The following is a 72,089-nucleotide window of genomic DNA, read 5'->3' as shown; positions in this document are numbered from 1 at the left end:
ACTCGTGCATGTGCAGACGTGCAAAATGACATCATGCGCATGTGCAGAAGCGGTGAATCGCAACCTGTGCGTGCGCAGACACGCTGTGTAGGTTGTGTTCCTTTCATGTTGCGAACGGGCCTCCGGAACGGATCCCGTTCGCAACCAGGGGTACCATTGTATTACAGGAGGAAAGCCAAAATAAACCCTTCAGTTTTCAAAGAAAAGAGGTGTGTCTTTAGTAGAAAGATCTCATGGCAGGCTCACTTCTGGTGGGAGGAAGTTCCACATTTGGGGGGCAATCACTGAGGAGGCTCCCTCACTATCCACCCCTCCCAATCTCTGGAGTGTGGTGAAATCGCCAGGAAGACTGCCTCAGCTGAACTTACATCTCTGGGCGGGTCTATAGGGAAGGAGTTTCAGATAATAGGGACCGAGGTTGCTTTGGGCATTAGACGCTATAATGGGAGCACCTGGAATTAGGCTTGGAAGCTAATAGGTGACTAGAGCAGATAAGTAAAAAGTAACCTGACTGCTACATTCTGCACCAACTGTAGCTTCCGAGCACTTTTCAAACACTGGTTACAGTGGTCAACCCATGCTCCATTAAGCTCAGAAACATTCTAAGTTTTGCGGAATAAAGCTTGAAAGCAGCCATGCATATAGATGATCTCAGCTTCTTGTGGCACCTGAGTAGAAAGAAACACCCCTCACTGTTGTGACAGGAATACTAATTTGGAAGTGCTGTGCAGGGTTATAAAAATTGGGGATTACTTAAATTATTCATTTATAATGGGTAAGTGTATAAATTTAACTTCCTGGAAACAGGAGGGAGGGTTGAAAGACTAAGACCTTTATGATCCCCACCCCCACCCCATGGGTTATGAATCTGTAAAACAATGGACACTTCAGGAGGACACAGGAGCTTCGCAATTAGCCTTCCCACACATTTGTGAGTAACCTATTGACCTAGCCAAAGATTTTGTAGTGTTTGCTCTCCGTATGTCAACATTTCACCATCTATTTCAAAATGAAAGCTTGAAAATAATCATCCGCCATTATAACCAGTTGTTTGCTCTGCACAAGTTAGCCAAGCGTTCCTGCAAGAATTCTTGTGCAACGTATTGAGTGTGTTTCAGTCTTGGGCGACATGATGAGCCTTTTAATGTGTGTTTTTTTAAGAAAAGAAAAAAGAAACCTGTAACTGAAATGCAAGATGGATACTCCAAGCCTAAAGATTTGCAGCGGAATGTCTGCCACCTGGGTGGGTGAAAGCCTCAGACTTTTGTTTCATTTGTGTTAGTGTGGCACGGACAAATCCCACCTACTACAATGTTGTCCAGGGTTGTAAAGACTGTGGAGAAAATAATTGGGTGCACTCTCCCTACCTTCGATCAAATCTATGCTTCCAGGTGCCATAAGAAAGCTGCAGAGATAGTGCAGGATAGTGCACACACCCCGGAAATGATCTCTTTCAGCTTTTGCCTTCTGGAAGAAGGTACAGGGTTATAAAGACTAGGACTAACCGCCTGAGAAACAGTTTCTATTCAAATGCGATTTTGGTTTTAAATGCAGTGTAAGGTAGTCTCTATGGGAGTATATTGTTTTAAATTATGGGGTATCAGAGCTTTTAGGGGGCTAACCAGGCTGGGATAGCAGGCTTGTTGGATTCTGAATGTCTGATGTAGATTTTCAATTTTGTTGTTCTGTAGGGGACAATGACAATAAAGATTATCATATCACATGTTCATGTGCAACAAGGCACAAAGTGTGACTAGTACAGGGTGTGGAACAAACTTATGGGATGTGAGTATACATCTACACTGAGACATGGATGTCATAGGAGACATCATGGGTGGAGTAGAGGTGGTTACTTGACCTCCCGGCAGCAGGTGATTTGCTACTGCTTACCAGGAGGGAGAGGGGAAGGGTGGCAGGGACAAAAGCATCATGTCAACGGAGCGTCGAAAGTGACAGATTGGCTTGGGCGGTGTGTTTGTACCACACTGACCTCGCTGTTGTCTTGTCCCTGTCCCTCCTGGTAAGCAACAGTGACTCACCTGCCTGGAGGTCAGGTAAGTGTCTCCACACTGCCATGCTGCTGAATGGATTGATGTCGGGTTTGAAGTTCCATCAGCAATAATAATAATAATAATAATAATAATAATAATAATAATTTATTATTTGTATCTTGCCCATCTGGCTGTGTCTCCCCAGCCACTCTGGGCGGCTTCCAACAAAGATTAAAAATACATTAAAATGTCACACATTAAAAACTTCCCTGAACAGGGCTGCCTTCAGATGTCTTCTAAATATCAGGTAGTTGTTTATCTCTTTGACATCTGATGGGAGGGCGTTCCACAGGGTGGGTGCCACTACCGAGAAGGCCCTCTGCCTGGTTCCCTGTAACTTTGCTTCTCGCAGTGAGGGAACCACCAGAAGGCCCTCGGCGCTGGACCTCAGCATCCAGGCAGAACGATGGGGGTGGAGACGCTCCTTCAGGTATACTGGGCCGAGGCCAATGTGCCCTTGCATGTTTTTCCCATAGTTGGTGGGTACCAGCAGTGGCGGGTGAAGAGCATTACACAGGTTGGATCTGCTAATTAAATTCCTGACAGTGCCCTGGAGTGATACTGAATGGGAGCACTGCAAGGAATTAAAATGATGGGTAGTTTCAACTTCTCACCAACTTGCATGGGTAGGCTCAGGGCAGGTGCTCTGGCAGAGAAGCTGAGCTTGCTGGTAGCTGCCCAAGGGTACCTCCTGGTGACTCTGGGCCTGGTGTCAGGGGCATGATGGAATCACAAGCCAGAGCTTGCCCCAAGAACAGAGCCCAAGGCAAGTCTAGGCACAAGGAAGCACTAAAGAAATCCAACAGTTGTTGCAGCACAATATCCTGAGAACTTCAGAGCAACTAAGCAAACTAGAGCATCAGACTGTGCAGCCTATGAAACATAGTTCCAGCTCTCCAGAACTAGGTAACTATCAGGGAAACAGGTGAGACAGGTCAGGAAGCTGGATTCCATGAGAAGGCAAGGCTAGAGGCATAGATGGACAGGAGCAGTCTGGAGAGATCCAAGTGAACAACCCCACCACTTGATACATAGACTCCTTGGATTCCCCAAGGAAGTTTGCTTTCTAAATATGGTAATTCAAGCCGGCACTTGTATACGTGTGCATGCCCATTTCCCCTTCTGTGGCTTACAACATGGGGGGGGGGCTGGGCTAGGGAGCAATATGTGTCATAGAATCCGCAGGGGATTGTGGTTAACCCTTCATCTCCACGCCACAGTCCTCGTCCAAATTTATTATCATCATTGACTGCTTTTAACGGGGGGGGGGGGGACACCCACAAATCCCATTTGGGATTTTTTTTGCATCCCATGTTATCTAGCCCATAATTTTCAGTGGCACTTGGCATACAGAGATGTATTTCTTGTATGTCCTGCAGAGCAGAATCCGTAGGGAGCAGTGTGTATCACTTGTGAAAGAAGCTTATTGGATTGGAATGGTGATTAGAAATTAGGGGTGCCCACTGATTAATTATTGGCCTCGTCACCAGTCAATCAATTAAAACTGTTGACTTCGGAAGCAGGACCAACACAACCAAAACTTTGAGAGGCTACCTAGATATTTTCTTGAAAGCTGTTTCTGCTCCCACTTTTATTTAGCCAAATGTTACACAATGCCAGTTTTACATTTGAATGTATTTTAACAAACAAACAAACAAACAAACAAACAAACAAACAAACAAACAAATATACATACATACAGAAAAAATGGCTTCTGAAACAACTGTATTAAAAAAACCAATTATTCACACAACAGGATTAAACTTCTGTGTATTTGTACCATATATTCATATCATATCACACATGCTAGATGCAAAATACTTTTACAGGATTTTTATTTTTAATCATTCCTCATTGATAAAAGGGTCCAGGTTGCCTACCCACCTGTAACCACTTACTGAGGGATGCTTAATGGAAGAAAAGCTAAGTGGAGTTTAAACAACTTTGCAAATGCCAGATATCAGCACCCCCAATACACATTTTATACTTGAAGAATCAAACAGCCATCTTAAACATACATGCCATTCTGTGGCATACTAAATCCGACATCAAAAGCCACCTTATCATCAAAAGGCAACACAAAAAAGGGTAACAAGTTAAAGCTTAAAGCACAATGGACTGAGTTTACACTTTACTTCTAAAGCAGCAAAACAGCCCCTTACATTCCCAGTTAATAAAACAGATGCTTTTATGAATGCCCGAAGCACAGCTGGAGTGAGGTAATAATTGGCACTGAGCAACTTGGAACTAAATTTATGCAATTTATATTCTACTATATAAGACATTCCTCCCCTATAAATAAAATCACAATTCTAATGCTACCTATATATGTGTGTGTTTATATGTGTGGGTGTGAATGTATTTGGTGTTTCCTTTGGGGGGGGGGGGAAATGGCTTTAAAAATGCTAGCGTTTCAAAGAACAAATAGTTATTGGCAGCACTTTTGCATTGTTAAGTGACAAAATTCTCTGCAAAGGGTAACCCATTCCAAAGTTTACTGTTAATTCCTGTAGATCTGCATCATAATTGAACAGCCGGATCCTTATTTACAAAAGAAGGATGTGCTGGAAGAACAAACAGTGCGTAGGGAGTCTTCCACCACCCCCCCTCAAAAAGAAAAAAAGACATGAGGGGAGCACAGCAGCTTTCTGAATAATCACTGAGAAAGCTTTTAACCAACATGAAATACATTATTTCCATCCCCTGGAGGAAAAAAAAAGTATTTCTTTTATGCTAAACTTTTGGGTTGCACATTTTCCTGGTCAGTATCTGTGCTGAAAGTTATTGGCAAACCAATGAACAGCCAAAACTTTTAGTGTAAGCTTCTATAATAATGAGGACACTTCTCCCTAGCCCCCCAAATGAGATCAGGGGAACGAGGGACAAAAAAGGGGAGGGGGAATAAATTTGACACAAAGAAATTAAGCCCACCATAATGTCTGTGTTTCATGTTAACAGCCTTCTCTATCCTGCTGCGTTGACCATAATGCTCTATCACAAGTGCTGTCAGGGGCCCACGCTGAGTAGCTAATTAAAACAATTACAAAGACAAAGAAGGTATCGATGGCATTCCAAGCTGCAAACAAAGAGATAAAGATAAAGAGAGAAATTATCAATGGTTGATCTCTGCGGTCTGGTTTTTGAAGTGGTAACGGTGTTCCCCCCACAGATGGAGAGGGGGTCCTCATATTTTCTGGGAAAGAGAGGTGGGTTCAGCTGGAGCTGCCTGCATTGTCCAGAAGGCAGGAGCAATAACAATATTTTTTTTGCAAAGGAACAACTGGCAATTGTATAAAAAGGTACCATTTATGGACAGTACCCTTAATGTACTGGGAGGGCTTTGAGTTCCCCTACTGGCAGAGCAATAGGCAACAGATTTCCACTGTACTTGAAAGTAAACTGGGATGACTGGGATTCAATGTTTACCTACGGTATTTAGTAATGTTTCACCCTCATTTATTTTTTTCATAATGGGAGATGGGAGTGAAATTCAGTTTGGGAGAAAAAGGTGAGATACAGAAACACCCCCTTTACGTACGTTCACTGTGTGTGCAACTATGTACACATGCATTGCGCGGAACCCAGAAGTGACCTGAAAACATCACAAAAACAAAATAAGCAAAACAAGAAGGGGTGGTCATGAGGCAGGGGTGGAACAGGGTGTTTGCAGGCTTTTTCAATGGTGTTTCAAATATATGACATTTCACTTAAACACACAGTGCCTTGGAACACAATCCCCATGTAAATGGGGGGTTGTTTGTAGAAATGTCTTGAATAAACACATAAACAAATGGGTCTTCCTTGGGTGGGCCAGAGTGGTGCTGGTTTCAGGATTTCAGTGGAGGAAACTTGACCAAGGAAGTATCTGTGGGTCCTCTTACCTTGAAAGAGGTGGTGAATGTAAGCAAGAACTGCTCTCCAGCTGCATCCAACCTTCTTTGATTCGTGCCAAGTGAGAATGCTTAGTGCCATTGGGACAACAGGCTCTTTACAGCTCTTGAGGCCCTGGCAAATCCCTGCAGTGTCAGCCCTGTTTGGGACACAAGTCTGTGTTGGGCCTTGGCTTAAAGTCAGGGCTGTGGCCCAGGACAATTTGCTACATGAGGCAAAGGACAATGCGGAAACCACATGCAGAAAAATAGTGGCTCTCACTTCAGCCCTAGAGAGGGGACAGCACACTAGTTTACAGTTCACAGGGCAGGTGATATGGCACACACAACGTTTTCCTTCAGTTCTTCATCCCTATATCCCATCCAGAATGTGCTACAATCTACCTAATGGTAGGGCCGGCTTGCACTCATCTCGCTACTACCATTTTGGGAGCTAGGATTTAGAGAGAGAGAGGGAGAGAGGGAGGGAGGGAGGGAGGGAGAAAGAGAAAATGAAAGAAACAGGAACTACCGGTATACTGGATCAGACTAAAGGACCACCTAGTCTTGCATCATGGTCTCACAGTAGTCAACCAGATACCAATGGTGAACCTGCAAATAGGCAGATCCTCTAGCAGATCCAAGGGTGGGTAACCTTCCAGTGTGGTATATGCCCCTGATGAGCAGGGTCAGAGGCAAAGGGTGGCAGAGCAGCAGAAGTTCCAGTCAGGCAAAAATCTGTGGTTCCTCTGACTCCCACCATGCTTGCCCATTGGCCACCTTGACTGGGGCTGCTGGGAGCTGTAGTCCAATGACATTGTGTACATACCTCATTGTCTAGTCATGCATTACAGACTTCCAAACCCACACTCCTGATTTTATAATAAGCTCAAATCCCAACAAATCTATGAATGGAAACTCTATTTTGGCTTAAAAGTGGGTACAATTTTGTGTGAAGATTTTTTGTCTGGAGAGCTAAAGTGAGGGCAGCGGAAATCTTTCTGAAGAACTGCAGGTTTGCTTCACAAAAACGCCTCTCCCTCTAACAAGTCGTTTTACACTGGTGTAATTCTCCAATTTCAGTCATAGGTCTTTGTGGTCCCAGAGATAAATGTGTATCATTCATCTCATCAGTGTGAACCAAGCTGGCGGCGGCTGAGGAGATATTCAGCTACCGCATTTTGAAAAGCCTTGATAAAACGAAGCCAAGGGTGAGTTTAAATATGCAGCCAGCCATTCAGAAGCATTTACAGCCTAGACTGTAGAAATACTTTAGACAATCCTGCTTGCCTTAATTGCAGGTTTAAATAATTATATATGTGTTGTTGTTTTTAAAAGTCTACGACTGATAAAGTTAACTTCCTGAAAGAATGGTCTCTGACAAAGAAAACGGAGGAGGGGGGAACACCCCCAATAACTTTTGAATTTAAGAACAGCCCTGTTTTCTTTTTTGGCATTGTTAAACTGTTATCACCTCTATTATTTGCAGAGCGTTTGTTTAGAATTGTGTAATAACACTGAGTTGAATAGTGAGGAATTCATTTGTTAAATTAATCAGCGTAAACTAAACAGCAAAGCTATCATGAACTGGGTGGGCCTGATCTGTAAATGGACTTTGAATTCCAGTCAGCTGTGCTTTTAATCATCTGTGCACAAATGAGCCAAAGACTTCCAATTAGCCAAGAAATAACCTTGAATAGAGTTAACAGTGGCTCCCTTCTCCCTATCCCCACCACAGGGATGAAAACGACTCTTCGCTGTGCAAACTTCCCTGGGAATAAACCCCTCTGAGCACAGTACTGTAGAACTTTATGCATAGGATTGCACTATAAGAATGGGAAGAGAGGAAAGGAGATTTCAAATATGGGGAATTTAGGGTCTACCAAAAATGTTTGCAAGCAGAATAAGCAATGAAATCTTTGCATTGCTATTATTTTGCTGGTCTAATAGCAAGCATGACCTCTCCCACATGAAAACCTGTTGCACCTGATTGAGGGCTAATTCACACACCCCCAGCAACCAGGTAAGATGAGCGTGGAGTGGGGTAGAGAGGAGAGGAGAAATTCAGTGGTTTCATTTATGGCACAGTCCATCCTGATTCCCAGAATACCTGTCAAGTAGAAGGTCAATTTTCAACAACAACAACAATAATACTTATACCCCACCCATCTGGCTGGGCCTCCCCAGCCACTCTGGGTGACTTCCAACAAAGTATTAAAAAAAATTAGAATACCAAACATTAAACATCAAACATCAGTTCTCGCAAGGAGGGAACCACCAGAAGACCCTTGGAGCTGGATGATGGGGGTTGAGACACTCCTTCAGGTATACTGGGCTGAGTCCATTTAGGGCTTTAAAGGTCAGCACCAACACTTTGAATTGTGCTCGGAAACGTACTGGAAGCCAAGGTAGGTCTTTCAGGACCGGTGTTATATGGTCTCTGCCATATGATGTGATGATTCAACTATACACTAGTCTGTGACTTGGGATTGCGTTTGTTTTTTTAAGTGACCGTGGCCATGAGGTGGATCAGGGATTGCATGGCTATCTGTCATGGATGCTTTAACTGAGATTCATTGCATTGCAGGGCTTTGGACTCAATGACCCTCAGGGTCCCTTCCAACTCCACAATGGTACGATTCTATGGTTCATCTAGCTCTGAACTGTTGACACTGGTTGGCAGTGGCTCTTCTCCCTGGTTCCAGATGGGGGTCTTGGCCAGCCCTCCACATGCAGCTGCTGGGTGACCTTGGGTTAGTCACACTTCTCTGAAGTCTCTCAGCCCCACTCACCTCACAGGGTGTTTGTTGTGGGGGAGGAAGGGAAAGGAGAATGTGAGCCGCTTTGAGACTCCTTCGGGTAGTGATAAAGCGGGATATCAAATCCAAACTCTCCTTGTCTTCTTCAGCCAGGGATTGAACCTGGGACCTTCTGATTGCAAGGCAGATGCTCTGCCACTGAGCTATGGCCTTTAACCACAAGTGCCCTACAATGCAGAGCCTCTCTATCACTGCAGAGGGGACTTTAGTGTCAAATGCAATGCTTCTTAGTAGAGTAACATTCAACTGCAGGCCGTATCCTACAAGTGTGCAGACAGAAAGGAGGACTTCTGAGCACAGGAAGGGAACATCCATTCTCTGTTCGCACAATTGCTATTGCCAGTGTGAAATGATTCTCTAAAATAGCTTTCCCTAACCTGGTGCCCTCCACATGCTTCAGATTACACGAACCCAAAGCCGTTCGAGGGCACCAAGTTGGGGAAGACTGACTTAAGAACACTCAGCAAGCTGCTTCCTTTGCCTTTTTGGGTTGCAAAAAGGTGGTAGCTCCCACCATTGTTCTTTTGCAAAACACTTTCAGTGCTCTTTTGCTGCGTAACTAAGCAGTGTGTTTCTCACACTCCCTGATTCATAACTGTAGTGTGCTATGAGAAATGCCTGTCTCCATGAAATACAGGAATGCAGTTCATTGAGCAAGGTGACTCATTGGCTCAAAATCTGGAGACGGATCTTCAGACAATAAAGCAACTAATTTCCGTGCATAAATGTGTGTCTGGAACTCAGGTAAATGGGCATATAATATCATTAGGTGCAGAATGACAAGTGTGGACTTCTTATGCCTTCCAAGAAATGCTTAATTATTCAGACTCCTTACCACATTCACGTGTTGTTCAGCTTTATAACCTACTTGTATTAACTTCCTTTTCTAATTCCTCTTTTTTGAAATTGTGCTATCATGTACAAAGCAATCGCTCATTTTGCTAAGGGATTCAGGTAGGTAGCCATGCTGGTCTGATGCAGTCGATATATATATATATATATATATATATATATATATATATATATATGCTTTCGTAGATTTTCACGGGTACAGGAATGCAGGTTTTGGTGTCCTCGGGTGTCTTCCCGTGTAAAAGTTGGGGTGTCTAGGCGACGTTTCGACGAGGTCTCACTCGTCATCTTCAATATATATGTGTGTGTGTGTGTGTGTGTGTGTCCAGTTGCATCTTAGAGACCAATTAAGTTCTTGGTATAAGCTTTCATGTGCATGCACACTTCTTCATATACCTGAAGAATATCTGAAGAAGTGTGCATGCACATGAAAGTTTATACCAAGAACAAACTTAGTTGGTCTCTAAGGTGCTACTGGACAATTTTTGCTAAGGGAGTTATGTACCTATTTATCTACTTGCACTGGCGTGCTTTTAAACTGCTGGGTTGGCAGAAGCTGGGACAGAACAACGAGAGCTCACCCCATTGTGCGGATTCGAACCTCCAACCTTCCGATCAGCAAGCCCAAGAAGCTCAGTGGTTTAGACCACAGCTCCACTCGCTCTCAGCTAGACACTGATTGCCTATGGATTCGAATGAGGGGAACACAACAGGGAAGAAGACATCGTTGCCAAAGATTTACTGGTATGGAACATTGTTATACTGCCCTTCAGCCCTGGCAGTTTACACCTGAAATCTAAAAATAATAAAATAAACCAGAATAACACAAGAGGATGATAAAATATATGCCATTTCTCTATTTTTAAGAAAATTAATTCAAGGAAGTTTACAGTTCCGATAAAAATACACAACAGGTCATAAAGCAAAAACAAAGAGAAAAATATTCATCATAAAAATAACTATGATTGTGGGTATGCTTGCTCAAAAGTAAATCTCTCATTTCAATGAGCCTTCATGCCAGATAGTTGGGCATAGGGCTACTGGCTAAAATTATGGGTTGCGTCCAACTAAATATTGTTCAGAGCTGATTCGTTTAAATTAATGCACCTAAATTAGTCATGCCCATTCATTTCCATGGGTCTACTTTGAGTAGGACTAACACTGGACACAATTATAAGGTGTTTTTTAAAAATGTTTTTGGAAGAGACTTAGATAAGGATTTTTAAAATTATTATTAGTACTGTGTAATTGCAGCTTATTTAATCAGGACTCTTTAAAAATGTGTAATGTAACCCTACTGCTAGCATTGCTGACCTCCTCCTTCACTCTTTCACCTTGGTGGGCTGCTGGATTATTTATTTCAGAGCCTTTGGGGCTGGGGGCTCATATTTGTTTTTACACTAGCTTGACTCTGAAGGAGGAAGTGCAAAGCAAAGAAGACCCGTAAAATTAAGTAGGCTTAATGAATGTCTGTCATGCCAGTCAACTGCCATCACCACCTTGTCTGTCACTCACTGTAGGAAGTGGGAGATATGTTAAAAACAACAGCAAATTTCCTCTTTTCCCTTTCCTGGCCTCCAAGCTACCTAGAGGAAATCTCAAGGCCAAGTCAATTAGTGACATCTTAAGGCCAAGACCAGAACTGGCAGGGCAGTTTGATTTAACAGACCAGAGAGGCAATCCCCAAACACACTTATTTGGGAATGAGGCTCTAAAAGGATTTCCCCACATTCATGGGGGATAAGGCTAGCAGTGGTTACTAGTAGCCATCAGGTTGATGTTCCACTTCCAGTCAGGCAACTTGTTGGCCAGTCTAAGAACAGTGTGGTGGACTAGACAGGACTTTGGCTCAGACCCAGTAATGGTCTTCTTATATTCCCCATCCTGGTGCCTTCCAGATGTTTTGGACCATGATTCCCATCAGCCCAGGCCAGCATAACCAGTGGTCAGATATAACAAAAGCTTTGGGGGGTGGGCACAGGGAACCCATCTGGAGGCTCACATTTGCACTCTATAGGGTCCAGACAGAAACTGACCACCTCATTTGCTGCTTTCCCCCCCCAGAATATTTTTATTGCATTTTCAGTTTACAGAAAAAAAGAAGAAAAAAGAACAATACTCCAACTTCTAAAATACATTTTTAAATTGTTATCTGGACTTCCCCACACCTCCCTCCCCCTGCGTTCTTTACAATAAAACATATCAGCAAATTATTACCTTGTTTCGTATCTTATTTATATCTTTCAAGATATTTTACTTCTGAATTTAAAGTACCTTTTATCCAGTGTTTATGCCTTAAAATAAAAAATATAATAACCTTATATTTCGACTTTTTCTTAATTATAAATTGTCTTCCAATTTTCCCAATCTAGTTGCAGGAGCTAAATTCCAAAACATGCAGATTCTTAACATTCATACAACTTATATTGTTTTTGCAAATAGTCCTTAAATTTTTTTCAATCTTCTTCCGTTGTCTCTTCACCCAAATCTCGGATTCTGCCAGTCATTTCAGCCAGTTCCATATAGTCCATCAACTGCGTCTGCCACTCTTCCAGCGTGGGAAGATCTTGTGTCTTCCAATATTAAGTATTCTTGCTGCTGTAGATGCATACATAAAAAATGTTTTATCCTTCTTTATCACCCTTTGGTCCACAATGCCCAGGAGGAAGGCCTCTGGTTTCTTGGGAAAGGTGTACCTGAACACCTTTTTTAATTCATTATAGATCATTTCCCAGAAGGCCTTCACCTTTGGACAAGTCCACCAAAGGTGAAAAAATGTCCCTTCAGCCTCCTTACATTTCCAACATTTATTATCAGACCGATGGTAAATTTTTGCAAGTTTGACTGGGGTCATGTACCACCTATATATCATTTTCATAATATTCTCTTTCAAGGCATTACATGCCGTAAATCTCATTCCGGTGGTCCATAACCTTTCCCAGTCTTCGAACATAATGTACCCAATATCCTGAGCCCATTTTATCATGGCTGATTTAACTATCTCATCCTGGGTATTCCATTTAAGCAGCAAGTTATACATTCTCGAAAGTACCTTGGTCTTAGGTTCTAACAGTTCTGTCTCTAGTTTCGATTTTTCCACCTGGAATCCTGTTTTTTTGTCCAACTTAAAAACTTCTTGAATTTGCGCATAGTGAAACCAATCCTGCACCCTATTCTTTAATTTTTCAAAGCTCAACAGTCTCCAATTATCTCCAGTTTTTTCTATCATTTCCCAATATTTTGGCCATCCGACCTCCATATTGAGTCTTTTTCTAGCCTTGGCCTCCGCTGGTGATAACCACCTCGGGGTCTTACCTTCTAGTAAGTCTTTGTATTTTGTCCAGACCATAAATATAGCTTTCCTGACAATATGGTTTTTGAACATTTTATGGACCTTTACCTTGTCATACCACAAATATGCATGCCATCCAAAAGCATTGTCATGCCCTTCCAGATCTAGGACATCAGTGTTCTCAAGAAGTAACCAATCTTTCATCCAGCAGAAAGCCGCAGCTTCATAATATAACCTTAAGTCTGGCAGGGCAAATCCCCCTCTCTCTTTGGCATCAGTTAGTATTTTAAATTTTATTCGGGGCTTTTTGCCCTGCCAGACAAACCTAGAAATATCTTTCTGCCACTTCCCAAAACACTCCACTCTGTCCACGATCTGTAGGGTCTGAAACAAAAATAACATCTTCGGCAATACATTCATCTTTATAGCTGCAATTCGACCCATCAAGGAAAGTTTCAATCTTGACCAAATCTCTAAATCTTTCTTAATTTCTGACCAACATTTTTCATAATTATCTTTAAACAGATTCAAAATTTTGGAAGACAAATTTACCCCTGGGTATTTTACTTTTTTAACAACATTTAATTCTGTCTCTTTCTGAAACCCATCTATTTCCAAAGGTGTCAAGTTTTTCTCCAAAACCTTAGTTTTTTGCTTGTTCAATTTAAACCCCGCTACCCGACCAAATTCATGAATTAGTTCCAACACTCTCTTCGTACTGGATTCTGGCTCCTGTAGTGTTAAAACCAAATCATCTGCAAAAGCTTTCAGTTTAAATTGTTTCACTCCGACCTGAATTCCTTGTACCAACCGGTCTTCCCTAATCATTTTCAAAAGCACCTCCAGAACAGAAATAAATAACAAAGGGGATAGGGGGCACCCTTGTCGTGTTCCTTTTTCAATTTTAAATTCTTCTGTCACCACATTGTTTACAATCAATTTCGCTTTCTGCTCTGAATAAATTGCTTCTATTCCATTTTCAAACCCCCGTCCCACTCCCATCCCTTCCAAATTTTTCTTCATAAAACTCCAAGAAATGTTGTCAAAGGCCTTCTCCGCATCAACAAAAATTAACACTGATTTTGTATTGATGTTGGTTTGCAAAAGTTCCAAAATGTCAATAATATTCCTAGTATTGTCAGACAGATGTCTTCCTGGGAGAAAGCCAGCCTGGTCTTTATGGATTACTTCATTTAATACTTTTTAAAATCTACTCGCCAAAATGTCTGCAAAGTTTTTATAATCCACATTTAGGAGTGAGATGGGACGGTAGTTCTTTAGCTGAGTCTTTTCAGTTTCCACTTTAGGGATCAATGTGATGAAAGCTTCTTTCCACGATTCCGGTGCCCTCTTCCCCTCCAAAATCTGGTTGCACACCTCCATTAGTGGTTGTATCAAATAGTCTTTCAATGTCTTATAATACTTGGAGGTAAGCCCATCCGGACCTGGAGATTTGCCTAGTTGCATATTCTGAATGGCACTCTCTATTTCTTGTTGTGTTATTTTATGATTCAGGATTGTTCTCTTTTCCTGAGCAAGTTTTGGTAGACCATTTATTTTCAAAAATTGGTCTATCTCCTTCTCCTCTTGTGGCCCTTGAGTGTAAAGCTTTTTAAAGTATCTCTGGAAACACTTCCTAATTTCTTCTGGTTTCTGAATATTTCTCCCTTCAATCTCTAGATTGGTGACTGTGTTCAATTTTTGTCTCTTTTTCAGTTGCCATGCTAAAAGTTTCCCACACTTATTAGCTGATTCGAATGATCTTTGTTTCATTTGTTTAATTTTCCACTCGACTTCTTGATTTATCAGTTTCGCATACTGTGCTTGATAAAATTTAATTTCTCTCAAGATCTCCTTCGATTTTGGTTTAGATCTCAACTTTTTCTCTCCATCTCTTATCTTCTCTAAGATCTTGTCTTTTTTCCCATTCCAGAGCCTTTTCTTTATCGTATTCTGTTGTATCAGAAACCCTCTCATAACTGCTTTACTTGCGTCCCAGATTGTTCTTTTTTCCACCATGGTACTCAAATTAATTTCAAAATAGTCTTTCAAAGTTTTTTGGGCCTTCTTCACAATCTCCTGATCTCTTAATAGGGTGTCATTCATTTTCCATCTGAAGGAACCGGTTGGAGTAAGTCTTAGTTCCATTTTCATAGCATTATGGTCGGAGCAAGTTTTTGGGCAGATTTCCACTTTTCTAGTCATCGGTGCCAGCCTCCTAGATATCCATATTTGGTCTATTCTTGCCCATGACAGGTGGGCCTCAGAAAAGAAGGTTCCTTCTTTGCCTAGGGGTTTTTTTGTCCTCCAGATATCAATTAAGTCCACATTGTCAGTTAGTTCAAAAAAAGTTTTGGGTAGTCTGCCGTCTTTTGATAAGCTTTGACCTTGTGACTTGTCCATATTTGTGGAGACCACTCCTTTCATATCTCCCATCAAAATGATGTTAGTGTAGTCTAAATAGTCCAGGATTGTCTCATGCAGTTTCTTGTAAAATTCTGATTTCCCCTCATTCGGTGCATAAATTCCTAATAACAAAAATTTTTCTCCTTGAGTCTGTATTTCAATAGCCAAAATTCTTCCTTGCTCATCTTTAAATAAAAATTTTGGTGACAGGCTCTCCTTTGCATAGATCACCACTCCTCTTTTCTTAACTTTGTCCGATGAAATAAATTCTTGGCCTAATCTTTTATTAATCAAAACTTTTCTATGGAGCCTGGTCACGTGTGTTTCCTGCAAGCAAATAATATCCAATTGTTCTTTTTTCAATATATGAAAAATTCTTCTTCTTTTCTCTGGGGAGTTTCCGCCATTTATGTTCCAACTAAGCAACTGCAGAGACATCCTGGATCAAACTATTTGTCCTGTGGTGGCGTCCCTTTCTTTTGGTCCTCTGGTCCCGAGGGTATAGGTACTGGTACAGGTGTAGGTAATGGTGGTGGCCAGGCTCCTGTTGTCCCTTTCTGTAGGTCCTCTTCGTAATCGTTCAGAAACTTTTGTTGGTCTTCTGCTGATCTGATTTTAACTTTCTTTCCTTTAAAATTAAAAGATAGTCCTTGAGGGAACTCCCACCTGTAGGGAATTGAATTGCCTCTCAGTAATTTTACAAGTTCCGTGTAAGTCCCTCTAAGATCCAAAAGCTGTTTAGGTATGTCTCTATAAATTTCAGCTCTGTTGCCCTGAATGACAAGCGATTTTCCAAAGTGGAGGCCTAATATTTTATCTCTCTCTTGCTTAGATCTTAAAACAATCAAACAGTCTCTAGGTTTATCCTTCCTCGTCACTCTTCCCAATCTGAAAGCAGTCACAATTTTAAAATCTTTATCCTCTTCAATACCCCAGAACTTTGAAATTTCTGATGTCAAGTAGCCGATCAAGTCCTCCTGTTCTAGTTCTGGAATAGCTCTAAGTCTCAGATTGCTTTCCCTATTTCTCAGTTCAGTCATCGACCAGTAGGCCTGCTGGTCATTTATCTGTTTGTGTAACAGCTTCACCTCCACCTTTAATGCCTCAACTTTCAAGTTGGCTTCCTCTGCTTTTTGTTTGGCTTCCTCAGCCAGTTTGTGGTTCTCTACTGTTGCTTCTTGAAGGTTCCCAATTGCTTGTGTATGTTGTGCCACCTGGTCAGACAATTTATTTATTGAGGATGTGGCTTGATCAATTTTAGTCGAGTGTTCATCCGCCTTTTTATTTAGAATTGCCAGTTGTTCTAGAATCTGATTCAAAACTTTTTCAGACCCTCCTGAAGCCATATCCCCTGTAGGTGTCAGCTCATCCACCTCTTTTGGTGTTTCTAGAACAGTTGGGACCGATGATCTGCGTGGTTGGGAAGTCAAAGTTGTTTGTACCAATTGTTTTGCCTTTGTTTTAGCCAACCTTGTTTTCGCTGCCTCGCTCATTCCAATCCCTTCTGTATATCAAGGTCAAACTGTAAGTGTTCCCATGAGAGAGACAGTTCCAGAATGTAAACAACCAGGCAACAGAGAGTCAAAACAAAATGTAGTTCCCAAGGAATTATAAATCCGAAATCCTCTAGGGGGAGTAATAAAGTTCAACCAAAGGAAAGAATTTTCCTTCTTTGCAAGCCCAACAATCCACAAAGGAACAACAATCCAAAGTGAAACAACTGAGGTTCCAAGCAGTCTTTTAGTTTCTTTTTAGCATTGAGCTTTTCCCAACTTAAAACAATGTCTCAGAAGTGGTGCAAGAAACAGTTTCTCTATGTCTTCGATATTGTAGCCTTAATATGTAGCACTTTCAACATTAAGAATAGTATCCACAATTTAGCAGTTTGACAGTTCTTCTTTACACTGGCAGACCTCAGGTTGGCTTCTTCTGTTACTTATAGATCCCAAAGGAAGAAGCAAAGTCCAGTCAGAAAATCAGCACAAAAACTCCACAATTAACTCCTTTAGTCTCAACCGATAGTTCTAACATCTGCACGAAATCCAAACTTTACAGCTCTTTCACAGCGCTTCCCGCTTTTTAAAACTTTACTTTGATCTCTTAAGCACGGTGGGGAGACGGACTTCCTGGTTACATCTCCCGTTTTCAGCCAAATTAAAGTATTTTAGTCCCGCTAATTTTAGGTCCCCTTACTCACGGGTTGTGGTTGCAGATCTAATGTTCCAAGAAGAAAGGTCGGCGCTCATCAGCAGCAGCCGCGCGGCTTTGCTTCCCGCAGAAAGAGCGATGAACTCACAGCGCCGCTCCCCCTTTCACGTTCCGGAGCCCCTTACGAGGTCCCTTCTTCGTTTCTGGGGGGGCTTCTGGCGCCCGCCGAGTCCCACGGCCACGAGCTCGCTCTGCTCGTGGTTTTTCTGGATGGGTCGCCGCTATGCCGCAGTGAACGACCCTTTCCTGCGGAGTCCCTCTTCAGAGCGCGAAGAGGACCGCCATTGCTGTTTCGCGCCGCCTCCGGAAGTCCTCATTTGCTGTTTTTGAGAACTAGGTATAAGTATGACAGACGCAAAAGAGGTTTGCAACATTTGTGAGAGTTTTCAAAGTCCATTTTTCTCCCTCCCTCTCAAACCATTACAAACTGAGGTCATTCTGTGAAGCTGACCTGCTTGCTAGTTCAGGACAGATAAAAGGAAGTAGTACCTTTTCATGAATGCATGAATGCATGGGGTGACACCTCTTATACAGCTTTGGGCCCAGGAGACCTAAAAGACTGGTGCATCCTTAATTGATTATGGCACACTGCAGGAGAGGACATCTCACAGTGGTATCTCTGGTTGCAGATGGGATCCGTTCCAGAGCTCTGGTTGGATCCCGAGGTTTCTGCAACTGGAGGGACCGCTTCTGCGCATGCGGGGCAACATACCACTTCTGTAGAGCGCTTCTGTGCATGCGTGCGCAGCAAAACACTTCTGGGTTTGCTGCTTTCGTAACCCGAAGGTTATGTTACCCGTATATGTATATATGTGTGTGTGTATGCAATTGTTTTGTATATCTTTCAGTTGTATTGCACATTGAAATGCTTTACAGGAAGCAATTCATAAATGAAAAATTAATTGTAATAGTAGCAACAACACTTATAATACAGAATAAACATTAGCTACTAAACTCAGAAGACAAGATGAATTTGGAGTTGGCAGTATACCTGTTATTGATTGCCACGACAGAGCTCTAGGTTAAGACACATCATGCATTTGATTTTCAGATGCCATGGATAAAATGGAATGGTTGACCGCTATTGAGTTTTCAGAGGTGCTGAGCTGGGCATTTTGGGGAAAGAATGTCCGAATTTAACAATGAAGTCTCTGCTTAATACAGTGAGACATGAACAAGACTTTTGGCCATGCAGGTAGCCCTTTTACATGAGCAAGCCAGGAAGTCTTAAGATATTTACAGTTTCCTTTCCTGGACAAACTGGGAAACTTCAGAACAAGCCAATATATACTGTATTTTTTGCTCCATAAGACGCACCTGACCATAAGACACACCTGAGGAAAACAAGAAAAAAAATTCTGAATCACAGCCTCCTCAGGAGAAGAGCGATCTCTGCAGAGGCTTGGGAGGGAAGCTGCTCGCCCACCAGCCATATAGTTGGCGGGGTGCAGCTTCCATCCTAAGCCTCTGCAGGGATCGCTCTCCTCTTGTGGCGGCTTGGGAGGCTTTCCTCCTCCCCCCTCCCCAAGCAGCACAGGCCCCTTTTCCAGCCTCCTCCTCTCCATCCCTTTTGCCCAAACTCCTCAGGCGACATCTGCAATTTCTCCCCTTCGCTGCTGCCTCTCCTTTGCCCTCTACCATGATTCTCCACTCACGACAACCTACCTCCTCTCCCTTTGCCCTGCTTCTCGGTCCCCCTCCTCTCCATCTTATTCCTCTCCTCTTTTGGCAGCTGCCTCTTCTCGCCATCCTCTGGCCAACATCCCCGGAGCCATCAGGGGAAAGGGGAGGCCGTCCGTAAAGCCTCTCTCAAAGAGAGCAGACCGGGAGCTCAAGGCAACGTTGCACAGCCTGCCCGCCGCTCCCAAACCTTCCCGGGGCTTCAGGGGAAAGGGGAGGCTGCCGGGAGGGCGGGGCAACGGCGCGCGGTGCACTCGGGCGATTTGGTTCCAGGGACCACACATTCGCTCCATAAGACGCACAGACATTTCCCCTTACTTTTTAGGAGGGAAAAAGTGTGTCTTATGGAGTGAAAAATACGGTGTAATACCATGCTTTGGGGAAGGTTAAATAATATCTCAACTTGTTCCAAAGCTGTTAGCCATAGTTCCCTTATTTGAACCTAATGGGAAGCTGTTGTTATGGGAAAGCTTCCTGGTTTGCATGTTCCCACTATAAATGAGCGAAGGGTCTGTGCGCACACAAAAAGCTAATCTGCATCTCAGTTTATTAAGCTGAGATAAGATAGTCCAAACTGTTCCAGTGTTATACTACTTGATGGAACTTTGGCCTGATTTTGTATGTCAGTCTTTAGTTACATTCCGATGCCCTGATGCTGACAGGAAAACTAATAATTACTGTACATCTTCTTCAAGCAACTGATAGTTTCAGCCTCGCTCCACACACTGTGTTGGTGATCTTCTGACACCTGTTGCATCTTGGAGAGGGAGGGCCAAACTCCATGCGACTTTAAGTATTGAGTTCTCTCCTTGAGTGCAAGTTTTCTTCCTATAAATTGCCAAGCAGGGAGCCAAATCCTAGCAAGAGTGATTGGAGGGAGATGACTTTAACCCTTTAGATATTGTGGAAGGGTTTTGATCTAAAGTGGACCCCCTGAGCTGGCAATTTGTGAATAATAATAAAAAAGGAAATATACAGTTAAGGTCACAAGTAGTTTGGGCTTGAGTGTAGCCTCTGTAAAGAGATATGGGTTATAGATTTTAGGAATGATTAATTCTTAGCCCTTTAGGGGAAGATTGTCTCACCATATATTATGGGGAGTTCTTTTTGGGGTGGGTGAGGGATTTATGCATTTTAATTAGACTACAGGTTCTGAAGAAACTGTGGAGAATTGGAGAATCTGTTCCCTTATTTTTACCTCAGTTTCTCTCCCCCCACCCCAAATCATTAGTCTGCCAAGGCTTACAGGATTTACATATGAATGTTAAAAGTGAACTTTCCACAAAATGGCCATAGAAGCTATTAGCACGGAAAGATAATCAATGGGGAAATTGTTCCTTACAGTGCATTTTTCATGCAAAGTCATCGTTGTTGTTGTTGTTGTTTAGTCGTTTAGTCGTGTCCGACTCTTCGTGACCCCATGGACCAGAGAACGCCAGGCACCTCTGTCCTCCACTGCCTCCCGCAGTTTGCTCAAACTCATGCTGGTAACCTCGAAAACACTATCCAACCATCTCGTCCTCTGCCGTCCCCTTCTCCTTGTGCCCTCCATCTTTCCCAACATCAGGGTCTTCTCCAGGGAGTCTTCTCTTCTCATGAGGTGGCCAAAGTACTGGAGCCTCAGCTTCACAATCTGTCCTTCCAGTGAGCACTCAGGGTTGATTTCCTTCAGTATGGAGAGGTTTGATCTTCTTGCAGTCCATGGGACTCTCAAGAGTCTCCTCCAGCACCATAATTCAAAATGCAAAGTCATCACCAGAAAGCAATTTTACTGCCGTGTGTGTGTGTATACACACACACACACACACACACACACATATGTAGAAAAAGATCATGAATATCACACCCCAGTTAAACAGAGTTTCCATATCCCCTTGGATTTTACAACATGGATGAAAAGGTGATATTGTGCATTTTTAATGTGATGGCAGTTGGTTATATACAAATACTCTGCTTGAACTTGGATCCAGTAATAAAAAATGCCATTTGGATGAATAAAAGCAGATTGCTTACCTGTAACCATGGGTCTTGAGAGTGGTAAACTGTGGTGGCACAACACACTCCTCCTTTCCCACTGCAGATGGCACAGTGACCTGCTGTGGCTCTGGAGCTTCCTTATACAACCTGTTTATAAAGCCTGAGGAACTAAACGGGAAGTTGGAGGCCATGTGCACACTGAGGCATGGTGGGAAATTTCCTACCAAACTGCCCAGCAGGAGTTTATGCGTGACAGGGCCTTCTTAGTGGTGGTTCTCAATTTGTGGCATGTCCTCTGCAGTGAGGAAGGGGGGGGGTCTGCCCCACTCATTATTAACTTTAAGCAGAAACTTAAAAGAGTGTTTTTAGTACTTTGTTGGCCAGAGTGGCTAGGGCAACCCAGTCAGATAGGCGACAAACACATTGTTGTTGTTGTAACCCAGTCAGATGGGCGACATACATGTTGTTGTTGTGTGGCTGGGGCAACGTTGTTGTTTTATTACCTATGTGGGTAATAGCTTGATGGCTGTACTTTTAGATGTTATATAATGTTATTTCTAGGGTGCTGAGAGTTAAGAGGCAACTCCATTCTCTTCAAAGAACTGCAGTTGCCAGAGTTCCCTGTGAAGAACCATTGATTGTTAAAGTACTATTGGGAATTGTAGTTCAAGTGTCTAGGGTGGGGGACAAGTATCTTCAAACACCTCTTAGCACCTTTGACAAACTACAGCCACCCCCACCTCCCAATTATCTGGGTGAAGCCATGGCTGTTTAACATTGCAGCATAGTGCTTTAAATGTTCAGTATGGCTAGAGCTAATGTCATGGATCGGTATTATATTATTGTGCATAATGAGGAGTAATAGAATATGTCCTATGATTTAAAAAATGAGAGTCCCACTTGTTGTTAGTCTTCCGTTTCCGAAGTCCAGGCGTGAAAACATTTGCTTATGTAGGCAAAATGGCATCACCCACAGAAAAGGCAGGGATCAGTAGATTTTTTTTGGGGGGGGGCATCAATATTTGCAGAAGTATGAAAATGATATATAATCTAAGATGTGGTGTGCGGAAGATGACCCCAGTGAACATGCTCTGTGACTACAGAATGCTGACTGATTGTTCAGGAAAAAGAAATGGAAAACTTGATGGGAGGGTATATAAAATCATGGAGGAAGGTGAAGATTTGCTACCAGTCTATGCTCAAACCCCGACTGATGGGACAATAACTCAATGACTTCAAAAAACAATAAAGCACAATTCTGATGCTGCAGTCCGGGTCTGAAATAAGCTCAAGGATGGACGATGATTCTTTACACCTGTCCAGGTTTTGCTATTTAAAACCAGTGGCTGAACACCCTCCATTGGTTTGAGAGGGACTAGATCACAGCCTGAGAATTACTCTGCTTTGGATTGTGAGTGTTCATCAGCCTAGAGAGCAAAACCCCCACAAACGGCGCCTTTAAACGTAACACACCATTGTGGTGCAGAGAGCAGCGCTTGAGTTATCAGCTTTTTTGTTTTCACGGAGGTTATCTTTCCTGTTTATCTGATAGAACTATACACAAACCCCGTGTTATAGGTTAGCCATCACAATGACATAAATAAACTGGTTTCCTACTATTGAACAAACTCAATACCTCTTGCTCCGAGAAAGTGAAAAGGCAGAAAATGCGGTTAGAGAACCTAATTGTGGCGTTAGGTTCCTGTGTGGGAGTGCACTGCTCTCGCAGCAACGCAAAAGGCACATTCGTGGGTGAAAATACATACCTATAGGGTTCTGGCTCCCTTTGTGCTGTTTCAAGTACTCTGAATTTATAGTCTAGTGTGGGTGGCATCATGCCTAGTGCTTTTTCACCTGCAATCTCCCATGCGGATTAGCAGGACATGCTGAAAATGCAGATTCCATACTGGCACCTTAGTTCTGCAGGGATCACCAACGTAGTGCCCATGGGCACGTGCCCAAAAAGCCATCCCAGCAGCTCCCCCCACAGTAGCCTCTGAGAATAGGAGGTGCTCGTAGTCTTCTCTCATCTCTAGGGAGCAGGGGGTGTCCTCTGAGATCTCCTGGACTCTGTGCCCGCCCAGCGTGATTCATTGCAGGCCCCTACCCCCCACTTCAAGCTTTGGGTAACATTGATTTTATCCCCTCCCTCTTGTTCCTTCTGTAGAGATTTATTCCCTTGTTCCTGACATAGCTCTTCACTCACCCCTTCTTCCAGGGCCAGGTGGGAAGGCCCTAAGTTCTAATTTGCCTTAGGTGTCAAAATGTATTGGGCCAGCCCCCTGACGCTTGGTTGCAGGGGCTGTATCTCTAGTGCCTATGACTATTTTTCTAGCTTACAAAAAGTTGGCAACTCCTGTACTGCTGGTTCAGTTTCTACAGCATGTCAGAATAGTGAAAAACTGAAGCAGAGATAGGAAGAATTAATCGTTTCAGATGTCAGAAATGATTAATGCTTTGCTCTTTAGAGGGAGATACATTTGTGATGTAAGCATTTTATTTTATTTTACTACAGTAATCTTTGAGGGTTGGGAAGCTGTACCCTTAGAGAAAATGTTATGCGTGTGCATGTATGTGCGAATACACGCTTGTGATTAAACCTTAAGAGGGGCACTATTTTCAATGACAAATTCAATTTTCATCAGTTCCAATTCCGCATTGTTTACCGATCGACGCTTTGCTGCCCTTTTAGACTCATCAGAAAGAAACGAGACTTCATCATGTTTGAACGTGAGAATGTAAAAGCAACCTGCTGGATTCAGGCCATTGGCAGCCCATCTAGTCCAGCATTCGGTTCTCACAGTGGCCAACCAGATGTCTGTGGGAAGCCTCCGAGTTGGACATGAACACAGCAGCCCTCTCTCCACCTGTGATGGCCAGAAATTCAGAGACATCCTGCCTTCGACAGCTCTGTTGCCTGCAAGCAGTACCTGTGAAGGCAAACCTATCCTTATTAAAGTAACACACTTCAGCTCAGACCTCAGCTTGAGTTCTAGCACCACCTATGGATGAAATAAAATAAAATAAATCCTGACTGCTTATCTCCCAACACACAAAATAAGGCGGAATGGGATGCATTCCCCTTCCCCAGCTATCTGCTGCAAACATCCTTTGCAAACGAAGCTTGTTAATATCAGAAAGCAGATTGCTGGCTCAAATTCTTTCAGTGAAATGGTGCAATGTGGGCTAATACAATATGGTCCTCCAAGCCCAACATAGCAAACCTCTGGTGGGCTGCACTGCATGGCTGGCTGCGCTCAGCGGGTCACACGTTGTGCAGGTGTGATCTTGTTAATTAGAACCCCCAAATGATACATTGACTGTAGCTGCTTTTGTTGAAAGTTGCAGAAATGGGAGTGACCTGTGCTTCAGTTGGTTTTTTTTAAATCTGCCCATATAGTCAGGAACACACACAATGAAATCTGCTCATTACAATGGTACCTCAGGTTAAGTACTTAATTTGTTCGGGAGGTCTGTTCTTAACCTGAAACTGTTCTTAACCTGAAGCACCACTTTAGCTAATGGGGCCTCCTGCTCCCGCTGCGCTGTTGCCACCCAATTTCTGTTCTTATCCTGAAGCAAAGTTCTTAACCTGAGGTAATATTTCTGGGTTAGCGGAGTCTTTAACCTGAAGCATATGTAACCCGAGGTACCACTGTATTGCCAAACTGCACCAGTGGGTTTGTACAGTGGTACCTTGGGTTACAGATGCTTCAGGTTATGCGATTTTGGGTTGTGCACCGTGCCAAACCTGGAAGTACCGGAACGGGTTTCTTCCGGATTTCGGCACTTGTGCAGAAGTGCTAAATCATGCTTTGCGCATGCGCAGAAGCGCTGAATCACGACCCGCACATGCGCAGACGCGGCACTGCGGGTTGTGAACATGCCTCCCGCACGGATCACGTTTGCAAGCCGAGGTTCCACTGTACGGCATTGAGATACGATGTTCTGTCCCATGGCTGGCGACAGAGAGTATGCATGGAATGCCTGAAATAAGTGAGCTTATTGCACTGAAACATGCAAATCGCAAATATAGTTTGACTTGTGCACTGAACGTAGCTGCCCCAGGCCACACTGCTGTTTGGCTGCAAAGGAGGACGGCACACAATTCCAGTTTATGCTGTGGTTCAAGAGCTGTTCCCTCGGGTTCCAATACAGACTATCCGATATTCAAAAAGGAGTCGACCGGCTTTTGCTTTGAGCAAAATCCCCAGGTCATGTCATCTTATTTTTATTGGTTGGCTCCTATATCTTCAACAGGACCAAGGCAGGTTTTTCTTACCGCTTTCCAATCTTTTAACGTAGCAGCATCTAAGCCTTAGAACTCCCTGTCTGTTGACATTAGACAGACCCCTTTGCAATACTCGGTTGGCGCCTGCTTAGAACATTTTCGTTTGGGCAGGCCTATCCAGACATTAAGAAGTTACTGTTGTTTTTAACCATTTGTTGAATATCTTCAAATATTTAACTTTTAAAAAATGTTATATATTTTTTTGTAAACCGCTTAGGTTTTTTACAATCAAGTGGTATATAAATTTTGTTCCTTTATCTATTTCCAGTGATGGCTGGGACCCAGACAGAAAGGTCAAACACCCCCCCCCCCCTCTACTGAGTTCTATGATGGCAATACTGAGACTGACAAGGAAGCTGACAGCCAGTGCTGGATTGGCTTTAAGAAGGTTGGCTGGATGCAGATCCAGTGCTTTTGCCGCAGTGTGCCTTTCTCCCTATAGGCCTAGCATCTTCTGCCTATTTCCATGCACATCAAGCTATCATCAAAGATGCAGAAATCCAGCCAGTAAAAAAATAAATAAAGAGCTGGACCTCCCCCCTCAAACCCTGTTTTTGGAGCGAACCCTGCAGTCTCGGATTACTTAGTCCTACCAAAATCTCTGCATAATTGCAATTACACTACAATTCGTCACAGGATTACAGTCCAAGGCTGTGCCGTTATTTCAAAATATATTATATTTACTTTGAACATGATTGTGGAAAGCCTGGGAAATGAAAGCCAATGCGGAATTGGAAGTAAAACAACAACACACTCTTCCCTGAAATTCGCTGGGTTACAAACATCGTGACTGGAGTTGGCTGTGAAGCTGGGAGATAATTTCAGTGCAACTTCTTTTGCTATGTGTATTTTAAGGCTGTGACCTTCAAACGGGGCAAGAGGTGTAGGAGGGACAGTATTTGCTACCCAGCAGCTGTGAAATATTGTGCTGTGCACCAAACGAACAATCTAGCGCAGGAACGGGCAAGAGACGAACTGTGTGTAATGAATACTGCACCTCACTGGGTGGCACCTGTTTGTAGACTCTCATACTTTCTCCGCTCCCTGGTCTCAAAAGCATAACCATCACTAAGCCTGTTAAAACATGCACGCAATACAGTGGTACCTCGGTTCTCGAATGTAATCCATCCCAGAAGACCGTTCGAGTTCCGAAACATTCGAAAACTGAGGCTGTCGGCAAATTCAGTTGAGAAAATTGAAAAACACACAGAAGCCATTCAACTTCTGACGAGTGGTCGAAAATGGAAACATTCACTTCCGGGTTTTCGGCGTTCGAGTTCCGAAACGTTCGTCAATGGAGACATTTGAGAACTGCGGTACCACAGTATTCTGTAAGGAGGGGCTCTATTTGCAGTAAGGCATGGAATGCAGGGGCAGTCAACACAGTGCCCTGAGAACGTTGTGGGACTACAACTCCCATCAGCCCCCAAGTCGGTCTGGCCAATGGTCAGGGATGATGGGAGCTATAGTCCGACAACAGCTGGGCTACCCCTGGAGTGAAGCAATGAACCGGCACGACACCAGGGATCGCTTCGCCATCTGTACTCTAATCTGGATCCAGGGCCGAATCTGATGTGCTAACTGAGCGCTGAGCAAATGCGCTGCTCTTGAACTAATCTGGTATGGAGTCTGCAGGACACAGCAAACTTGCACCACTTTGGATAATGGAGTAGACTTGCTTGGGCATGTCGGCGTGAGAAGGGGAGGAAAAGATGGGAGGAGGGGGCACCGAGGTGGCGACAGTGATGCTCTGGTCCTCATCGCTCACCACTGTCACCTCCCCGGCCCCTTCCTGAATCAAAGCGTTGAGTCCTTCCAAGTCGGAGCAGCTGATCTCGGCACCGCTGATGAAAGCCTGGGTAGCCGAGGCTTCGTGGCTGCCGACGGGGATGTCGGGAATCAGAGTCTGGCCGGGCGTGCTTCTGTCCGCTGGACTGTGGGTTGTGAGGAGCACGGCCGGTTGGCCCATCGAAATGCTTTCTGCTTGAGACCCCGGGGGCAGAGGGGGAGCCAGCAAGCTCACTTGCTGCAGGATTTGCAACTGGCCGTTGCCAGACAGATCTTCTTGGTTCTGGCTTATTAAGGCCGGAGGCACAATGTTGACGGAAGCCGCTTGCACCAGACCGCCGGCTTGCGGTACCTGATGTCCGACGATGATCTTCACCTGCCCTTTGCCGTAAGACGAAGCCTGCAGCGGGACCTGGAGGTGGCTGACGGTAATAGGGGCGCCGGCTGGCCTCGTGGGGTCCACCTGGAACTGCAAAACGGCCAGCTCCGTGTTCTTAGTCCCATTGTACTCAACGTGCTGCCTCTTGTGACTCCGCAAGGAGTCTTCCCGGACGAACGAGGCCTCGCAGAGATCGCACTTGAAAGCTTTCTTGGCCTCCAGCCTGGCCACTTGCCTGGAGCCGCCTTCCTTCGGCCGCTCTCCTTCCCCCTTCTCGGCCGCCTTCTTCTTGGCCCTGACCTTGTCCCCGTGCGCCTTCTTCATGTGCGTGGTGAGGTTGCTGCGCTGCTTGGTGTCGAAGCTGCAGAACTCGCACTTGAACGGGCGGTCCTTGAAGTGGATCCGCTCATGCACCTTGAGGGTGGCCTTGTTGGAGCAGGAGTAGCTGCACTCTGAGCATTTCACTGGCTGCTCGGGCTGGTGGGTGCGCAGGTGGTGCCGCAGGCTGGTCTTGTTCCCGCACTGGAACTCGCACTCGAGGCACCGGTAGGCGTTCTCCATGCTGTGCTTGATGCGGATGTGCGACTTCAGGTTGCCCTTCATGGCGCAGCGCACGTCGCAGTAGTCGCACTTGTAGGGCTTCTCCCCCGTGTGCACGCGCATGTGCCTCTTCAAGTCCGAGTTGATTTTGAATTTGGCGCTGCAGAGGCGGCACTGGAAGGGAGCATCTCCTGTCCGTGAGAAAAGCGTTTCGAATTAGGGGCGTTTGGACCAAGAGATGCAGGACAGTAAGGATAAATTCCAATGGATTTGCATTGGTGTTTCTGAAAGATGATGATTTATTTACAGTGGTACCTCGGGTTAAGTACTTAATTCGTTCCGGAGGTCCGTTTTTAACCTGAAACTGTTCTTAACCCGAAGCACCACTTTAGCTAATGGGGCCTCCTGCTGCTGCTGCGCTGCCAGAGCCCAATTTCTGTTCTTATCCTGAAACAAAGTTCTTAACCTGAAGCACTATTTCTGGGTTAGTGGAGTGTGTAACCTGAAGCGTATGTAACCCAAGGTACCACTGTACTGCCCTTTATAGGAAGTGTCGAACACTAAAAACGTATTTTACAGAGTGTAAGAATAAAAAACAAAGAAGAAAAACAGATAGTATAATAAAATTAATCATAATAACAATACCCACCTGCAACACATTTAACAGGCCATAGATTATTTAATGGCGAAAAGCCTGGGTAAAGAGGAAAGTTTTTGCCGGCCGTCTAAAGACATGTAATGATGGTGGCAGGTGAACCTCTCTAGGAAGAGCATTCCACAGATGGGGAGCCACCACAGAAAAGGCCCCTTCTCGTGTTATATCCCTACAAACCTCTTGGGGAGAGGGGGACATAGAGAAGGGCCTCGGATGACAAGTGCAAGGTCTGGGGCGGTTCATAGGGGGAGAGATGGTCCTTAAGGTATTGAGGTCCTGAGCTGTGTAAGGCAGTCATAGGCAAACTCCGGCGCTCCAGATGTTTGGGACTACAATTCCCACCATCCCTGACCACTGGTCCTGTTAGCTAGGGATGATGGGAATTGTAGTCCCAAACATCTGGAGGACCAGAGTTTGCCTATGCCTGGTGTAAGGCTTTAACACCAGCACTTTGAATTGGGCCCGGAAACTAAATGGCAGCCGGTGTAGTCGGGCCAGGATTGACATTATATGATCAAACTGTCTTGTTCTGGTGAGCAACCTGGAGCTAGCCCAGGAACATGAGGAGACTCCTGCTAGATCAGACGAAAGCACCACTGCGTCTAGGATTCTCTTCCCATAGCTGCCATCCCATAGCTGCACTGGAAATCCCACAAACACCACAGAAGTCTCCAGCTAGTGACCCTCCAGCAACTGGTATTCAGAGTAGCATATTGCCTCCAAAACATGGACGTAATATACGGTCATCTTGACTGGCAGCCACTGAAAGCATTATCCTCCACAAATTTGCCCGCCTCCCCTTCTAAAGCCATCCAAGCTAGGGGCATCACAAAGCAAACCCCACAGTTTAACAAAAATAATCAAGAGTCTTTGGACACCCTAAAGCAGCCTTTCTCAACCTGTGGGTCCCCAGATGTTGTTGGACTACAACTCCCATCACCCCTAGCTAGCAAGGCCAGAGCTCAGGGATGATGGGAGTTGTAGTCCAACAACATCTGGGGACCCACAGGTTGAGAACCGCTGCCCTAAAGGCTAATAAAATTTATCTTGACATCTGACAAAGAGGACTTGAGCCCACAAAATCTTTGGCCACAATGAATTTACTACGACTTTGAAGGTGCCATGACACTTTGGGTTGTGGCCAGTCTTTCTCAGTGTAGTCCCACTGAAATGAATGGACCCAAGTCTTCATCACGCTACCCACTGCAACACCGGGATCCCTTTCAGCTGAGACCCCATCAGTCATTTCAGTGCCTGTTCTCTCAATTTGCACCATAACATTTCATTGTCCTCACCCCTCTTTCGAAAGAGATGGGTTTCTCTTCTTTTGAGCGGGGCAGGGCATAATTTGTCCGCAACCACAAATGCACAAAGCCAGCACTTCAACATCAAACGCAAATAAATGCATCCTTATATATACTATCTGAAGGGGAGGGAAGACAGGACACCTGCATTCTGAAACCTACAAATTTCCCCCCAGGAAAAAATGCCACCATTTCCTTGCCTGCCCTTCGCTTTCCCCCATATCTCCCAATAGCTCTCCTCCAGTTATTTATCTGCCAGACTGATATGCAAGCTTTGCATATTTAATTATTATAGTAACATTATTGTTTCCCCCCCTAAACGAAGTATCTTTTTGAAAAGGAAAGCAAGCAGAATGCATTGAAAAGGGGAGTAAACGGAGAATACCAATGTTCAGGAGCAAAAGCAGACCTCTGCACAACAATTTGCAGGAATTATATCCGAAAACATGCCTTAGCTTTCGTAGCGTTACGCCTCCACAGCTGGTAGGACCTGCCTAATCAACAGAGCAATACAGCGCAAACATGCACAGTATTGATACCTTTCACAATACGAACGGCGGGGTTTTCGTTTCGCAAAGAGTAGCCAATTATCGCTAATACCACATCACAAAGCAGCACTGTTGACTTATTGCTGCTCTAAGCTACTTGAACAGCGCGGAGCTCCTTTGTTATTCCGTGTATATCACGCACACACGCTCAGAAGTGAGTGAATGAGCCACGGGGTGCCATTTAAGGCAGAAATAAAATGTAAGGAGGTCCTTGGTTCAGTGAACGTTGCAGCTCTTTTAAAAAATCACAACACACATGGCTTAATTTACTTTACCAGTTAATATTTTATAGATCTTCATAAATGGGAGACTGTAAAAAAAAATGTAGGCGCAAGTTGCTTACCCGGCTACATATTTCATTGATCGGGCGGAAGATATTTCAAATTGCGATGTGGCATACTGTGCTAATCCACAAGCTTGCTTAATAATTGAGACCCTGGGTGTAAAATGTTTATTATACACATTTTATTAATGAAGACACACAGCCTGCCAGTTCAATTTGTTTTACAGGCCAGCCCTTCCAGCTGCGTATACCACTGGGTGAAGTGCAAGAGTCAGTCATTGGATTTTTACCCACTTTCCTGATGAAAACCGGGTGCGGCACACGATCCGATATTCCCCAATTTCAGATGCCAAGCCATACTAGAGGAGATCTGCAGAAGCTAAATGTCAGCCGTATATTTAATGTTCCAATCTAGAGAGTGATCTGTGTCGCCGGTTGTTTTTCCTCCTCAATGACCCTATTGGATTTGACTTTGGCAAAGGAAGTTTAATTTATTACTATTTTCTTTTTCTTTGCAGAGCTTCATTCGTAAATGATGAAATGCCCATGCAAGAAGAGAATGGAAATTAAGAGGGGACTACTGAATAGCTGAGCCTAAGACCTGCAGGATCTGAGTCCAAGCAGAGATGGCAAGGATAGCATTTCCTTTGGAGATTTTAGCAGGGTTGTGTGAAAGGGCAGAGCATCACATTCCAAGAACCTCAACGTACCTGGGAAGTCCTCTCTAGGCACAGGTGTGCTGCATCAATCCTTGCACCTGATAAGCAACACAAAGCCTGTGGATGGGCAATGCCTAGTAGAAAGATTTAGCACCCTGGCCTTCTGACCATGCCAGGTCAACAGACCAGGGGCTCTGGCTTGCTGTTCCTCAGGTTCCAGCTCCAGCTGTTGGTCCTAGGAACCCTGAGTTTGAGATCCTCCACACTGAAGCAGGTCAGCCCACAGCCCTGGTTTGGCCCTGAGACAGCTCTGTAGTTTTAAGTTTTTAGTCATAATGGGTGGAACAACACCTGGAGAGGACATGGGCAATGTCTGGTGAACGCCTTAAGATGTGAGATACTTACAGATAACTTTTGAGCAGGCCAACTCTTGGGAGTTCCAGTATGATCCAGGTTCTTAATAGTTTCCCCCAAACAAATCCAGCACTAGACTTTCATACATATGTGAGCGTTGGGAAACCTGTGCCTTATAGACCCAACTCGGCCTGCCACCAGGCCTCCCTGTTTGGCCCGTGAGCCCATTTTGGCCAACCTGCCACACACATGACATCATATATGCATACATGTCCAACTGCTATCCAACTGCTCGCTCTATGAAAATTCACTTATCCAAAAACGAGGAACCTGGCTATGCATATTGTAGATTCAGATACTCAAATAGGCTGTCCTCCTCTGTAAACCAATAATCAGCCTTAGAGAAGCCTTACTTTTTGGTGTTTTGCTGGTCTTGCGACAGCCATTTCAACAGAAACTATGGTGGGAAGAATAGGAGAGACTGGGCAAATAAGAGAACATTTTCTCCTTCCTTGTTTGCCTTTTGCAAGGTTCCAGAGGGTTTTCCGTCAGTTGGGGGTCAGATTTCCATGGTCAGGAACACATTCAAAATTCCCCCATAGGAATCAATGGAATCTGAAGAGTCGTTATGTGAACTCTTGCCTAGTAAATGATTTCCTGAGAAGTGATTGTGTTTGCATAGTGAGACATGCTTGTATATAAATATTTGGGGCAGGAAAACACAGCTAAAAAGAGGTTTGCAAACATCACCAATCAGCTGGCCTGCAAAGCTCTGTGGAAAGCTCTCTGCTTATGGCTTTGCAAGATCATCGGATCGCGTGAAGCCCCTTTTGCAATAATCATGGAGCATCTGATCCCCAATCCCAACATGAGACAACGTATGGCAGACCTGTCCCTGTCCTTACCTGTATGGGACCTGAGATGCACCGTGAGCTGGCTGGAATTGCGGCTTGCGTAAGGGCAGATCTGGCACTTGAAAGGGCGCTCGTTCGAATGGATGCGCTGGTGCTTGTTCAGGCTGCTGCTTTCGGAAGCTGCGTAGTCACAGTGCTTGCATTTGTAGGGCTTCACTCCACTGTGGGATCGCATGTGCATTTTGAGCTTGTCTTTGCGGCTGAAGCTCTTTCCGCAAACCTCACATTTGTGGGGCTTGTCACCTAAAACAACGGCATCAACAAAAAGCCAAGGTGCAGCAGGCTTGAGATGAGTTGCATTACACGGAACAAAGATAGGTTTCCTCCATTCTATTTGCCTTTTTCTCCAGCAAACTGAGGATGTGCGGAGAGGCAGGCATAGCTCTGAGAATGCATCTGCTTGCAATACATTAATTTTACAGGTGGGATCTGAAACAAAACATTGCAGTGTGCAATGCTTTCCATAAGGGCTCCAGCCACCCAATTCTATCCCCTCCCTGCACCATCTTCCACCTCAATAGTTACGCCCATTGAGTATGTTCTGGTGGATCCTTTTCTTTCCACTGTGGTTTTTCTTAATGGAGAGGAGGGTCAAATCCAAGCTATGTTAAAATATTTTATTTATCCATTGAAGTCTATCAGCAAATCGTGCTTCCATCCTTGGGACACTTTAAAATAGCTTCTCAGAATGAAGCAAGAAATGGGACGCAGGTGGCGCTGTGGGTTAAACCACAGAGCCTAGGGCTTGCCGATCAGAAGGTCGGCGGTTCGAATCCCTGCGATGGGGTGAGCTCCCGTTGCTCGGTCCCAGCTCCAGCAGTTCGAAAGCACATCAAGTGCAAGTAGATAAATAGGTACCGCTCCAGAAGGTAAAAGGCATTTCTGTGCGCTGCTCTGGTTCACCAGAAGTGGCTTAGTCATGCTGGCCACACGACCTGGAAGCTGTGCGCCGGCTTCCTCGGCCAATAAAGCGAGATGAGCACCACAACCCCAGAGTCGGTCATGACTGGACCTAATGGTCAGGGGTCCCTTTACCTTTATGAACCAATAAGTGACCTTTCCAGACAATGGGATGCTTCATTCTACACTTTTTCATATCTCTGTCTCCTTTCTTCCTTTTTCCAGCCTCTCCATTCCCCTTCCCATGGTTGTCAGTCCCCACCCCCCACTCTCTCAACATTCTGTGTGAGTGGATATTTATGGGTTGCCCAATTCCTTCCGCCTCAAGTAGTCCCCCCCCCCCCAAGATTTTTTTAGCACCTGCAAATCTCAGGGTTACTTCAAGTCTGCAGGTACTCCTGGGGGTGGAAATGAGGGAGGAAAAAGAACAAAGATGTGTTTAAGGAAAAAATACAAATACAAAATTGCAATGTAACACACTCCCATGCATTCTTGTATAAACTGATACCAGTGTTATTATCTTAACGCATATATAGATGTTAATCGTCTACAACATTCCGTATAAACTCATTCCAAATGTTATCGTATTTATCCAATCGAAGTCTGTGCCCGTAAGCAGAACGCAACTGCGCCCAGGAGGTCTGTGTACATTGGCTTGGGCGGGGGGGCAGGTAGGGAAATTAGGGCTATATAACTCAGTTTAAGGCTATATAAGGCTGCTTACCAGTGTGTGTTCTTAAATGTCGTTCCATGTCTTTCATACCGTAGGATGTCTTGAACTGGCAGCCTGGGGAGAGAAAAAACAGAGAGGGCCAGCTATTATTTATTTATTTATTCACTTTTACCCTACACTTTCTCCAAGGGTCCCAGGGAAGGGTATACAATTCTCCCCTTTAAATCATTGAGTGGCCATGGTCACCCGTTGAGTTCAATGACCAGGGATTCGAACCCAGGTCTCCCTGGGCCAACGCAACACTGGTCCTCAACAGGCATACATGACCTAGAACTAGGCCTCGGCTAGAACTCTGCTCCTTAAGGATTTGCTGAAATAGCTAACTGAACTAGAATACAAAAAAGGGAGGTGTGAGGAGGTCAATGAAACAAGCAAATGAAAGATAAGTTATGGGAATATTCGTTGTGTTTTTAATTGTTTCTGTTTTTGTTTTGTTAAGATAAGTAGTGTTTTCTGTTTTTCCCCCTTTATTGTGATGTGTTGTTTTGTTTTGTTTAATTTTGTGTTTTCCTTTTTTTCTTTCTGTAACACTTAAACCTTTAATAAATATTACTTTTTTAAAAAAAGAACTCTGCTCCTTATTCCTCTCCCTGGACGCCAAACTTCTATGGATGCCAGCAGTCAACAAGTCCGCTGGGAGACACAGCCATGTTGTTTCCTGACGTTGGCGTTGCTCGCAGTTGACATGGCAACAGGAAACAGGGCAACATTTCCTTCAGGGCAACCTTCGGGTGGGCAGAACAGAGGCAGGAGTGGGTGGAGCAACAGGTGTAAATTTCCCCTTCGTACAGTAGGCTAGTTTCTGCCCAAACTCGCACACACCTCGGTGTTAGAAATTAGCCAGGCGCCAGGCGCGTTTTGCTACTGGCGAGGGTCCAACTGCGATCACGTGGAAATCTCTGTTTGTCAAGCTGGCAACTGACATCTCCATCAGGCTGGCCCCTCCAGGTTTAAGCAGGAGCTTATTTATTCTGTTTATATTGCACTTTTTTCTCCAAGGAGTACATGGTTCACTCCCCTCCTCGGTTAATCCCTACAATGACCCTGTGAGGTAGCTTAAGTGGCTGTGACTGGCCCAAGGTCACCCATTGAGCTTCATGACTGAGCTGGGATTTGAACCCTGATCTCCCGTCCTAGTCTGACACTCTAACTACTACGCCACACTGGCTTCCTAAAGCACTTCTGCTACGGGGTGGCTATATAAATTAAGTAAATAAATATGGGGAAAGCAAAATGCCACTTAGAGGAGGATCTGAAATATTTTGCTTGAAGCTTGAATTTCTTTTATTCTGGATTGCTTTATTTGATGTTATATTGTGTTGTAAACCGCTTTGAGATTTTTTCTTTAAGATATAAAGCAGTATAGAAATGAAATTAAGAAGAAGTAGTAGTAGTTTCACAGCAAAAAAGAAAAAGAAAAAAAATGCACCTAGACATTCTGTTGTGGCAACCGTAACCTAGGTTTAAATTGCCATTTGGGGATTAGCTTATATATCTGAGTTTATAACACTGCTCTCCGTCCTCTATCCAGAGAAGAAAGAGACACTGGGAGAGTCAAAGAGCATACCCCTCACTTGGCATGTGAAACACAGCCAGTAAAGGTGCAGTTTTGGGACAGCTCCATGGGGCAGATAAGCGAGACCCCCTGGGCCTGAGATCCCCCTTCAATTCCACACTCAGACCCTGGATAGGCAGAAAAGGTTGAAGTGCACTCAGCAAGCTTCAAAGCTGAGCAAGGATTTGATTCCACACCCTCCTAGTTCAGGTCCAATGACCCCGTAGGTAGGTGTGCAGGTGTTTTGCCTGAATTACCAACACTGTCTGAGGTTAGAAGCACAGTGAGGAATGGACATAACTTCCAGGTAAGATTCTCAAGGGAAGACGGGTTCTGAAACGGAACATTCTGATGAAGTTAGCTGACCTAATTACACAAGCAAGACTTCCCACCCACTTACCTTCCCGTGACTTTGGCCTGCGTGATCAATGGCTATATAAATTAATTAAAAAGCGCTTCCATGAATCTTCTTGAAACTTTGCGGCCATGTCACTGATTAAAATTCGTTTAAGCATTTCCAATTTATTTCCCCCCCCCCCCCCCGAAAGCAGCAGAGCAAAGCAGTGGATGTAAGGAACGATTTGGAAGAACAATTCACGAGGGGCAAAGACACTTGAGGTCCCTGAGACTCCTTAGGGTGGGGTGGGGTGAGGCAAGAAAATCCTGAAAAAGGAGGCTATCATTTTTACTGTGTATCATCTATATGTATACAGAATCCATACTGCTGAGCCTCACTAACTGGAAAGTGCATTTTTTCTTTCCTTCCAAAGACTATTTTTGTCAATCATAGTCCTGCTAATATGCAGGCAATGTTTCCCAAAGCAATGGCAGCTAAAGAGGGTAGTGTGGTGTAGTGGTTAGAGTGTTGGACTAGAGTTCAAATCCCCACTCACCAATGAAGCTCCCTGGGTGACCTTGGGCCTCTCAGGCCAATCTACCTCACAGGGTAGGTGTTTGTTGCTGTTGATGCTGATGTTAATTTTTTATACATATTTATACTGGATCTTGTGATTTATGTGGAAATTTGGTTGTGTGCTTTTTGATGTTTCATTTATTGTTGATGACTAGTTTTGTTATGTTTGCAGTTATGTATTTTTTTATATGCTGCAAGCCACCTTGCAAACGGTTTGAACTTTGGAAAGGCAGTATACAAAGGAATGATTGAATAGGAGGGGGAATAACAATGTTTACCCACTTTATTTATTTATTGAATTTATATACCTGCCCTATAACCACAGGTCTCAGGGCGGTTGAACTCCTTGGAGAAAAACATGGGGTATAAACACAGCAAACAAATAAATAGCCCATCCTCCCCAACCGCTATGAGGTTTATAGCAATTTTCACTTTTCCCCCCCACCTGCGAAGAAGATTTTGAACCTTCCTACCCCAAAGCAACAGAATAGAATGGAGGGATCCGTGAACCAGCAACAGCCAGGGGATCTAAACCGCAGAAGCAGTTACTTCTAGGGTCCTAAGACTGCCACACTGTCTAAACCAGGAATAGGCAAACTCGGCCCTCCAGATGTTTTTGCCTACAACCATGATCCCTAGCTAACAGGACCAGTGGTCAGGGATGATGGGAATTGTAGTCCCAAAACATTTGGAGGGCCAAATTTGCCTATGCCTGGTCTAAACACAGGCATATACTTTACCTGGATAGCAGCAGTTAAGTTTCTTTTGCGCCCCTGATGTGGCGGACTTTCTGGCGCGAGGTTTCGGTGTAGTGGTGACAACGACGGCAGGCTGAGGCTCACTGCTCTCACCAGGTAGGTAGGTTTGGTAGCCATGCTCAAAAACAAACTCTGGCGCAGAAACTCAAAAGCAACCAGGAAAAAAAAAGACTTGTTTTAACATCAGAGCACTGCAAAACCACATAGCTTCTGTGAACCCTCAATATAAGAAGAGCATAAAATTACCGTATTTTTCCCTCTATAACACGCAGATTTTTTCTCCTAAAAAGGAAGGGGAAATGTCTGTGCGTGTTATAGAGCGAATGTGTGGTCCCTGGAGCCGAAAAAGCAGGCAAAAATCAAATCGCGCGTCTCCTAGAAGGGAAACCTGAAAAGAGGAAGTGGCTGCTTTCCTGCATTCTGCCTCAGGGTCGTACTGCCCACCCTCCTCTGTTTCGTTGCTGTCTTTGCTCAAACGGAACAAAGAGCAGGGAAAGCCCCTCCCCTCCAGGCAAGCAGAGGGGAATTCCTCTCTGTGCTCCGGTGCTGCTGGGGGAGAGAGAGGGGGGGGAGGGGGAGGGAGAGAGAGAGGGGGAGGGAGAGAGAGAGAGATGGCTGGCTTGGGTGGGGGGAAACTTTTGCCTTTCTTTCCTCCCTCCATTAAATCCCTCTCCTGCATTCTTAGCCAGCTGCTTCTCTGCACACCCCTCTCATGTCGCTTCTTTGTTTTTCCTTCGCTCCCCACTTAAAATGTGGTTACAAAGCATAGATCCACATGGATCCTCAGGATCTTTGCATTGGGTCACCCCAAATTCACCATCAGATCACATAGCATGTCCATGGCTACAGCCTGCACCAAAAAAATCACGCACCTACTGTTGCCTGGGGCTGCAATGGTGCAAAAACGTGGTTACAAAGCATGGATTCACAGGGATTCTCAGGATCTTTGCATTGGGTCACCCCAAATTCACCATCAGATCACATGTCTGTGGCCACAGCATGAAGCCCAAAAATGATACATCCACTGTTTCATTCAGAATGTTTTTCCCCTTGTTTTCCTCCTCTAAAAACGATGTGCGTGTTATGGTCAGGTGCGTGTTATAGAGCGAAAAATACGGTACTCCCAATCTCGAGACTATAATGCAATCTTCTTTCTTTTCTTAACTGCTTCCTTGTCAGTGAGAGAAACGCCACAAGGTTCACTAATCAAAGCTGGTCAGGAAGGAAACTTTTAAGTTAGCTATGAGACTAAGCTCCCATATGCACTATGAATTTGAACAGCTGTGGCTCCCTGCACAGAATCCTTGGAGGTGTATTTTGTGAATGGTGCTGAGAGTTGTTAAGCTACCAAATCATTTACAGGCAAGAAGGAAAAAAGAGCCAACTTTTGCAATACGTTTCTGCCTGGTCACCTGGAGGTGATTTTTATTTGCCACAGGTGGCAAAGTAAGCGGCTGCGTACAAGAATGAACAAGGAAGTGAGCTTAGGGACCTGTCTTATACCAGCTAAGATTCTTCTCCCATCTTGCCCAGCATTTCCTGTTTTGACTGGCAGTGACTGAATGCCAGGGTCAGGCAGAAAGGACTTTTCCATTACTTGCTATCTGAACTTTTGAACTGGAGATGCCAGGGAAATTCTGCACGGAAGGCATGTGTTCTACCACTAAGGCACTTCCCCCCAAGTTCACAACCCACAAGTGGCATACATTGAGCCATACCAATGACCAATCTAGGCCAATGTTCTGAGCTCGGACTGTCAGCAGCTCTCCATGATCTTAAGCAAAGACATTTATTTTCTTTGGAGATGCCGGTGGGACAAAGCTTTAGTGCAGGGGTCAGAAAACTTTTCCAGCAACTTTTTCTGTCGGCATCATAGCATCGTAATGTAACTAAAGACTGACATACAAAATCAGGCCAAAGTTCCATCAAGTAGTATAACAATGGAACAGTTTGGACCAGGGGTCAGCAAACTTTATCAGCAGGGGGCCGGTCCAGTGTCCCTCAGACCTTGTGGGGGGCCGGACTATATTTTGAAATAAATAAATAAATAATGAATGAATTCCTATGCCCCCCAAATAACTCAGAGATGCATTTTAAATAAAAGCGCACATTCTACTCATGTAAAAACACCAGGCATGCCCAACAAATAACCCAGAGATGCATTTTAAATAAAAGGACACATTCTACTCATGCAAAAACACGCTGACCATCCGCGGACAGGATTTAGAAGGTGATTGGGCTGGATCCGGCCCCCGGGCCTTAGTTTGCCTACCCACGCTTTAGTGCTTCCATTTGCCCAGGGTACCCCTTGCTGATGAAGCATACAATGCTAGGGCTTACTTTTGCCACGAAGATGCCACTACCCAAACTTCCTGGATAAATACCTGTGATCGTTTGGGTTTCTGAAGTGATGGTCCTTGTTGTGGTTTGGGTCTGGGTCGCTGGCACGGTTTCTTCTGCTACAAACTGTACTGTGCTGGTAGTCTCTGCCGTCGTGCCGGACAACTGGCAGCCGTTTCTCTTGTGAGCGACGAACGCATCTAGGTTATTGAACTGCTGCTTGCACAGGCCACAAATGTGAATATCTGGTGTGAGCTCCACCAGGACAGTGGTGCCTCCTGGAACTGTCAAAACACATCAAATTCAACAAAGCAATTCATAACCACCTCAGGAATGGCAAATGAAAATTTATGTGTTGCCAAGGTTATTGTTTGCAAGTTACTGGAAGCAATGGAGAAATGGCTCAACAGCGTTCACCAACATGGCAGATATCCTGGTACCTACTGAGCCTCTGAGTCTCCCCATGAACTGCCCACTTGGTCATGACGTAGAGAGCGCGGTTACTGTATCCTCCCTTGGAAATCACATAGAGTTGAAGGAGAAAGTTGGAAGAGTGATGTTCTTTCTCATTTCCTCTTTCAGCTCTATGTGCTTTTCCAGGCTGATTAATTCAACTAGTTCTGACATTTACCCAGATTGCGTAGAAAAGTGGAATACGTGTGCATTCACTTTCTTTTTTCTGTCTCGTGGGGGGCGGGGGGAGGCGTATCCAGAGCAGAAAAAAGAGGGTTTGGTGTCCACAGCACCTGCTGAAAAATTCAAGTGCGGCCACTGACCTTGGTGAACTCTGCGTTAGAAAAACATTACAGTCATACCTCGGGTTACAAATGCTTCAGGTTGAGCTTTCTTGGGTTACAGATGTGCCGAAACCCAAAAGTACCAGAACGGCTTACTTCCGGGTTTCGGCGATTGCATGTGCGCAGAAGTGCTAAATAGCGCTTTGCGCAGAAGCGCCGAATTGCAACCCGCACGTGTGCAGACACGGCGCTGCAGGTTGTGAACGTGCCTCCCGCATGGATCATGTTCGCAACCCGAGCGTCCACTGCACAGTGGTACCTCGGGTTAAGTACTTAATTCGTTCCGGAGGTCCGTACTTAACCTGAAACTGTTCTTAACCTGAAGCACCACTTTAGCTAATGGGGCCTCCTGCTGCTGCCGTGCCACCGGAGCATGATTTCTGTTCTCATCCTGAAGCAAAGTTCTTAACCTGAAGCACTACTTCTGGGTTAGCGGAGTCTGTAACCTGAAGCGGATGTAACCCGAGGTACCACTGTATTATCCTACAGTAGGTTATCAGCAGCTCAAAAGAAGCTTCAGCACTAAATAAATATATAAATTTTTATTTATACCCCGCTCCCCCCAGCCAGGGCTGGGCTCAGGGCGGCTAACACCAAATATGAATTACAATAAAACGTAATAGAGAAACAAAAACAAACAAACAAACAAAGAAACAGTTAATTAAAATACGGCTTAAAATGCAGCTTCATTTTAGTCGTAGCCCATAAATCAATACCATAAAGGGAGGAAACATCAGATATTCACCCCGAGCCAACTATCCATGCTGGTCCTACATGGGCCAGCAAAAAAGCCAAGGGAAAATTTATATACCAAATCCCATATAAGGGGTCAGAGTGAGTCTAAGCCAAAGGCCAGGCGGAACAGCTCCGTCTTCCAGGCCCTGTGGAAAGATGTCAAATCCTGCAGGGCCCTAGTCTCTTGTGACAGAGCTTTCCACCACGTCGGGGCTGAAAAGGCCCTGGCCCTAGTTGAAACCAATCTAACCTCCTTGAGGCTTGGGACCTCCAAAGTGTTGTTATTTACGGACCTTAAGATCCTCCGCGGGGTATGGCAAGTCTAGCAGCCAAGACTAAAAAAATTAACAAGTAGAACATAAGGTACCTTTATTTATCCATCACAGACCTTATTATTGCCAGCTGGAGTTACAAGATAATAGTGCACATGTCCATGCATGAGAGTTGCCAAGATGTCAGGTTTTAAATCCTCTACAGATTGCTATAAGTTAAATGGCGGATGTGCAGAGAGGAGATTGAGATGAGACGAGGCCTTTTCAGTGACTGCACCAATATTGTGAAATATCTGTGAAACATGGATGACCCCCTCTGTTGTGGTTGAATTCCACCAGGATTTTGCTTGCTAAGTTCATTTCTACCTATGATCTCTGCAATTGCTTTTAAACAGGTTTTTTTTTAAAAAAATTTGCTGTGTTCCTACACACACCTGTTCAAAACATATTTATTTGTATTGCTTAATTCTTTGTATTTCAATGTGTTTATTCTAAATTTCTATATGGCACTCTTGACTGGTGCACCAGAAGGATGGAATAAAAACGAATGTCAGGTAGGTCAGGTTGTGATATTGTGATGGGCACAAGATTGCCTACTGAAACACCCCTAGACTAACCATTTTAACCTGCTTACGCTATATGGAAGCTTTATCCCAGGAAATCATACACAGGAAGGCAGCTTGCAATGTCACTTTATGCATATTTACTCAAACTGGATTTACTCCCAGGTAAGTCTGTGTAATGGATTGCAGCTTTAACGTATTTAAATTCCAGCAGCACAAATAGCTCCATTGTGTGATCTTTTAAAACCTTCCCACGGAGAGAGCACAAGAGAGCACATTCGCTTAAGAAACTTTTAAAACCGCCTTTTCTTTTAATGTATTACTCTGGTGCCAGACAGGCTAATGCGTCCTGAGTTCAGTCTTGAGCAATTGCAGAATGGCTCATGTGGAGAGGATGCGCATGGAGCGTCCTACATGTGAGGTTATGAGGCTGGACATACCGGTAGTTTAGGGGAAGAGCATATGCACACAGAAGGTTCCAGGTTTACTCCTGGCCATCTCCCAGTTGACAGGACCAGGTATCCCAGACAACTGGAAAGACTGCCTGAGCTACTAAGAATGTTGATGCTACTCAGTGTAGCCAGTACTGGACGATTGGACTAATCTGGTGTGAGGCAGCCTTCTGTACATATAAATACATCCCCACCACTTTTTGCTGGGGGGGGGGGGTACAGAAAGTCCAAACGCAAGAACAAAAGCCCTGGCCTAGGACGGGCCTCTGAATTCCTTGCAAGCAGAAGAATAAGACAGCACCCCAAACCAGGTTGCATTGGAGGTGCTGGAACCAGGCCTTGATCTGCTTGCACGCAGCCAAATTGCACGGTCAAAAAAACCGGATTGTGTCACCCCCTCCATCTGCTGCAATCCTGCAGAGAATTAAATGCAACTAAACCCACCAAGCATGCTCAAACCTGCTGGCTTTAGCACCCGAAACCCTCCCGGTTCCTTATGAAATGCGATGCACCTTTTTGGACCCTCTCCCCACCCGGCTTGTCTCAATGCCACCCTCCGGCCCGCCTTTCCCCAACCTGCCGGCTGCTCTTCCCACCCAGGTTCCCGGGCCCCGTTTTCACGCTCCAGATTCCCGGGCTGCGCGAGCGCTCGCTTCTTCCGCTACTCAGGTTTCGGGGCCAGCCGGAGCGCAGGCTCCGCGCGGCTTCTGCCAGCTCCGGGCCCGGGAGCGCGGATAAGCCGCGCAGCCACTTACATTGCACGGGGCTGGCGAACGGCTGGCCGGTCGCGGCGGTCGAGTTCATCGCAGCCGTCGCGGATTCGCAGCAGCCGCGCGCCAGGCGCAGCTTTGCAAAAAAGAAAAAAGGGGGTGGGGGTGGGGAGAGGAAAAACGAACGAACAAGGAGACTTTGCAACGTCCTCGCGGGTGCCCCCCCCCCCCACACACCAGAAGGCGGGGACGGATGTGGAGGGACTGTGGAGCATGCTCTGTAGCAGCAACCGATGCCGTCGCGAGGCTCTTTGCCCACAGAAGGGAGCAAAGGGCGCTTGCATCCTCTGGTAGCAATGCAACTCAGGAGTAAGCCTGCTGAGTTGAGTTGGACTTGCTCCCCGGTCAGTGCGCACACAGGATTGCAACCCTGGAGAAAAGCGAGGGACAGTGTAGCAAAATAGGCTCTACCGGTGGCATTACTGGCTGAGCTGCGGCAAGGCAGCAAAGGGTTTTCCCTCCCTTTTTCTTTGCCTCCTTTATCCTCGGGACAATACTGTAGATCCGAATGGGGACATTTCACTCGGTGCTTGGAATGTGCATCTATTTAAACGTCCCTGTTCCCAAGCTGCTTTCTCCCCGCTTGCCCATTCATTTATGGCAATCGCGTGCCACCCAGTGAAACAAATACAAGAAGTTAGCCGCTAAAATAATCAATACAAAAGCTGTGCCAGCACAGAATTAGTGTAAAACCAGCATGAAATCACGGTGATACATGGTGACTCCAGATATCTGCATTCTGGAACTTTAGGTCTGTGCATTTGAAATGGTTTAAAGTGCTCTGCCACCCTAGCATAACGAATCCACTTCGAAATAAAAATAAGAAATGGACCTCTTTGCAGTTTGGAAAGTGTCACTGAGTCGCATTGAAAGGTGTGTGATAAATTGGAAAATGTGCACACCTTGCAAGCAAATCAGGAAGAATGCAAGATGAATTCTCATTGCCATGTAAGCACTCCAAAAAGAAAGCAACCATTGTTCAATAAAGACAAGTAGAGTAAACCCTACCCAAATCTGGAGCGGAGTCCCTAAGAGAGTTGGATGGTGCATTGCATGCCTCCTTCCGGCAGCTCCTGCAAGCTGGTTGCAAACATATTGCTCTGCTTTCCTTTGGATCACATCAGCGAGATGGAGAGGGGGCAGCCCAAGAACTCCATACGCACTGTCCAGGCTTCTGCCCCAGAGAGGTCATTATGGTGCTTACTACGGGTGGCGCTGTGGGTTAAACCACTGAGCCTAGGAGTTGCCGATCAGAAGGTTGACAGTTCGAATCCCCGTGATGGAGTGAGCCCCCGTTGCTCAGTCTCAGCTCCTGCCAACCTAGCAGTTCGAAAGCACGTCAAAGTGCAAGTAGATAAATAGGTACCACTCCAGCGGGAAGGTAAACGGTGTTTCCGTGCGCTGCTCTGGTTTGCCAGAAGCGGCTTAGTCATGGTGTCCACATGACCTGGAAGCTGTACGCCGGCTCCCTCGGCCAATAGAGCAAAATGAGCGCCGCAACCCCAGAGTCGGCCACGACTGGACCTAACGGTCAGGGGTCCCTTTACCTTTTTAACTATACAAAACCAATGTGGTTTGACTTTAACCCCCACCCCCCGGAGGTGCACCCCATTGTCTCTTGAGACAGACGGATGCCACTAACAACTGACATCCAAATTATTATTAATTCTATAGTATTTCTAACATGTATAGGTCGTCCTACATTGCAACAGACTCATCCCAGGGTCTTTTCCAACAATGCATAAAGGTAAAGGTAAAGGTACCCCTGCCCGTACGGGCCAGTCTTGACAGACTCTGGGGTTGTGCGCCCATCTCACTTAAGAGGCCAGGGGCCAGCGCTGTCCGGAGACACTTCCGGGTCACGTGGCCAGCGTGACATCGCTGCTCTGGCGAGCCAGAGCCGCACACGGAAACGCCGTTTACCTTCCCGCTGGTAAGCGGTCCCTATTTATCTACTTGCACCCGGAGGTGCTTTCGAACTGCTAGGTTGGCAGGCGCTGGGACCGAGCAGCGGGAGCGCACCCCGCCGCAGGGATTCGAACCGCCGACCTTTTGATCGGCAAGTCCTAGGCGCTGAGGCTTTAACCCACAGCGCCACCTGCGTCCCAACAATGCCTAAGATGCACCAAATATATCCACCAAATATATCTACTATACTGCATAGGGGTGGGCAGGAGGGGGTGTTGCTAGTTAGAACATAGGATACAAATATTGTACCAGTTGCATGCTCATGGCTGTCCTGGGTTCAATGCAGCGTGTTTATTTTGTTTGAAGCGAGACTATTTGAAGGGCTTCCTTCACCCTGCACCAGCCTGCTCCCCCTTTGAGATCGGTCTCTTTTCATTTCTTTGCTTATTTAATAATAGCAGCCAAAACTCAAATCGTATGGGAGGCAGGGGGTATGTTACATTATTGGATAAATCAAATGGATCAATTCAAGAATTCTAAAGTTCAAAAGGTGCCGTTGATGTAAATGACACGTGGTAAAATCCTTCCATACATCCCCAAATGTGGCAGGTTTAGCCAATCCTTGTAGTGCCTTAAGATTCCTTTAGAACCAGTTTTTCTTCAAGCAACAAATACGTGTAATAAATAATAAAAATAGTAGTAATAATAATAATGATAACGCTCCCCCCCCATCCTAGTAATTTTCAACAAAGTCTATAGAATCTATAGAAAATTTGGATGGTCCTGTGTCTATAGGAGATACAGCAGAGATGGGAAATCTGAGTCCACTGAGATGTTATTGGACCAAAGTTCCCATCATCTCTGACCAGTGGTCATGTTGTCTGGGGCTTGTGAAAGTTGACGTCCAACAACCTGCAAGAGGGGATTTCGGTAGGAAGTGCGTTTCACGTCATCTTTCTAGGGTCTCACCTGCTCCACCTTCCCAATGTATCCTTTTGAGCCAGCAGAGATGGCCAAAATGATGAGCTTTCCAGCGGCAGCTGCATGTCTGCATGTTGAAGCTTCCCCTTGCCGTATGCTCAGATATTTTATCTAGAACTGTCTGATGCAGCTTGACATCTGAATGCTCTGCCTGTCTCTCCCCCTACCCACCCTTTGCTCCTCCTGTGATTGACATTTGTCATTACCGTGCCATGTCGCTTGTGCAGTACTTGCCCACTGCCTGCAGCGGTGGAGTATCTTCTTTTTCTGTCAGGTTAAGGGTGAAAAGGATTACACATGCATACTGATTTATGCCTTCTGGGCTTGCAATAGTGTCAGTTGTGATTGCTGGCATGTTCGTTCAGCGTTCCTGCCTTTTTTTTTTTGGTTGTTGGGTTACACAGCGTTTCAGTCTTGGGGCCGTTACACATATTAGGGGAGATGAATGTTGGAGATCTTTTGTCTTCTTGTGCACATGCATCGATTTTAACACCAGTAGTGTGTGCTTGTGCATCCCTTTTATACCGTCTTTGGAAACTGGCGTTTCTCGTGTTCATGCACATTACAGCTTTAGCATGCGCACCTCGACTGCATGTGGTTGGTCAAGACTAAGGAACACATGTCCTTAAAGCCTTGCAGACTTGCTGCCTGTTTATTGCCGAGCCAAATTCATGGTGCCAGTTTTGACATATACTGTACCATACTTTTCTGTGTATAAGACTCCCCCATGTATAAGACGCCCCCTATTTGGGGGGGGCGACTCAAATTTAAGAAAATGGGGGGAGATGGCTAGCAGTTTTTGAGCTTTTTGGGGGGAGGATTGCTCAGAGTTGTACAGCTTTTTTGGGGAGGGAGAGGGAGGATTGCCAGAAATCCAGAAACCCTCCCCACCAATGCTGACAATCGTCGGCAGCCGCCAATCGAATGCCCACTTCTTGCAGCAACAGCAAATTGCAAACAGACCCTTACCCAGCAGAAAATCAATAACCTGATGGAGAAAAGTTGTCCACTGACAATTGTGCACGTCCCAGTACAGCAGCCACCAGTCGCAGCAGAGATAGCCAATCCACAGCAGTTCTTGCTGCAAAAACCAATCACCAACCCAATCAGAGTAGCAGCAGCCAATCCAAAGCAGCTCTTGTAGCAGCCAACGATTGTCGCCGACAAGTTCCTGCTTGCAGCTGCAGCTAATCACCCATTCCCCCAATTCACTATCAGTGTATAAGACGAGCCATGTTTTTGAACATTATTTTTGAGTAAAAAAACCTCATCGTATAGACAGAAAAGTACAGTAAATCCTTAGATGGCTTAGAACCCAGCTATCCAAAGGAGTGTCTCTCCCACTATGGTCCTTCCTTGAGAGCCACTCAAGAGCCCCTTTTGTGAAGTCCAGTTGTCTGGAATTTGTGGCACTGAGGTCTAAACCACTGAGCCTAGGGCTTGCCGATCGGAAAGTCGGCGGTTCGAATCCCCGTGACGGGGTGAGCTCCCATTGCTTGGTCCCAGCTCCTGCCAACCCAGCAGTTGAAAAGCACGTCAAAGTGCAAATAGATAAATAGGTACCACTCCGGCGGGAAGGTAAACGGCGTTTCCTTGCACTGCTCTGGTTTCGCCAGAAGCAGCTTAGTCATGCTGGCCACATGACCCAGGGAAGCTGTCTGCAGACAAACACCGGCTCCCTTGGCCAGTAAAGCGAGATGAGCACCGCAACCCCAGAGTCATCCGTGGCTGGACTTAACTGTCAGTGGTCCTTTACCTTTACCTTTTTATAAAAAGATAAGAAAATCCCTGTTGGATCAAGTCAAAGGCCCATCCAGTCCAGCAGAGGCTTATAGGAAGCTGTGAAGTTTTCAAGAATTTAATCTGCAAGGGTTCTCAGGGTATATACTTTTACAAATAGGAATGAGTCTGGAAAGGATTGTATCAGAACTTTCCACTTTTCCACTTTTCAGTTGAGTTGCACATGCAAACTATATTGGTGTTGATGCCCATCAGTGGGGAAGTATGAAAAAAAGTTGATGCAGTGAAATGAGACAAAACTTGCACATAGGCTTGAATGGAGTCAGGATTAGTGCCTGACGAGCAGCTCAAAATGAAAATTGAAGGATGAATGCAGGGAGAAATCAACAGGCAATTAGAATAACTTAAAGATTTTAGAAAACAGTTCTTAGTAATTCATAATTATATTGATGAATAATGACAAATACCGAAAACAAATGCATTGTGCATAAAATTAATTATGTTAAAAGAATAGCTAATCTGTCTCTGTGTTGATAACATATAATTATGATGATGCTTTCTCACATGTTTTTAAATAATGTCATTTCAATTCATAATTCAGAGGAGGTATTTTGACATTTAATACATGTTGCAATTTATACAATATTTTCAATATAATTGCGCTGTGCCGCATTAAAGAATCACAGCCTACTCGGAGACGTTTCTTACCACCACATGAACATTAAAATAATAGTATGGAAGCCTATTATTCGCAGTGATAACCCATGGCAAGTTGACAACAGGGAATCACCTTCGCACCGAGAGAAACAGTGTTATTCTTTCAGGTTCTTAGTTGATCGTTCTTTTTATTGTCCCAGCCGTACTTCGTACAAAATGTTTGTGTGGATTTTTCAGAGGTTTGTGGACTGTAGCATCATCAAGATATCTGAGCCATAAAATTACACAACCCAAGGTTTGGCTTTTAAGAGAAACAAGAACAGTTCACTTGTCAAGTAGGAGGTTTGTTTCCTGTGGGTGCTACATCTATTATCGAAATACTGAGGGTATATAAAAGTAGTGGAGAAACCATTTGTCCTCAAGGGCCACATTGCCTCAGTGCCAACCCCGCAAGGGCCATATGCTGGCAGAGGATGGGACCAGATTGTGGGTGGGGTCAATGTTCGCAAGGCCACATTCTCTTTCTCACCCTTGACTTCATACTCATACACAGACACCACATTCAGATAGACAGAGCCATGCACACAAATATATGCATGCACACCTACCGTATATACTTGCAGACAGACTTGCACCCCAAACCCAGATGATCCATTCAGATCAACTGAGCAGTGCAGGGGGCAGGGATTTTTTCATCCTCATCACTGCACCGGAATGGGCAGGGAGGTTTGGACACACGATATTAGATCCTAGCCACCCATCACCTGAACGTACCTAGAGTCAAATTTAATGTACTGGATCCAGAAAGAGCTGTTGACTTCCCATAGCTCAATAGGCCCCGACAGCAAGAGCAAGAGGGCAGTGGCAGATCTTGCGGTGTCAAATTTAGGTGGCGCCTTCTGCGATGCCAAAATTCAGCACCCCTCTGCCTCTTGTGCTCCATTCTAAATCATAGTTGTGGCACCTCCCTGGGCTCTGCGCCCAGTGCGACAGAACCCATCATGCTGTCCCAAATCTGCCTGTGCCAAAGGGTGATATCCCATGTTAATTATACTCAGAGTAGACCCACTGAAATGAATGGACTTAATTAATTTCCGTGGGTATGTTCTGTGCTGAACATCGCCTAGAGTTTGTTTGCCTCGCGCAAAGGTGCCGGCTGCTGGGGGCCAAGGCACTGTGACCCTCCTAATCTTTTCTTTGAAGGGGCTGGCCCCCTCAATGTTCAGAGGGCCCCCTCTGTGATGGCAGAATGTTGTGCGCAGGACATTGGGATGCTGTGCAGCATCACACGTGGGCTCCCTCAATCCTGCGGAGAAGGTGATGCCTCTGGCAAACATTATGCAAAATGTGTGTCATGGGTCTCTGCCCTGAGTCTAGCAGTGCCCCAGTTGTTGAGGCTCACCATGCATTTTAGAAACTTTCCTTATTCGGGTTCTGAAGTGTACAAGGAGCTTCACCGGCTACAAATGTCACTTTGCTTTAGATTGTCACATCCCACAGGTTGGAGAGCAACAGGAATTGCGGTGGGACGAAGCTAGTGTGCTTTGCTCCACTGCCCCCTTCACGTACCATATTTTTCGCTCTATAAGACACACCTTTTTCCCCTCGAAAAATTAAGGGGAAATGTGTGTGCATCTTATGGATCAAATGCAGGGTCCTTGGCTTCAGCGATAGCAACACAAAGCCTCCGAAGCGCAGAGGGAGCACTCCCTCCGCGCTCCGGAGGCTCCGCGTTACTTACACTGAAGCCAGGAGAGCGAGAGGGATCGGTGCACACCACTCCCTCATGCTCTCCTGGCTTCACTTCGCTGGAGAGGCACCGCACAGCTTTTCCTCTCTGCGCAGCGCCCCTTCAGCGAAGCTGGAGGAGAAATGGAAGGGGCTCCGTTTCTCCTGCCGCTTTGCTGAAGGGGCGCTGAGTAGAGAGGGGGCGATTTTTCTTTTCTTGTTCTCCCCCTCTAACACAAGGTGCGTCCTATGGTCGGGTGCGTCCTATAGAGCGAAAAATACGGTATTTATAATAAGGTTACCAGATTTTTTTCAATGTATCCAGGGACACTTTTTAATGTCAGTAGGAATTATAGGATTTTGTCAAGGGACTGGTTTGTAAATCTGGGGACTGTCCCCAGGAAACAGGGATGTCTGGTAACCTTAATTTATAAGAACAACAAAACAGCAGCAACAACAATGAAATTTACATTCACCTTGAAAAGGATGCTAAGTTGTTCCTGGATCCATTTGGTGGTTCTTGGGGTTGGGGTAGAAAACAAAGTAGATGCTACAAGCTTGAAGTCCTGCCCACAATTATATCAAACCTTGTTTTGCCTGCTTGACTTTTGCTAATTGCTGTCCATCAATCATGTTCATTTCTTGTCCTTTTGAGGTGTGTGTGTGTCTTTTTAATTCCTGGTCATTGTGCTCCTTCCATCCCCATCTTCAGGTCCCTAGGAGTGGATAGCTGCCCTTACCACCCACATAAACCCCCAAACAGGAAATTTATTCTGCCAGCTGGATCTCTGGCATTTAAGGAAGCTCTCCAGCGAAAGACATGTCACTTCAGGAAAGAATGGGGGTGGGGGAGGAACCCCACACCAAACTAGTTATCTCCAAAATTTATACCGACACATGTTTATATAAATAAAGCTTCAAGGCAAAATACTTCTGGGAGTGCATGATAACCAGCGAATGTATGGTGGATTCAAAAAGTTGGACAGCTCCAGATTAATATTTACCCATTTTTATTGCGACGCTGGATTGAAAATGGAAAGCAACACCAGCAGAGGGACTCTTTGAATACTCTGTGGTGTTTTGCATTCGATGGGTAATTCTATTCCAGAAGCTTTCGAATTCTTTACTAGTAATAGAAACCAAGTGGGAAAAACCTATTCCATATTTTAGTGATGACATTTTCACAGCAGATACCCACACACACATTCTTGTGTGTGCAGAAAAGCAAGGGAATTCTGCAAAACGCCACAAAGTCTTTAGGTACTGGATCACAGTCTGGTTCTTTAATGTTTACATGTATGTTTGTGCGTGCACACTTATATACAGACACACACACACACACACACACACACACACCTACATGTAAACATTAAAGATTTCAGAGTGCTTTGCTTTGATTCAGTACCCAAGGACTGTCTGGTGTTTTGCAGAATTCCCCAGAGCCCTATAAATGCTTCTGTGCTAGAGGTACCCATTCTAAGCTTGAGTCACTTATACCAGTTTATCAAACTAACGAGCCATTGAGTGATGCTATTTCCAAGTTCAAGCTCCACCAGGGAAAGAATGTGGAAAACAAAACTGAAATTTTAGACAGAACTGAATTCCTAAGGGCCAAGACAACTAGAATTTATTAACTCGTACACGCCAAAGCTCACCAAGAATAATGTTCCTTGAGCTTTTTCCTCCACAAATCTTACCATCTTTCATAAAATCCAGGGACGTGGGCAGGCTACATCATTCTGGATTTGGCAAGGTGTCGTGATTTAGCTTGCTGTTAAGCAGCCTTTGTGCTCTGCCCCTCAGATACAAACACTGAAGGATCCTTGGGAGAGAAGGGGAACTATGCCGTGGACTTGCATTTGTAGCGAAGGGCTCGTTCACACCGAGGTACTAATCGCTCACGAGCGATGACGTGTGCGAATGAAGCCACCAGGAGTTAATCACCGGGGATCGAACCTTCATGTTTCCCTGACATGAATTCAAACGGAACTGTCACGGAGCAGCTGCTTTTCCATTAGGCTGCAGCAGAGAGAAAGATTGGACAGCAGGCCCCTCTCATCTGAGAGACCAACTGCATTTAGGTCCTCCATTCCCTGAACTGTTTCCATGCCAAGGGTGGACAGGGCGAGAGGCAGGGATAAGAACTGACCAACCGGTCAGCACCACAAACAGACCCTTGGGTTGCAAACCAGAAGAATATACACCCCCCTCAAGTGTCACTATTTTCCAGGGACTTCCTGGATTTACAGAAGCCATCCCAGTTTCTGATTTGATCCCAGAATGTCCCGCTTTTCCTTAGGACACCCCTATTTTCATCAGAGAAATGTTGGCGGGTATTGAGTTACGAAGCAAGCCAAGAAGATAAGTTACTATACAAATTTTAGAAGACATCTGAAGACAGCCCTTTATAGGGAAGTTTTCTAATGTTTTTGTATGTCTTTATATATGTTAGAAGATGCCCAGAGTAGCTGGGGCACCCCAGTCAGATGGCCGGAGGTATTATTATTATCATTATCATTATTATTATCATTATTATTATTGACTCTGTTTTCAATGGAGAAATGTTGAAGGGTATGGAAGAATAGGGTATGGAAGGAGTTTGATCTTGGAGAGAAGATAGTTGCTTCTTCTTTCTGCTCCTCCTTCTCCATCTAATCCTTCACCATAAGGTTCAAGGGCAAATTACAATACAGTGGTACCTCGGGTTACATACGCTTCAGGTTACAGAATCCTCTAACCCAGAAATAGTACCTCGGGTTAAGAACTTTGCTTCAGGATGAGAACAGAAATTGTGCACCGGCTGCGCGGCAGCCGCGGGAGGCCCCATTAGCTAAAGTGGTACCTCAGGTTAAGAACAGTTTCAGGTTAAGAACGGACCTCCAGAATGAATTAACTTCTTAATCCAAGGTACCTCGGGTTACATACGCTTCAGGTTACATATGCTTCAGGTTACAGACTCCGCTAACCCAGAAATAGTACCTCAGGTTAATTTTGCTTCAGGATGAGAACAGAAATTGTGCTCCAGCGGCACGGCAGCAGCAGGAGGCCCCATTAGCTAAAGTGGTGGTACCTCAGGTTAAGCACTGTTTCGGGTTAAGAACGGACCTCCGGAACGAATTAAGTACTTAACCTGAGGTATCGCTGTACCGTATATCCATCTAACAATCATCTTAAAATGCCAAGAGTGCATTTTCACGCAAAATCCACTGCTAAAAGTTATGCACACCTGCACATCTTCATTTCACTGGCGAGCCTTCTGTCCACGCTTGTCAAGGAGGGTTGCTAGTTGCCATGACACAAACTTTGCTCTGAAGCTAGTCGGTGCTGTCCTGCACAAGCAACAGAATCAATACAGTAAAATGGATTGCACCATTTCAGACTGCAGAGGGAGTATCGTATTTTTCACTACCCTTTGCTGTGTTGAGGGAAGAGGGGGGTGAGGAACCCCAACCTTACGAGGCTGGACGTTGAGGACCGCACCCCAATTTATTTAGTCAGTTCTTTGTAGAAATTTTCTTTCATGGGGCCCATTTGAAAGAGATTTTGGATTCTACCTCATTCTACTGCATATGTGTTCAGCTGCTTTGGGACATTACTTCCTTGTGTAAGCAGCTAACAAATTCAGTTAAAAGTGATAATAGTAATAATAATAAATGTGCAGAAACCATGGTCTTGACAGCAAGTTGTGGCCCTATTGCCCAGGATTTTTTATTTGCATGCTTCGCCACAAATTGTTGTTTCTCTTTACAGGATCCTTTGGTATATATGGATCTCCATTGCTTGACCAGTGCAATGAATCCCTTCCACTCATTTCATCCTGACGCACCCTAGGGATGGACAAAACTGTCTAGTTTGGGTTTCTATCAGTTTTTCTAGTCCCAAGTTTGGGCTGTCACATTTCCTCATTTTCCCATGAAGTATCACCAGCATTTTAGTGCACATTTCTCCTCATAAACACATTTTTTTAAAAAACATGCAGTTTTGCCTAATATACACAATTTGGCAAGCAATGTTCCCTAATATAACACACTTGTACGCTAGTTTCCCAAATGTATGCATTTTAAAACACACACTTCCCCCTAATGTATACATTTATGTACAATTTTGTTGTTGCAAAGTTCAGAGAGGTGTGAATTTTTTAAGGATAAGGTGTGCTTCAGTTTGTGTCTTATTTCAGGGAATGGGACTTGGGATCGCAATAAAATGACAACCAACGTGAATATTTTTCCCACCCTTAGCACCCCCTCAGTCAGCAGAGTCAATAACTGTTCCTTTAATACAGGCTCAGCTGTGGTCTCTTTCCCCCCCCAAAGGCCTCTGTACCTGGTGGTTGCAATTTATTATTGTTGCTGTTTTGTTGTTGTTATTTACACATTTATTCAAAGGTTACCCTACAGCTTTGTGTCAACTGCCACAATACCACAGAACAATCACTCCAATCCTCAATCCCTCATCACTGTTTTGTTGGCTTGCCAAATCCCCTCAGTTGGAACCCAAATCCGGTGGTTGTGTTATGATCATATAAGTTAGCCGCTCATATGCTGCACGACATATGAGACAATGTTTTGGAATTTCCATGTTACATCTTGAGTATGCCCTTTTGTCCGGTAGAGGGTGCTGTTTGGTTGCTTATGTCATTTCCCTCTGTCTGCATGGAACAGGAACACCACAACCAAACATTCTTTGAAATCTGCTTCCAGACATTTTCCTTTTTTTAAGGCTCATTAGTGTGAAATTCCATTCCAAAGAGCTCTGAAAACTTCAATACCAGCATAAATTCCAGCTCAGCTGTATTAAGCAAAACACCTATCAAGTTTAAATTCCAGAGCTCCCTGGTGTCTGTGGACCAGTTGTCGCCTCTGTCTGCCAATAGAAAGGTAACTTCAGAGTGATACAACTTCTGTCCCCCTGGGGCTCGCATGAAAATGAGGTGTACATCTCGAGAGGCCTTTCCCTGTGAACTAAATAAAATAATTCAAACAAGGAAATAAGAATATATTATTGATAAGAATACCGAGCGGGTTTTTTTGTCATTTCAAAAGCACTGAACAAAGATAAACTAATGGGTCTTCTGCATCCCCCTTACCCCACATTGCCCCCAGATTGCTGGGGAAGAAACGTGTGTTTTTATCCCTAGGCCATATGCTGGCAGAACAATACCATGAACGTTCTACGTTGCAAGCAATGTTTTTGCATGCTCACAGATACTGAGGGCTCATACCGTTAGTGGCATGGGAGCTGCTACACCGCCACTCCTCCTGGTAATGTTAGAAGCCCATGGCCACATAGGAGTGCAGGTGTAGTGGTCTGGGGTCGCAGGGGTTTCGAAAACCAGCTACTATTTCTGCAGCAGGGTCCCTGACTCCAGCGTCTGACAGCCACCCAATCAGCACAAAAGGGGAGCTTTTCAGCCACTGAGAATAAGGCTTCTCACCGTTTGTGCCGATTGGACCCAATCAGAGTGAAAGGAGACAAATCAGCCACTGAGGATTGGCTCCTAGGGTCACTCTGGAGATGAAAACCAAGGAAAAATGCTCCACCCGCTAAGCATTTAGGAGCACTGAAAATACAAGGTGCTTCAGTTTCAAGAGAACTGTATGTAAGTTCTGTTATGTACAATGGAACTTCAAGGAAAACACAACCGAAGTAACTGAAATAAAACATCGGAGCACTCCCAAATCATTTGCCCATGTTCATGTACAGAAAATAGCTGGTCTAAGTCAGGCATAGGCAAATTTGGCCCTCCAGATGTTTTGGGACTACAATTCCCATCATCCCTAACCACTGGTCCTGTTAGCTAGGGATGATGGGAGTTGTAGTCCCAAAACATCTGGAGGGCCAAGTTTGCCTATGCCTCTAAGTGAAAGGCAACACAGGGAGATCTGCACTGATCGTTGCAATACATCCCTGGTTATTATTATTATTGTCTATAACATTATTATATACTTTTAGAACGGCTTCTGAATTTGCTGCTACATTACTGTATAGGATAAATATGCACCACACCGCTTTCCTATTCCAAAGCTGGCCCTCAGAAATGTTAATGTGGAAAGCTCTCCCACACGAACATAGAAGCTGTCCTTAATCTGTTGTTTGGCATCTCTTTGAATGCATTTTCATTGACTGTAATGTTTGCACAGAGAATTGTTCTTAGCAGCCGGTGTTTTGCTTCTGTTATTTTTAATACAGAAAAGCAGGATAACAAAATGTTTTGTTTTTATATATATAAATAAAAATGCCTAGGTTTTATTTACTTGTTTATGGATGAATTCATTTATTTAGATGTATGGCTTGTTTCATCCTTTTGCCTCGACGTATATAATAATAAATAATAATAAAATGACAAAAGCTCCACTAATAAAAAAATAAAAGAGAGACTACAATGAAAAATGCACAACCTTCGTTTCTGAATAGGTAATATGATATCGGCCCTCTTAGCGGAGCTGAGACAAAACTATTTCCATGTGCTCTGGGCAACCACTCATCCTTGCTAAGGTTTCAACCCTACGCTCACTTAATTGAAATTTTGCCCATGGAACTCAGTAGCCTTACTTGCTGAGTAAACACAAAAAGGATCAGGCTGGTTGACTTGTTCAAATTTTTTCTAGATATCAGGCAGGCAGCTTATTTTAACATCTATATTCTACACACCTTTATGGGTTGTTTCCAACGATCACCCTACTCAGAGCAGAAGCATTGAAATGAATGGGCTTGGCTAATATAGGTCCACCAGACCCTATTTTCCAACACCGTCCCTGATTTAGAGATGCAGTCCCAGTTTCTGATTTGATCACGGAACATCCTGCTTTTCCTTAGGATGTCCCAATTTTCATTGGAGAAATGTTGGAGGGTATGGAGTTAGCCAGGCCCTGAGACATTTGAAGACAATCCTGTATAGGGAAGTGCTTTTTTAAATGTTTAATGTTTTCTTATGTTTTTATATATGTTGGAAGCTGCCCAGAGTGGCTGGGGCAACCCAATCAGATGTGTGGGGAAGAAATACAGCAGAACTTTGGGTTAAATACTTAATTCGTTCTGGAGGTCCGTTCTTAACCTGAAACTGTTCTTAACCTGAAGCACCACTTTAGCCAATGGGACCTCCTGCTGCCACTGTGCCCCCGGAGCATGATTTCTGTTCTCATCCTGAAGCAAAGTTCTTAACCCGAGGTATTATTTCTGGGTTAGTGGAGTCTGTAACCTGAAGCGTATGTAATCTGAAGTGTATGTAACCTGAGGTACCGCTGTAGGAAAATCATTATGGAATGGGACATCCCTATTTTCATCAGAGAAATGTTGCAGGGTGTGCTACTCAAAGTAGACCCATTAAACTAAATTGATATGATGGTTTTGGGGCTATTATCAGGGTTGCCATACCTTTGGAATTTCCCGGAATACTGAAGTCAGAAGCAGTGTCCGGGCGGAAATCAGGAAAATGTCCGTGATAATCCGAATGAATGGCCACCCGTGTTGGCAGTGTCATTTTTGCCGATTTTCCTTAAACAACTTTTGTGTCCAGATTTTCACTTTTTGAAAGATGGCAACGCTAATTCAATTCAGTGGGTCTACTCATTGAATACAACTCTATGCATCAGGGACGTACCTTTTTCTATTATTTAGTAAAAATCCACTCTATTCTATGAAATGAATGACTCTAATATTGGAAACTGCCCTGTGGTCTTTGGATGAAGGGCAGTATAGACATTAATAATAATAATAATAATGATGATGATGATGATGATGATGATGCATGCCTACTCAGAAGTAAGTACAATGGATTTCCTTGGGGCTTACTCCCAGGTAACTGGATTGCAGCCTTAACTGAGCACATATAGCTATATGAGCTATGATGTTACATCTGAAGTAAGGAAGCTGGTGTCCTAACCTCACAATTGATATATTTGGAGAATATGCCTTAGCTTTACGAGGTATGCACCAGTGATGGTATGTATAATGGGGTATTGCACCAGTGCCTGTTGTGTGTGTGGTGGTGGTGGTGGTGGTGGAGTAGAAAGAAATATATATGTATGAATGCAAAAAATACCCAATAGTAGTAAGACTTAAGTATCCAAGGAGCAGTTCAACATGACATGAGTTTTCATCTGCTCATAAGCTACAGGGATTCGGGCTACAGTTGATAAGCTTATCTTGAAGTAAGACAGAAGTTAGGCTGCTGAAATTCTTACCATTTTGCTGCCATTATACAGCTGAGAGTCAAGAACTGTCAAATTACATGAGTAATAGCTATCCATATTCAAAAGGGAGAGCTGTTGACAATTGCCTCTCATCCCTCCTTTCCATTCCATCTGTGCTTGCTGCAGAGCAGGCAGGAATAAGCAGAGCTGGGGCCAGATATTGCCACATTCCCGATAAGACGCCCCAACACAGAGCGCAGAGTGTCGGGAGAGGCGAGGATAGGGCGAACAGAATTGTCGATCGCTCTGAGTACAAAAGTAATGAGAGAGATAATTCCCCCCCCTCCTTGCATTACAGCAAGAATAAATACAAAGATGATGGGAACCGCGCTGACATTGTTTGAGGTTACAAGTGATGAAGCAAAGGACGTTTACTTGATTTTCATTTCTTTTCCACTTCTCTCTTCCCCAGCCCAGCCTTTCTTCTCCCACTTCTCTGTCTTTTAAGAACAATCGCATTATATCTTCTCATAAGATACGAGGGAGATCATTATCTGGCATAACGAAAACCCAAATGACAGGGCCGATAAACTTAGCAGCTGTTTATAAAGTCTTGTAAAGGCACTCTCAGAGGTATACAGATAAGGAAATCACATAACCGAAATGGCTAAAAGCAGCATTCGATACAGAAAAACAAGAACGCCACACAAGGCATGCTACTGTAGACTGTATTCAAATCCTGAATGGCTAAGCAGGAAATGGGCAAAGACATAAAGGAAGACCATTCAGGTTTCCGTCCCTGAGCCAGAACCACATGCTCTGCAACCACCTTGCTTATGTAAACGCCAGACACTGGTTCTCTTCTGCAAAGCAGCAGTGTAAGAAGGTGGTTTGGAAAGATGTGTAAGTCAGGGGAGAGAATACTCATCCATTTCCTTACCCACCACTTTCCTCTTGAAATTCCAGTTTTAGCAGTTCCCCTCTCTGTTGCTGATCTAGGTAAAGGTAAAGAGACCCCTGACCATTAGGTCCAGTTGTGGCCGACTCTGGGGTTGCGGCGCTCATCTCGCTTTATTGGCCGAGGGAGCGCTTCCGGGTCATGTGGCCAGCATGACTAAGCCGCTTCTGGTGAACCAGAGCAGTGCACGGAAACGCCGTTTACCTTCCCGCCGGAGCGGTACCTATTTATCTACTTGCACTTTGACGTGCTTTCGAACTGCTAGGTTGGCAGGAGCAGGGACTGAGCAAGGGGAGCTCACCCCGTCGCGGGGATTCAAACCACCGACCTTGCAATCGGCAAGCCCTAGGCTCTGTGGTTTAACCCACAGTGCCACCCGCGCCCCAACTGCTGATCTAATCCTTTGTAAAAACTGCAGGTGGGAAAGTGGCAGGGAGGGGAAGGGTTAAATTCTCCCCATTTCTTCCCTTTCAGTGCTGCTGAATTCCAGGATTTCAACATGCAAGGTAACCACAGAAAGTGGTGTCCTCTGGACGTAGTTGTGGCTCTTCAGATTGTGTTGGCTTTGGAGAAATCTCCCAGAAGGGAAATGACTGGTCTTGTAGGTGAGGACAAGAAGCAGTGGTTTAACTGCAGGGCGAAACGTTATTAAGAGCTTTCTAAATGTAAGAGAGCAGAGTTTTCCAGTATTTATGCATGGTAATTCCTGAAGAATGGATGTGGCAATAGTGGATACACTTGGACGTGGTCATCCACACTAATCCTGCCAGCTGGGTCTGCATCACTCCTAGTTCACTAGTAGGATTCTTGTGGCTGGCAGATCAATCTTTCCTGTATTAAAAACTTTCCTTTCTTCCAGTGCTACTGCAACAATGGGACTCTTCTGTATAGTGAACTTGCTCAACTTATGGATGCAAAAAGGCAGCAGTTCCAACCTGTGTTCATCACAATCAGCATCGTTTCCATTCCACCTCGGTTTGGTTTCCACCAAATACAACATTATTTGCCTTGCTGTCTGCTGCTCAGCGTAAGCTAAAGGTAAAGGGGCCCCTGACCATTAGGTCCAGTCGTGACCAACTCTGGGGTTGCGGCGCTCACCTCGCTTTATTGGCTAAGGAAGCCGGCGTACAGCTTCCGGGTCATGTGGCCAGTATTACTAAGCCGCTTCTGGCGAACCAGAGCAGCGCACGGAAGCGCCGTTTACCTTCCCGCCAGAGCAGTACCTGTTTATCTACTTGTACTTTGACATGCTTTCGAACTGCTAGGTTGGCAGGAGCAGGGACCGAGCAACGGGAGCTCACCCAGTCGCGGGGATTCGAACCGCCAAACTTCTGATCGGCAAGTCCTAGGCTCTGTGGTTTAACCCACAGCGCCACCCGCGTCCACAGCGCCACCTCCAGTGTACCTTATTTAACTATTTATGTAGCTTACATACATTTAACTATTTATGTAGCTTACATACATTTCAATGTAAAGGAAACATAAAAGCAATAGTTTAAAAAGTCATTAATCATTTGTGAATATCTTTTGAATTCGTTGGATTCACCTACTTTCCTGCCCACAGACAGACACAAATTGCAGCAATTTCTGCTTCTTTCTTTGTTTTTCCTGGAATTCTCTGACAGTATCCCAACTAAAGAATACTATCTGGCCTCCACAGGGATAGCAACTGAACTGTAGTTCAAAACAACATGAATCTCACCTCCCTAATAGATTTTGCTGTGAATATTTCAGGATTTTTTGGGGCGGGAGGCATTGTGGACTCCCATACAAAGAATGGGATTGCGTCAACTCCATCTTTGCAAATACATTATCTAAGAACCAGTATATACAAAGTGAATTCTGAAAAGCTGGAAATTGCATCTTTTTAATATGTATTAAAAGCACAGTGCTTTGTGAGGATATACTGCTAAATAGTGGGACATAAAATGAAATAAATATATTTCTTATCACTCAAGAGGACAAACGGTACACACTGATTTACTATCTGGATAGCCAGATTAGGCCTCTTTAAATGGTTTCCGGCAAAATGTCTAACTTCCTTAATTCAGTCTTGCTGTGAACTTTACAAAGTCAGCCTTAAATCATAATGAAACCCCATATCCTAATGCAAGCCAGTGTTATAAACCCTGTGTCAATGCAGTATTTCACTAATTAAAAGGGTCACAAGTTCAAGTCCAGATGGAATTCTTGTGCTTATATTCTCTCATTAGAGGAGAAATAAGAAGACAGAAGAGTGAAAAAAAAGAGATTTTTAATTTTTTTATTTTAAAAAAACAAACACCCGGTACTTTAATAATTATGCTTAGTTGGAATATAAGAATTAGACTTCTTCGGACAGAAATAAAAGTTTTCATGAAATGTGGGTACTAGAGTTTTCAAGTTTTATCTGCTGTGGCATAACACCAATTAGGGACGGACGATCAGATCCTTAAAAGCTACTGGCACACAATCTCTCTCTGCCAGCAATTCAGTAAGCAGGATAACTTTTCCTACAGCAAAGAACTGTAGCAGCTTCCAATGACTGTGCAGCTCATTGCATCAGCCTGAGAGCCAGTGCTCCCTTTCTGATTCTGCTTTGCAGTGGACCCCAATGTCTGTCTTTGTGAAGGATTTAAGCACATGGGTAACTCCCTCTGTTGGCGCTGTGGGTTAAACCACAGAGCCTAGGACTTGTCGATCAGAAGGTCAGTGGTTCCAATCCCCGTGATGGGGTGAGCTCCCGTTGCTCAGTCCCTGCTCCTGCCAACCTAGCAGTTCAAAAGCTCATCAAAGTGCAAGTAGATAAATAGGTGGGAAGGTAAACGGCGTTTCCATGCACTGCTCTGTTTCGCCAGAAGTGGCTTAGCCATGCTGGCCACATGACCCGGAAGCTGTACGCCGGCTCCCTCGGCCAATAAAGCGAGATGAGCGCCACAACCCTTGAGTCGTCTGCGACTGGACCTAATGGTCAGGGGTCCCTTTACCTTTACCTAACTCCCTCTGTATTCAGCAATGCTGAAAAGCTGAGTGGCATTCATGTCCCTTTGTCCCGCACGGAACACCAGCAAAACAAATGTTTTTGAATAGAGTTCTTTACAGTTCATTGTAAAGATTTTGATCGCTTTCCTAACCCTCCTCTGTTTGACAGTGGAAGGGACTCCCTCAGAAGGCAGCAGGCTCTCCTTCCTTGGAGGTTTTGAAGCAGAGTTTGGATGGTCATTTGTTATGGATGCATTTGTTGAGATTCCTGCATTGCAGGGAGTTGAATTAGATGACCCTCAGGCAGTGGTGGAGGATGCCGCTCAGAGGCTCTGGAGTCTGCCTGCTACTCAGCTGCCCTGCAGCTGGGGAGGAGGCAGTGGGTGGACCGTCTGGGCAGTGTAGAGCCTGTGTGTGCCCCCAATTCACCGTCTCTCTCCCAGGAGAGAGGTGTGGCTTGGGCGCACTGCAGGTTCTGCAGTGAGTGCCGCCCAATATTTTGCCCCCCCCCCTCAGTGGTGATACCCGGGGCAGCCCACAGCCACTGCACCCCCTTCCTCTGCCCCCCTTCCAACTCTACAATTCTATGATTCTGTTATCATATTGTACCCCACCTGTATACAACTCTGCTGTTCCTATTGATGTTGCATTCACCAAGTTTACCCCCAGGCCATTCAGGAACGATGTAGCATAGTTCAGGAAACATTTAACTACATTCTGGGAAAGGGTTGTAACTTAGTGGAAGAACATATGCTTTGTGAAAGGTTGCACATTGAATAACTAGAATATGGGTAGGCAAACTAAGGCCCAGGGGCCAGATCTGGCCCAATCGCCTTCTAAATCCGGCCTGCGGATGGTCCAGGAATCAGCATGTTTTTACATGAGTAGAATGTGTGCTTTTATTTAAAATGCATCTCTGGGTTATTTGTGGGGCATAGGAATTTGTTCATTTTTTCCCTTCAAAATATAGTCCGGCCCCGCACAAGGTCTGAGGGACAGTGGACCGGCCCCCTGCTGAAAAAGTTTGATGACCCCTGAATCTGTAGGTTGGATGGAGATATACTTCTCTCAGAAATCCTGTTGCCTGTCCGTGTAGATCAGGGCTTGGCAACAAGGTAACCCCTGTTGAACTCACTATTGGTCTTGTCAACTCAATCTGCAGGACCAGTCTGTGCATGCAGGAGACGTCCCTTACTCAACGAAGGTTTGAGACCCAATATTCTGTATGTACAAGGCAACATTTGCTTAAAAACCTGTGAGAAGTGAGGTTACAGCGAACCAGGCAGAGGGCCTTCTTGGTGGCGGCACCCGCCCTGTGGAATGCCCTCCCATCAGATGTCAAGGAAATAACCAACTATCTGACTTTTAGAAGACATCTGAAGGCAGCCCTGTTTAGGGAAGTTTTTAAAGTTTGATGTTTTATTGTGTTTTTAATATTCTGTTGGGAGCCGCCCAGAGTGGCTGGGGAAACCCAGCCAGATGGGTGGGGTATTATTATTATTATTAATAATAAAATAAAATATTATTACTATTATTATTTGCATCTGCACATTTTAAAGCTTAGCTTCTCTGATCAGTCACAGACTGCAGGATGCTTGCAGTTCTGTTATGATAGCATGGTTAAATGTTGATTCAATTAATACAGGCATGATGTGACTTAGTTCTTATGGAAATCAATGGGATATATGTTCGGCTAACTTTATCTAGATCTAGCCCCAAGAGAAGCAAGCAGGCTTCCCACTGTTAATTATGTATGGAGGTGAGTCCAGAGAACCACAAAATGTTTCCCCAGGTCCAATAACTCTGATGTGTTTCTGAAGACAGCAAATGTTCATGCTGTATGGTGAACCTCTTTTGAAACTCAAAAACCAGTTTGTGATATGCCAAGGAGATTGGCTGTTCTACAGGGTGGGTGGAAGGAGGGGATAGAATTACACCAACTGTGCCCAAGTCCTTGATAATTCCTTAACTAGCTTTCGGAATCCTGTCTGTGATGTCTTAAATTAAGCAGGTTTTGAAAGAAATGAAGTTTCTAAAGAAACAATTGAGCCTTGCAAACATCATCATGTTTCCTAACGTCAAAAATCCCCCCTCATCATCTGAATGATTTCTCTCTCTTTCTGATTTTAGCTTTATTAATGAAACAAAAAGGCATCTATAACAGATAAATAATACATCATATGAGATTCAAGCACACTATTTATAATGCAGATCACTGACACCTATCAACTCTGATTAAATCAGATTCTGCATATTTTGCCACATCTGCAGTTTGTCAATCTTTGTGTTCTTGTTAATCACTGAAGCAGCTACGTTGAACACTTACTTAGGCAGGAAGAACCAGCTGCACAGATATAAGATGGGGGACACCTGGCTTTCCAGTAGTACAAATGAAAAGGATCTAGAGGTCTTGTAGACCTCAAGCTTAACATGAATTAACAGTGTGAAGCAACAGCAAAAGGCTGCATCAACAGAAGTATAGTGTCCCAATCAAAGGAAATAATAGTACCCCTCTTTTCTTCCTTCTTCCACACCTGGAATACTGTGTCCAGTTCTGGGCACCACATTTTTTAGAAGGATATTGACAAGCTGGAATGTGTGCAGAGGAGGGCAATCATGACAATCAAAGATCTGGAAACCAAGCCTTATGAGGGAAGGATGAGGGAGTTGTGGAAAAGAGGAGACTGAGAGGAGATATGACAGTCATCTTCAAATATCTCAAGGGCTGTCACATGGAAGATGGAGCAAGCTTGTTTTCTCCTGGTCTGGAGGGTTAGACTCAAACCAATGCATTGAAATTACAAGAAAAGAGATTCTGACTAAAATATGAAGAACTTTCTGTTCCACTGTTCCAGACAGTGAAATAGACTCCCATGAGGGCTGGTGGACTCTCCTTCTTTGATGGTTTTTAAGCAGAAGTTGGAAGGCCATCTATCATATTTGAACTAGTTGAGATTCCTGCATTGCAGAGGGTTGGACTGGATGACCCTCAAGGTCCCTTCCAACTCTACAATTCTACGATTCTATGAATGAATGAATGAGCAGAGTTTGCTAGGATGCTGCACTAGAGATGCTGCGCAAATGTGAGGCTCGAACCCACAATATTGAGATTAAGGGTCTCATGCTCTACTAACTGAGCTAAACCAGGTAGACACCCTTTCCTCAAACTCTTATTTCTTTTTTAAATGTCCATACAGCTTTTCGTTTGTGACAATAAAAAGGCATCTCACATTATGAAAAACCTTTTAAAAAGTCAATTGAGCGAAAAGCACTGGTTGTTGTTGTTGTTTAGTCGTTTAGTTGTGTCCGACTCCTGTCTTCCACACTGGTAAAACACCACAATCCTAAGGTATCCACAATTGGTACTAGCAACCAGGGAAGACCATATAGAAGGGGGGAAAGGCAAGGGTGATATGGATCTTTTTTCGAGAGCTGGTCTACCAATGCCACTGCAATTTGAAAGACTTCTTGAAGTCAACAGATCTGCTTGCGGATTTACCATGTAACACGAGCTTGGTGTTCATTTTGCCTTGTACATTTGGGGGGGGGGGGTGTAGGATAAGGAACCACTCTGATTCAAAGCTCTTGGCACTTTCTGCCGCACCCAGGGAACTCCTTTCTGTCCCGTTCATTTTGACAGAGTGAGCTGTTCTGATTGAGCAAAGCCCGTATTGATGGGGTCCCAATGCCCGCAGCAAAAATTGCTGGGTTCAGGTCAGGTGCATTAATTTCATAGCTGACCTTCCAGGCAGTGTTTGCACCATTATCCCTCATCCCATTTTTTTTAAAAAAATGTATTTCGCCTCTTAATTTATGTCTCTTAATTTTTATTTGTATCTATATGCACACAAGCATGTACTGAGAGAAACAAAAGAACTTTCTGATGGTAAGAGCTGTTCGACAGTGGAATGAAATCCCTCCGTAGGTGGACTCTCCTCCACTTTGTTGTTGATGTTTTTGTTTAGTTGTTTAGTCGTGTCCGACTCTTCGTGACCCCATGGACCAGAGCACACCAGGCACTCCTGTCTTCCACTGCCTCCCACAGTTTGGTCAAACTCATGCTGGTAGCTTCGAGAACACTATCCAACCATCTCGTCCTCTGTCGTCCCCTTCTTCTTGTGCCCTCCATCTTTCCCAACATCAGGGTCTTTTCCAGGGAGTCTTCTCTTCTCATGAGGTGGCCAAAGTATTGGAGCCTCAGCTTCAGGCTCTGTCCTTCCAGTGAACACTCAGGGCTGATTTCCTTCAGAATGGATAGGTTTGATCTTCTTGCAGTCCATGGGACTCTCAAGAGTCTCCTCCAGCACCATAATTCAAAAGCATCAATTCTTCGGCGATCAGCATCAATTCTTCTTTACGGTCCAGCTTTCACTTCCATACATCACTACTGGGAAAACCATAGCTTTTACTATACAGACCTTTGTTGGCAAGGTGATGTTTCTACTTTTTAAGATGCTGTCTAGGTTTGTCATTGCTTTTCTCCCAAGAAGCAGGCATCTTTTAATTTTGTGGCTGCTGTCACCATCTGAAGTGATCATGGAGCCCAAGAAAGTAAAATCTCTCACTGCCTCCATTTCTTCCCCTTCTATTTGCCAGGAGCTGATGGGACCAGTGGCCATGATCTTCGTTTTTTTGATGTTGAGCTTCAGACCATATTTTGCGCTCTCCTCTTTCCCCATCAATAAAAGGTTCTTTAATTCCTCCTCACTTTCTGCCATCAAGGTTGTGTCATCTGCATATCTGAGGTTGTTGATATTTCTTCCGGCAATCTTAATTCCTCCTCCACTGGAGGTTTATAAATAGAGGTTGGTTGGCCATCTGTGAGGGATTCCTTATTTCTGATTCCCGCGTTGCAGGCCTTTGGACTAGATGACCCTTAGTGTCCCTTCCAACTCTACAGTTCAGAGATGTCTCCAGGTCTGAGTGGTCCAATAGCACAGCGCCCTCTACTGGGCTTCCTCCTATGTAGCTGGTCCTACCTGATTCATACTTCTTGGGACAATATAGGAACCAAAACACAGGTATCCCGCAGAGCACCTGCAGAAGATTTCTCCACCCCAACACTGTTAAGATAAGCTGCAGTAACAGTAACGGGTTGGGGGGGGCAGTTCTGCAGCGTTGCTCCTGGCACCAGCTGTATATGGCTCAGATCAAAGTGTGAGAACCTCTGTTTTCCATCCCTACAGACTTCCCCATTCACAAAACTTTAACCTTATTCTTATTTTTCTTATTTAAAAACCACGTTTCCAAATAAGCAAGCTGTGGGAAGAAGAATATTTGACTATGGATTTCTCGTTATTAGTGCATACCGATCTCATAAGTGTTGCTGAAACAAAGACTTTTAAGTGAAGGTTTTGGAACTGGGGAGGAACAGGACAGGGGAAAGCAGGGGATGGCAGGGGGGAGAGGCTGGACCGCCGTGCAGCTTTTAGAAAATAATTAGTGCTCTAACATAAATATATGTCACTGACTGTAGTAATGTCTACAGGAAATAAATAACAGTGGAACACAATAAAACTCCCTGTAATGTACTCTGTTGTAATATTGATGGTAGCATATGGCAACCATCTGACAGCTGTTAAACAGATGTGGCAATTAGCAAACCTTATGGTCATGCTGTTAAGATTATTATGCAACACGTTCTTTAGCAAAATTAGATGACTTCCTACTTTCAGTAGCTTTACACATGTGGAGAGCTAGCCTAATGTCCCATTTAGGCAGTATTGTTAGCTAATGTCTCTTATATGTGTCTGGATATCTCTGTGTGTGTGGTTTGTTTTTTTGCTTTTTTGTGTATGTGTAGAAAGAGAGAAAGAAAGGGGTGATGCCTCATGGAAGATTTAAAGAAATTCAGAATTTAAACAAGAACAATATCAATTCCGCTGTGCAGCAGATACTTCAATTATAATAGCTAATGGACAAATTGAGAGATAAAAAGACTTTTCTATCATGTTGAAATTCAATGAACAGTTTTCAATTAGGCACCAAGTATAAAAAGGGGGAAGAGGAAGATACTTTTCCTTGATGTTAACATTTCAGAGAAAGATGAGAGCAGCTCCACATTTTCATTATACAGAAGAGATGCATATAATGATGCATATTTAAATTATAAATCAGGTCAGTATCTGCCAAATGAAAGCAATATCAATTAGAGTGAAGGTGGATCAGGCTTTAAAATGCCTTATATTTAATGACAAAAGTATGATTGTTAATCTTGCCAGGCCAACAAAGAGATAATTTAAGGCAGTAACAAATCAAAGAGTAATGTCACAAAAATAAGCCCTCGCAGCTTTTTTGGGGCAGTATTATTATAATTAATAGACTTCGAATGACTTTTTTTTTTGGTGGGTTATAGGCTTTCACCAAAGCGTTTACGGCAGGCATAAAATATGAAACTCGAAATAGTGGGTTTGACTAAGGTTGACTTGAGGGTCCTTAAGCCTTTCCACTACAGTAATTCCTGTAAAATAATAGTTTCATTTATAGGCTTAATTTATAATGTTGAATTTATGCCAGTTCATCTAATATAAATCATGATTATGGCGTGATCTATCGTATGTCACTTGAGCTAATGCAAATTAAATATCGGTACATTTTAAGTGAAGGAGGAAACCCCTCTGTGCTACAATAACACTAAGTGTCTGGTCCACAAAAGCTTACTTAGCTGTTCTTTTTAGTGCAGATATAGTATGAACTAGTGAGATGGTGGGATGGCTGTAGCTTTGGGGCACAGCTATAGATCTCTTTATGGGCCAAATGATTTCCAGCATAGTGGAGAGCGGCTGGAAAGTGCTTAGCGGACCTGCTGGCCTATCTATCCCGACACTCCTATGGGGATTGCTGTTATAATTAAATGGCAACCCATCACTCCGACCGCCCCAAATTAAAACAGAGCTCAGTCTGATGACTAGTTACACCAAAGCAGATGTTTTCAGTATACGAGTATAGGAGCTACTGCAGGGATGAAGGCAGACATCTCAAGAAGACGTTTTCAAAATGCTCTCATTGTGATCCAAGGAAGAGGTAAAGGTAAAGGACCCCTGGATGGTTAAGTCCAGTCAAAGGTGACTATGGGGTTGCGGTGCTCATCGCACTTTCAGGCTGGTGTTTGTCCACAGACAGCTTTCTGGGTCATGTGACCAGCAGGACTAAACCGCTACTGGCAGGGCCAGATTTAGGTTTGATGAGGCCCTAAGCTACTGGAGGTAATGGGACCCTTTATATGTCCAGCTGTCCTTTGTCAACAACAAACCAGTGATATTTTAGGGAGCAGGCTAGCAGGCGGGGCCCATTACTTACATCATAGGAGCCTACACACTGTTGCTGTATGTAGGTTTTATTTTATTTGTTTTTTATCATATATTTTGGAAATGTACATCTGAGGTTTTTTCCTTTAATTTTTTGGGGGGGCCTCCAAGAGAGTGGGGCCCTAAGCTATAGCTTGTTTAGCTTACACGTAAATCCAGCATGGCTACTGGTGCACGGAGGACCGTGACGAGTGCAAGAGCACACAGAAATGCCGTTTACCTTCCCACCACAGCAGTACCTCTTTATCTACTCTCACTGGTGCGCTTTCGAATTGCTAGGTTGGCAGGAGCTGGGACAGAGCAACAGGAGCTCACCCCATCGTACAAATTCAAGCCGCCGATCTTTTGATCGGCAAGCCCAAGAGGCTCAGTGGTCTAGACCGCAGAGCTGCCCGCGTCCCTTTATCCAAAGAAGAATACCTCTTTCATTCCCAGAGCAAGGTCAGCATGAACCAGGGAACCGAGGCATTTTTGACTATGTCAAAATGGCAATTCTGTGCAGCTTCACACAGAGTCAATTAAGCGTTGGCCAAAAGCCAAGGATGACTGAGCAGAGAGGAGTTATTCTGCCTGGAGATATGGGACCTTGGAGACAGCTCTACCATTGGTTGAGGTCTCACACAAGCATGATGACTTATGACCTTACTGACTGGATAGATTTTTGTTCAGTGTGGTGTTCTGAGTTCTGAGAGTCGTTTGGAGTTTGTTAAGAGAGAGCTAGTAAAGATCCGCATCTGTTCTTGTATATAGTAGCTTGTAGTTGTTGTTGTTTAGTCGTTTAGTTGTGTCCGACTCTATGTGACCCCATGGACCAGAGCACACCAGGCACTTCTGTCTTCCACTGCCTTCCGCAGTTTGCTCAAATTCATGCTGGTAGCCTCAAGAACACTATCCAACCATCTTGTCCTCTGTCATCCCTTCTCCTTGTGCCCTCCATCTTTCCCAACATCAGGGTCTTTTCCTGGGAGTCTTCTCTTCTCATGAGGTGGCCAAAGTTTTGGAGTCTCAGCTTCAGGATCTGTCCTTCCAGTGAGCACTCAGGGCTGATTTCCTTCAGAATGGATAGGTTTGATCTTCTTGCAGTCCATGGGACTCTCAAGAGTCTCCTCCAGACCATAATTCAAAAGCATCAATTCTTCGGCGATCGGCCTTCTTTATGGTCCAGCTCTCACTTCTATACATCACTACTGGGAAAACCATAGCTTTAACTATACGGACATTGTAGAGTCTGCTGTAAATAATAAACATCTCTAAGTAACCAAGTTACTAGTAGCATCGTCTTGTTCCTGCTTCGTCCATCCTGCCTGCAACTGATTGCTTTCTGGAACTCTGCGTATGCTCTGCTGGGGTCTGGCTATGGTCCTGCAACAGGTCAAAGTTGCGAAACACCAATAGTTGTGCCCCCCTAGTCATGCGGAGAAGGTGGCTCCTCTGATTTCTGCCATGTTTGAAGCTGCTCATCTGCGGTGGGTTGAGTGTGCAGTACATCTGTCATGGAAGCTACGGAGAGAGACTCACCCTACTGGGGACAAACCTGCTGTGACTGCTCTGAAAATATTTCACCTGTCTTCAGATCAACTGGACTACCATGGTTTTATTATGGTACGGTTAGAGGGTATGTTGATGGAAATATTCAAAGACAGGAAAGAGCTTTCATTCAACTGGTAAACGCACAGGGGAATATATTCCTAATCCTTTTGCTGGTCCTGGTGTCAGCAGATCAAAGCTCTGGGCTGAGGTGTCATGGGCTGGCTGAATCCTGAGGAGTGGTGAGATGCACCAACTGGGGAACCCCCAAGGGAACCCCCAGGGGAAGAAGGCTCAGAGCCGGTGGATTGGTAGTGCCCACCAGTCTACACTGTTCTCCTTTTGTTACCGCCACTCTCCTGCTGCTAGGACTACCAGCACAGTAGTGGACCCACTTGGGGGCGCTCTTACGAGGGCCTCCTGAAACATGGAGCTGGACTGAGATTCTGTTAACAATAACGCTTGGAGATTGCACCTGCATGCTTGAAGATGGAGGCAAGTCCTCTACTACCAAGCCATTGCCTCCATCCCGA

General features: G+C 44.6%; 1 protein-coding gene across 3 annotated transcripts; it reads right to left on the bottom strand.

Moving 5' to 3' along the window:
- Nucleotides 1-26,104: 26,104 nt before the first annotated feature.
- Nucleotides 26,105-43,842, bottom strand: ZFP64 (ZFP64 zinc finger protein; the record flags this gene model as incomplete). 3 transcript variants are annotated; one of them, XM_083744312.1, is made up of 6 exons in its annotated part: nucleotides 26,105-28,343; nucleotides 32,861-33,112; nucleotides 34,494-34,556; nucleotides 37,711-37,872; nucleotides 40,113-40,352; nucleotides 43,643-43,842. In XM_083744312.1, the coding sequence occupies 6 exons, from the start codon at nucleotides 43,689-43,691 to the stop codon at nucleotides 27,058-27,060; spliced, it is 2,052 nt and encodes a 683-aa protein (XP_083600438.1). In that variant the 3' UTR covers nucleotides 26,105-27,057. The 3 variants fall into 3 exon arrangements, with proteins under 3 accessions (XP_083600438.1, XP_083600440.1, XP_083600439.1); XM_083744314.1 differs by lacking the exon at nucleotides 43,643-43,842 and adding an exon at nucleotides 43,332-43,353; XM_083744313.1 differs by lacking the exon at nucleotides 43,643-43,842 and adding an exon at nucleotides 40,700-40,733.
- Nucleotides 43,843-72,089: the final 28,247 nt, after the last annotated feature.

The sequence above is a fragment of the Podarcis gaigeae genome, assembly GCF_964106915.1.
Source record: "Podarcis gaigeae genome assembly, chromosome: 6".
Lineage (NCBI taxonomy): Eukaryota > Metazoa > Chordata > Lepidosauria > Squamata > Lacertidae > Podarcis > Podarcis gaigeae.
This window is presented reverse-complemented; position numbering and strand designations above follow the sequence as displayed.